Here is a 71,324-nt window from a genome sequence, read left to right on the forward strand (position 1 = left end):
ATTGCAATTTAATATAATATTAATAACATTACAATTTTATTGCAAAACATTACAATTTAGTATAATGATAAATTTTTTTTCTTTAAGATGCTTATATTTTTCATAAATTTTTTTAAACAAAAATTTATTTTATGGAATTATTGCGATACTATCTTTACCTGATTATCTGAATCTTTCACTGTTTTCCTTCATCAGAGATCTTTTGGGAGAGCCTTGGGGATGTTAATTCACGGGAAGCGGGAACGAGATATCAGAAAAGAGGCTGCTATTAATAACTTGTCAAGTTCTCCTCGATAAAACTTCCGCGGAGGGACAAAAGGGCGACATGTCGTCGATATCCGGCGGACCGCAAAAGTTCACAAAGAACGCCGCTTTAACTTGCGCGATGTTAGAAAAGGAAAGAAAGCCTCAAAGCAGCGAGGCAATTCTGCCGAATGGTGAAATTTTTTTCTATACATTCGATTATTATTATTATTATAAATTTATAAAATTACTGAAAAATCACTGCAATTTTGCGCAAAAAATATAAATTGCTATCAATTCTTTTTACTACATTTCTTTATTAAATATTAGATTATATATTTATATTATTAAATTATATTTTATAAATTATATTTTAAAAATTATATCTTATAAATTATATATTTTTTTTATTAAAATTTTTAAAAGCGAAATGAGAAGAGATATAGAATTTTTTTAGACAGTTTGTATTCTTATATTCTAATTTTTTATAACAGCTTCAGTAGAAAATATTTGAATTTAATCCAATAAATCCAAATCCAAAAAAATTGCCTTATTATCATGAATTTAATCCTTAATTATTTATTCAATTTAATCACTTTTCTTCAATAATAATTGAACAAAAAAATTGTACAAAATGGTATAATAATTTCGGAGTTTTTCATTTTGATTAATCGATGCAGAAGAATTTAAAGCAACAAAAATTTATGAACACAAACACATATTTTTATTTATTTAATTCTCGCTATCCTAAGTTTCCGCTCGTTAGCACGATTTATCTCCGTTTATCATTCGCAGAATGCGACCGGTGCATCTCACGGTCCGTCCTCTATTTATTACACCCTTCCCTCCCCTTCATCGCTCCCTCCGGCGTCGCGCGGAAACCTCCCCAGGGGTGAAATCGCAACGAGAGGCGGCCCTTCTAAGGACATCGACGATTGGGCGCCGAAGGGCTGTGCCGGCCTCTCGGTAATAATCCTCGCGGTGTTCTTGGCCGTTTCATCGTTCGCATTTAATGAGGAATGGAATGAGAGCGAGAGGGGAGGTTGCGGGGATGGTTCAAACACACGTCTCCCGGAGACGTTTTATTTATTTAGACATTATATTATTGTATTTTATATATATTATATTATATTATATTATTTATTATTATATTTTATATATACTATTTAATATGAAATATAATATATAATCTACTCATATAATTTATATCCCAGCAACCGCCAAATAACAGTTATATTGTTGAGTAGGAAATTACAACTAACAATTATATAATTGTTATTTGGTGTTTGCTGGGATAATATTTTTGTACTAAATTATTTCCCAGCAAACACCAAATAACATTTATACAATTATTAGTTGTAATTTCCCACTAAACAATATAATTGTAACATGTTATGTAACTGTTATATAACATAATGTTATATAACTAACAATTATATAATTGTTATTTGGTGTTTGCTGGGATAATATTTTTATACTAAATAATTTCCCAACAAACACCAAATAACATTTATATAATTGTTAGTTGTAATTTCCCACTCAACAATATAATTGTAACATGTTATGTAACTGTTATATAACTGTTATATAACTAACAATTATATAACTGTTATATAACATACTGTTATATAACTAACAATTATATAAATGTTATTTGGTGTTTGCTGGGATAATATTTTTATACTAAATAATTTCCCAACAAACACCAAATAACATTTATATAATTGTTAGTTGTAATTTCCCACTCAACAATATAATTGTAACATGTTATGTAACTGTTATATAACATACTGTTATATAACTAACAATTATATAACTGTTATATAACTAACAATTATATAATTGTTATTTGGTGTTTGCTGGGATAATATTTTTATACTAAATAATTTCCCAACAAACACCAAATAACATTTATATAATTGTTAGTTATAATTTCCCACTCAACAATATAATTGTAACATGTTATGTAACTGTTACATAACATACTGTTTTATAACTAACAATTATATAACTGTTATGTAACATACTGTTATATAACAGTTATATAATTGTTATATAACATACTGTTATATAACTTTTGTTATATAACAATTATATAACTGTTATTTGGTGTTTGCTGGGTTCATTATATATCTTTTCTTCTAGACGACATAAAACAACCATGTTATAAATAATCAACCCCGAGATGTCCCGATTATTCGCAGACATCACGATTCTTAGCACCGCGTATCCCGGCTAAAGGATTAACGGCGCCAGGAAAATATTCATATAAAATATCGATATTTGGACGGTACACCCCCTCCCACCCTCCCACACGAGCAACACCTGTGTCCGCGCGTTGTAGAGAGGTATCGGCCGCGAATCTTCGCGTCGTCGTCGTCGTCGTCGTCATTTCGTTACCTTCGAAATATTAATCTTGGTCGCTTTCCTGGCAAACACACGTGCCCGCCTCCAATCTGTACGCCGACGACGATGACGACGACGATGGGAGGAAGAGGCACGAAAACGAACATTGTGCGCGCACGCCATAACAGCGTAGCAATAACAGCGTTCCATTATATGTAGCTACACCGCGAGCGGGCGAGATTGCAAAACATGCCTAGATTAATGTTTTCTCATCCCGCGGCTTTGTTGCGCGACCGGGGGAAGGGGTGGCGGGGGGGAGGGGGCGCGGGCGGATGGTGGCGGCGCACCCTCCTGCCTCTTCCGCGTTTCCCTGTCGTCTCGCCTCCCCCACACCACCCCCCGGTCTATATACAATCGCGTCATGCGACAATGAACAGTACGAATTACGTTGCATTCTCTTTTGCGGAGTCTCCCTCCCCCTCCCTTTCTTTCTCTCTCTCTCTCTCTTCGATCGGCCCTTCGCGGTTTCGCGGCGCGTTATTATTCCGTCGAGAGAGAGAGAGAGTACAAACAGCATGGAATAATAAATCAGGAGATCTCGGAGTAAATAGGGAGGAGGACTGATACAGAATAAATTATGTCACAGATATATATACCTCAGGAATATTTCATAGATTTTTTTCTGTGAAATCTCATCCCTCTTCTCGTTGCAGGCTCTTGTTCTCAAGAAAGCATCAGCGTGAAAAAGTCGAGCAATAAGTTCATCAGAAAATTTCAAGCTTACTTTATACGTTTCATTCCTTTGTGAGTTTCCACAAAAATATATCATTAGAAAAAAATTTTGGAAGATACTTGATCTGGAAAGTAAATTATCAATATTCGATCAGGATAGAGAGGAAAGTGGAGAATTAGAAAGAGAGAGATTTTTTTTAATATAGTAGATAATTAATATAAAAAAAAGTAAAACTCAATTTTATTAAAAAAAAAGTTTGGTTCATATATATTTGTACGTCATTTTAGTCTAATTCTAGAGTATTTAAATTTTCTAATTCTAGAGTGTTTAAATAGATGGAATGTACAAGTATCCCTTCGAAATTACGCTAAATATTTTTTAACGATATTTTCGACGAACCAGGTGAGTGTGAATTGCAAGTGATCGCCAGGTAATGAGAGGAAGTGAATTTTGCCGGCTTCTTCCATCTCGTGTAATCCGAGCCGGTCCTACGAATCAGATAAAATAAGAAAAAAACATACGCATTAAATGATAACATATTTCAACATCGATTATACGATTACATACCTGCAGATACAGATCGCTTTCCTGCAGAGTCTGTATCTCCTTCGCTTGACCAGATTTGTAGAATCCAAACCATTCCGACTCCGTTGGTTCGACCATTGTATCATTTTCGAATTTAACGAGAACTAAAGTTCGAAGCTTTTGAAGATTCTCCTTATATACCTGATGACAATAATAAATAAATTAATAAAATTAATAAAAGAGGATAAATTAATAAAATTAATGAAAGAAGGTAAATTAATAAAATTAATAAAAGAAGATAAATTAATAAAATTAATAAAAGAATGTAAATTAATAAAATTAATAAAAGAAGATAAATTAATAAAATTAATAAAAGAAGATAAATTAATAAAGAATATAAATTAATAGAAGGAAGATTAATCAATATATAACATTTGATCTATTTAATGACATCATTAAAATTACGTATCGAGGTATTTTAATAAGATACGTCATCTTTTTACAGTCATATCGATTAAAATTATGCTGTAATAGAATTTAAAATTTCAATGCATAATCATTCTCACGTACAGAGTTGATAGTATTTTCATTATTGATGTCGGCAAGGAAAACATTTTTGTTTCGGTATTCATCTTCTTGCAAGGGATCGTGCCAATAGGCAGCTTGTACTAAGGACTTTTGAATATACCTAGAGAAAAAATTGGATATAAAATACGTTTCTTTTTTTTTCTCTCTATTAAAAACAGATAAGTGCTAAGACTTAAGATTAATTGTAAATTTTCAAAGGTCATACGTACTCGAAATATGCGGCGTAACGCAGCATGCGTCTCATATAATTGCACAATCGAGATGTATCCGTACACTTTGGTATCCCGAAAACACCCTGATGCTGACCGCCTAAAGATATCAAATTCAGCATTGGCGGATCGGGGCATCTTTGGGCCACTGCTCGCCTTTCAATGGAGAAAATGAGACATGACTTTTTGCGTAAAAAATCTTAATCGAAATTATATTATCGTTGCAAGTAAATAAAGCAATTTACAGGAATTGAGACCCTTGAGAGAAGCCAATGGCGTTATATCCATTTTGAAGTCTTGTGTCTTGCGACAGTTGCTCACATACGTTTTTAATTTGCTCATTAATATTCCCAAAGTAGCCGTTCTCAACGTCCTAGATTAGAAAAAATATTATGTTTAAATTCTGCACTAAAACAGACATAAAATAAAGTAACGGAATAAAAATTATATATTTTTTTTATCTATACATTATTACCTTATGTTTTTATATATTTATAAAAATATTATATATTTTTTTATCTGTACATTTATTTATTCTAATTTGTTACTTCAATAATAGATGCTTTTATGAGACTTATATTGATGCTACTATTCGATAATCAGAAATTACCAGATAATATTCTTAATATATTATCTTTCTTTATTTTCTTTCTATCTCTCTATTCTTAACATATTATCTAATATATTTTTAAGATAAATATTTTATGCTAATATTTTATATAATATTTTTCTAATAAAATATGCTTTCGAATATGACACTTTTATGTCCAACCTCTATATCGTTATCTCCAATGCGTATAGATTTGACATAAACTCCAGGTATCTCATTCTGAAGAACATGTTGTATTTTTCCAAGACTGAAAGAGAAGCAGCAGCTATCACCTGCAAAAATATGCTTTAATTATTACAGTTAAATATTTCTGAAAATTCTGAAAAACAATGATTAATTAATTGTAAAATAGGAAATAATATTCTCTACAAAATTATAAAATAAAAATATGTAAAAAATTTTTTGCGCTTGGAAATATATTATCATATTTATTAATACGATATTAAAAAAAATAATATATTTAAGATACCTTGAATTAAAAAGTTTAATTAATTAATAAATTACAGAGTATATCCACAAATATAAACCTTGGCACAAAAGATATACATTTTATTTTAACTTGAAATATTCATATTTTAAGTTGACTTGATGTTTAATCAAGTGTACTTTAATCTTTAATTATAGAAAAAAATATTTATGTAAACTTTATTTTTAAGCGATAATAAAGATGTTTATGTGAAACAAATGTCGATAAACATATATATCGTTCTTTACGATAAGATTATAATTTTTTTAGAGTAAATATAGAGGAAAGAACGTTCTTTAAAATAAAATTAGATTGAATTAACATATTTGACGTGTGAAATTTTACACAAAAAAAAAAGTCACAGATATGATAAATATTGCAACTCGTCGGAAACAAACTAATAATAATCTGTAACGAAGACAGTCGCAATAAAACTCACCCATTCCGTGCCAAAGCACTATTGGCACCGGCGAATCGGTTTTTCCATCTTCTCCTTCGCGTAAACAATGACCGGTGTTCGCGGATAGGAATGTCAAGACGATAAAAATGCAGGCGCGAGTTATCGTCCACTTTTCCATCATTTCGCAATTTACGCTCGACTGTCAGTCGCGCTGACGTTTGTGAAACTGCTGTCAGGAATCTCGACTTCCGCAATATTTTTGCGACACCAGTTAATCATCGGTCGAACGCTCAGTCAGCTGAGCGTGACATTTGACAAGTCACATATGTTGATATGTATTTATCGACGACGACGCTCCATGCGGTCGTCAACGAAAACTTAATATAATACTCGCTCGATAATTCAGATTTCGTATTTATCTCGCGAGTTTTTTCCAGAATACAGGACATTTACCCGTAAACTATAATAGTTAACATCTACGCGAAAATAATGTAAATTATGTTTGATAAAAGTCACATATGCCAATAATGAATAATTTATGAAATATTGAAGATGGTTCTTTCTTATATTATACGTAATTTAAAAATAACGATATAGAATTTTAATATTTTATTACGCCATAAAAACTCAACAAAGGATTCAATAAATCGGATCTCACACTTTTTTGATAAAAAGAATAAATATTTAGTAAAAAAGAATGAATATCTTAACGAAGAAATTATTTCAAGTCTCATAATTCGAAAAATACTCAATAAAAAAGTACTTTATTATAGTGTTTTGGAAAGCTCTCAAGGTAAATTATAAGAATATCTAACAAAAAATTAAGGTTTCCACTTTAAAAATTCAAGATGACCTTCACGTGACCTTGACGACGCTGTTCAAAGTCATACTAATATTACTATGTAATGCGTCGCTTAAAACCTTATAACTTTTGTCTGAAACATTTTCCCATAGGACCACTATTTTCGGAAATAATTGGCCGTTTCCAGACTTTTAAACCACCCTGTATATGTATTAAAATATTTGACGCACCTCTCCCATACAGCACAGAATATTGCAGTAATATTGCGGCAATATTGCAATGTTGCTGCAATGTTACAACAATATTAATAATATTGCTGCAATAATGCAGCAATATTACAATGTTGCTGCAATATTGCAACAATATTAATAATATTGCCGCAATATTCTGTGCTGTATGGGCTATCCCGACAAAAACAGTTACGTCACATCCTCGTCGAATCCACGTATTTTACGTGGCTTACGTGGATGCAGATTTATCCACGAATTATCTACGTGGATACAACTTTCTTTTTTCATTATTACATCGAGGTACTTTATTCTCAAAATATCAATGTAGATTTCATGTGGATATTTCTATTGAAATTATGATTAATCATTCAACGACTCGGTATATTGTAATGTTAAAAGATATTTTATTAAAATTTTTCAATTGTAATTTTGTATCTGAAATATTTCAGAAATATACCTGCATCATGTTTTTTATAATTATATTATAATATTATAATATTTATATTTTATATAATATTGTATTTGCAATATTGTATTTGAAATCTTTCAGAAAGATAAAAAAGTTTGCTAAAAAAATGATTATATCTGTATGTTTCTAAATATGTAATAGTACATATGTATATAGAATATGCTTCCTCGCTTTGCCGCTATGCGGCGCTGCATCAAATTAGCTAACTCGTATTCAACTTTTCGTCATAAAGTGTATATAAAGAACTGATACTAACACGGTCCGAAGTTTATTTTTTCTTTTAAGGACCGTCTACGATGGAAGTAACATTGGTGGAGTGGACGGTGGAGTAAGGCGTAAGCGAATGGTTCTTTTCCATTTCGCATTACTCCTAGTCTTACGCCTTACTCCACCGTCCACTCCACCGATATTATTTTCATTGTAGACGGTCCTTTAGTCAGTTTAATTTAATAAACTGATTTAATTTAAAATAATTTGTTTAATAATCTGGATCGCTTGTTAGGATTCAGAATATGGAACAGATTATTTGAAATTAAACGGATAAATGGGAGATAGCCTATTTATTGCGTATATTAAAAATAAAATATAAATAAAAATAAAATTATTCTTATGGCCGAGTGTATGTATTTATATACTTTTATAAATGTCCAAGATATTCACTTATCAAAAATGAAGAAAATAATATGTCTCGAAAGTTCATGAAATTTTCACATAGATTCCACGTAGATTCTAGTACCGTTTTTGAGCGGATTATCCACTCGAATATCCACGTGGATTCAACGATATTAATCTACGTGGTAATAACGTGGATTTCACGTACTGTTTTTGTCGGGATACGTCAATCATGCTTAATCAATTATGGTATGATTGTACAAAATCTCAATCTCAATGAAGCGATGATGTGCAGTCTCTGCACGAAATGCGAAGCTTTATGGCTCAGCGACGTGAAAGCGCATCATCTCGTATCGCTCGTTGTTATTTCCGCGCATTAACGAATGCCATTCGTTCCCCGCGGTTGGCGGGCGGAAGAAACGGATCCAGGAGGGTTGCTCAGGCACTAGGAGCATCTCCCGTTCCCGGTGGCGGCGAAATGTTTGGGAGGAGGAGTGGCGAACCAGTGGCCGTTTTGTTTAGCGAATCGCCGCGATATCGGGGAGCACAATGCGCGATATCCGAGCCGCTTGTTCCGAGGATACATTGTTTCCGTTCTTCGGCCTTCCGTTCCGCGTATGGAAATGTGCAGTAATCACTTAAAGCGGATCTGAGACGAGACCACCGTCAAGAGACGAATGTAACGCGGGAAACTTGCCAGACCGGGAAAAGGCGCGATCTTACGTCAACACGTGGCTCTAGGTGATTGGTTATTTTCGTAATCGATGATTTTCGCGAGTAAGAGAGATATTGATGAAATTATTTAATAACTGTCACGAGAGATGGAATTGGAATGGAATTTATCGAGCTTTGACAAAAAATAATTTTTGAGATTTTCAAAATTATTAATCGGTATTTATTTAGGAAAAAATAATTATATATAATCACACACACACATGTATAATTATATGAATTTTAATAATTTCAAGTAAAAAGAAAAATTAGAGAGAAGAGCAATTAAAATTTAATAATCTGAATTAAACAAGAGCGAATTCAGTAATTTTTAAAACACAATACTATTATAATAATCAATTTTTTATATTACCGTGAAAGAAATCTCAATAACTATACTTTTAAAATTTAAATATTACAATATTTTACAATAGCAAAAAATGTGCAACATAAAAAGTTAATAACAAAAGCGATATTTTTAAGCGAATTTTGCGAAAAGAATTGAAAATGAAAGCAGTGGAAATCATAATAAATGGTAGGAATAGATGCGAATAAATAAGGACCGTAGAAGGGTTGAGTTGCAGAAGGAAATGAAGAAGGAAGAGATATAGAGAAGCAGAAGAAGAAGGAGTTCGATCGAGGGAATGATGAGAAGGAAGATCAACATATTAAAGAGATGGGCAACGAGAAACTGGCCAGTCCAATAGAAAGCAAATTAACCGGAAATCTTCCTGGTAATATTCAGGATGTGTTTGCGGCGAAGAAATTTCCTCGCGGAATTTCTCACGCAAAATATTTGAAGATGCTACGCAAATTCGTCAAATTAATCCACCATTTATTGCAATTTAATTATATAATAATAATAATAATAATAATAATAATAATAATAATAATAATAATAATAATAATAATAATAATAATAATAATAATAATAATAATAATAATAATAATAATAATAATAATAATATATATATATATATATATATATATATATATATATATATATTTCTTTATTTTTTTAATATAAAGATGTTTTTTTTATAATTTCTATTATTTCGTAAAATAGATAGTCACTTTAAAAGCACCCTGTATATAGAAAGAATTCTTTATATATACACACGCGCGCGCACAAATGTATACAGGGTGGACCATTTTAACCTTTAATGGAGAATAACTCGAAAACCAAGCCCGGGAGAGAAAAATGTTTCAGACAAAAGTTGTTTGGTTTCGAGGGGGCCATAAGATGGTATCATTGGTTTGACCTTGAAGAGTTATTTGAAGGTCACATGAAGGTCACCTTCAATTTCTTAAACGGAACCTACTATTTGTCATTGCATATTCTTGTAGCTTATCTCGAGAGCTTTCCAAAACACTATAATTAAGTACCTTTTCGTTAAGTACTTTTTGAGTTATGAGGCTTGAAATAATTTCTTAATTTTACATAAACCGTAAAATATCTTGTAAAATATTCATTTTTCGATTATCTTACCTTAATACTTTTACGTACAAAATAATGAGAGGAATCAACTGGTGTAAAAAAAACACATAGTTGTTTTGAAGAAAAAATATGTAATTTGCAATTAACAATTCCTTATTTTTTCTTAAAAACAACTATGTGTTTTCTTTACACCAATTGATTCCTCTCATTATTTTGTACATAAAAGTATTAAGGTAAGATAATCGAAAAATGAATATTTTACAAGATATTTTACGGTTTATGTAAAATTAAGAAATTATTTCAAGCCTCATAACTCAAAGAGTACTTAATGAAAAGGCACTTAATTATAGTGTTTTGGAAAGCTCTCGAGATAAGCTACAAGAATATGCAATGACAAGTAGTAGGTTCCGTTTAAGAAATTGAAGGTGACCTTCATGTGACCTTCAAATAACTCTTCAAGGTCAAACCAATGATACCATCTTATGGTCCCCTCGAAACCAAACAACTTTTGTCTGAAACATTTTTCTCTCCCAGGCTTGGTTTTCGAGTTATTCTCCATTAAAGGTTAAAATGGTCCACCCTGTATAATAATACATATAATAAATAATAAATTCTCTCTCAATATACAGGATGTTCCTAAAGTGACTATCTATTTTGTGAAATAATATAAAAACACCTACTATTATAAAAAAATTATAAATATAATACTTTTAATAAATATAACATCTTTAGGGCACGCAAATATATTTACGTTTAAATACATACTTTATCGACCTAATTTAATTATTAATTTCTATGTATGACTATCAATATCAGATCAATTCTCAAAGCGATCAATTTGGTATATTGGCTTCATGAAATACAAGCAATTGAATCTTCATAAATGCATGAATCTGTAGAATCATGGACATTATGCCAATACAATTTTTTTTAAATACCGTTAATTGCACCAAAATAGACAGTCACTTTAGAAACATCTTATAAATGTTTTACGTTTTTTTCGTCTTTTATCATGTGGCCATAATCACGAAATATAAATCGTTATCAAACTTTGTCAAGCATTGAATAAAATTTTTCCACATCAATCTCCGCCTTTCACAGCAGAATTTATGAGCAAAAATATCAGGAAACACATCACGAGAGAAGAAAAAAGATAACGAGATGAAGTAATATTTTGGACATCCCGTATGTATTATATATCTTCGCAAAACGCGAGCGATCGACTGAATAGAGAAGATACACGCATATCCTGAAGGGGTCTCGAGGAAACGGAGAATTTTCTCTTCGGAAGAGAAAAAAGGAACCGACGAGCGAAAATTCAATGAGCGACCGAAGGATCGCGGATCGAACATCATCGCGAGACGCGAAGGAGGGAAAGGGGGATGACCCCTTTACCCCTTTAACGGTGATGCACCGTCACCTCCTCCCTCCTCCCTTCGCATCCCTCTCTTTTCCAACTCTCCGCGCGCTTCTACATTCACCTCCCCCGGCCACCCTCCCACCGCCCCTTTCCCTCCTTCCGCGGCGTAATGAATCCAGTTTGTCGAACTCCACCGCCTTCTCTCTTCGCCGGGGGGCGGGGAGGCGGGAGGCGGGGGCCGGGGGAGAGAGATTTTCCGACCGTCCTAACCGTCCGTCCGGATACGTACACATTCATCCCTAACCATTCCGTTCGCATCGGTAACTGCGCCGCGCTTATACACTACACGTGAACCACACTGTGCTTTTCGGTGTCACTCCCCCCGCCCGCCCTCCCCGCCCCCCCCCGCGACGGTGGCCAACCCGCGCAGTCATTTCGCATCTCTCCTATCCCATCGTCCTCCCGCTATCTCGCCTCCTCCTCCTCCTCCCCCTCTTCCTCCTCCCACCCCTCCACCCACCGCCCACCGCCCACCGCGCGCTATATACGCAGCGCCCGCGCGCTTCCCGATGTACCGTAATTACATCGAGCTCCCTTGACGATGGCCCGGGAGAGAGTGCAGAGAGGATTCTAATTAATCAGCTAGCCGCACCGCGCGCGAATCGTTCCCGGCACACGCTGCGGCACGCCTATAGGTTGACCGTCGACCAAAGCCCGACCGTAGACGCGGGGAGAGGGAGGGGGAGGCTCTCTTCCAGCCGCCCTGTCCCTCCCCCCGCCCTCCCTGTCCAGCCAACGTTGTTAACCCTTAGTTGGTCGCGTAGCATAATTAGTCATGGTACTAATGATACCGATCTCTGTGTATATGTGTGTGGGAAACGGGATTTCCCCGTTGAACTCATTTTATTCTTTTATTATCTAAATTCGGACATATTGCGCGTATGTATTCCCAGGAAACACCAAGTAACAGTTGTATAATTATTAGATATAATTTCCCACTCAGCAATATAATTGTTATTTAACACATAATAGATATATAACATGTAACAGTTATATTGTTGAGTGGGAAATTATAACTAACCCAGACAGCACAAAAAGGCCAAAAGATCTCTTAAAGACGTCTAGAGGACTTCAAGACATCTTTAAGTCGTCTTTTAGATGTCTTTTGGACATGTGTGCTGTCTGGGAACAGTCATATAACTGTTACTTGGTGTTTGCTGGGTTATGTAACGACAAAAGGAGAATTGCATGTGGAAACTTAAATTAGCGACGATGGAGGAACTATAGGGAATAGCAGCAGAAGAGGGTGAAGGAAGCTCTCTGTTGTTTCAAATGAGGTTCTCTGAAGTTAAACATCCCAAATATCGCGTATAAGAGCGATCTTACAATGAGCAACGTATAAATCTGCATCATCCCTCTAGGTTTCAGAACCGAGATATTTCAGCAAGCGCGAGCCGATATTTTTAATCAGTAATAGCATCTCCGGAAGAGAGGGTTCTCGATTATATATCATTTATATCAGAGAGACCGGCCTAAATTCGCAACATCCGGAACACGCAACGAAGGGTTAATCGGCTCATGGAAAACGAAGAAAATCGACGTTCTTTGTTGCCGCTTTATTCCCCGGCGGCCTTTCACCGGATCTTCATCGCCCCTTTCCGAGAGAGAAGGAGAAAGGGAGAAAGAGGGAGGGAGGGAGATTTCGGGCAACACTGGTTTCGGGCAATAATTACTCGTCGGAAACCACTAAGCCGAAAATACAGAGCCGAGGAGGTTTCGGCTTGGCCGCAGCTGCACTGATGTCGTGCTAATGAATCTAGTTTGCCCGTTCTCTGTATCGGCCCACCCTCCCTTTCTCTCATTTTCCTCTGTTGCCTGTCCTCGTCTTCTGACTCTTACATTTATATTCGGTGCCCCAAACGCTAATTAAGCGATTTTTTCAGGACAGCCAATAAGATATCTTCGATTAATAACTATGATATTTAGAGATTTATACAATTTATTATGGTAAAAAAAATCGCTGTATTAATTTTGATATTAAAATTTGCAATTTTTTATTTATTTTTTTTATGAAAGTAATTTTAATAGATTTAATCAGATTTCGGAGATTATTAAAATTATAAACGTGACGTTATTCGAGTAATTTTTAATTAAATAACAATTACAAAACAAAAAATATATTATGTATCTAATCGAAAAGAATTCGAATGTTTTTAATGTTATCTCTGCAAGAATTTTAACGATTAAAATTTTTAATCGACGAAAATTACTTATAAAAAGATGAAATAAAAAATATATAGGATGTTTCTTAAGTGATGTCTCCAAAAAATTTCAGAAAGTAATTTCTTGGACGACTTTTTAAAGATAAAAGTTCCTACATATGAACATAAATCCAGACATGCTCTTCTGCAAAGTTATGGGACTTCAAAGTTAAAGAAAAATAAAAGAATTCTGTGATTATCTTTCTCGTAATTTTTAATTAAAGGCTCTTCATCGAGGCTCAGCATATGTCTCGTAAACATAAACATTATATCGCAAAGATTTATCGCAAGAATTGTCGATTCCTTCAATACTATTCAGAATATACTCGGAATTTTTGAAAGAGTATAACAGTCAATAATCAGAAGAATACAAGCTTGTAACGATATAAACATTTCGAACACTTAATTTATTACTTGTTAACATTATTATTCAATTAAAAATTAAGAAAGATATTCACAGAATTCTTTTATTTTTGATGAAAGTAACTTTGAAGACCTAATCTTCAATAATCTTCTTTTTCTTCTTCAGTTTATTAGCCAATGCTAGTCCCTTAGGAGAATCTACACATTCCGGCCACGTAATAATAAAAATTGTCAATCAAATTATTAGCAAACAAATTATTATGAACCAAAAAGTGTATATTTTTTATTTTATTTTTTAGCAAAATTCTCATGCTAACTTTAGAGAAGAAATATATAGGGGACATTTTTTTATCAGAGATAAAAATCTTTTGTCATATAAACAGTATTTATCTTATGTACAATATTTGTTTGATTTCATTTGATGAAATAAAATAATTTTAATTTTTTATATAGTACCAAAAAATAAATAAAAAGGATTTAACGAATTGAATTTTATATTGATAAAAAAAAATAAATATTATATTATACATTATATTATAGATAAATATTATATTATTATATATTAATTATATCATGATATAACATAATTTAATAATATAATTACTGTTTCTTTTATACTTCTTCTTCTGACATTTAATTTATAATTACAAATTTACGTTTAATATATTCACAGAAAGAAAATGTTTAAATGTTTGAAAAAAGTCCATATAAACGTCATATAGATAATACAGGGTGACCCATTTTAACTTAGGCAGCCAAATAACTCGAAAAATAAGCAAGATAGAGAAAAATGTTTTAGACAAAAGTTGTATGGTTTCGAGGGGGCCATAAGATGGTATCATTGGTTTGACCTTGAAGAGTCATTTGAAGGTCACGTGAAGGTCACTTCAATTTTTTTAAATGGAATACCCTATATATTTTTGTACATTCTTGTAGCTTATTTCGAGAGCTTTCCAAAACACTATAATTAAGTACCTTTCCGTTAAGTACTTTTTGAGTTATGATGCTTGAAATAATTTCTTAATTTTACATAAACCGTAAAATATCTTGTAAAATATTCATTTTTCGATTATCTTACCTTAATACTTTTATGTACAAAATAATGAGAGGAATCAATTGGTGTAAAGAAAACACATAGTTGTTTTTAAGAAAAAATATGGAATTGTTAATTGCAAATTACATATTTTTTCTTCGAAACAACTATGTGTTTTCTTTACACCAATTGATTCCTCTCATTATTTTGTACATAAAACTATTAAGGTAAGGTAATCGAAAAATGAATATTTTACAAGATATTTTACGGTTTATGTAAAATTAAGAAATTATTTCAAGCCTCATAACTCAAAAAGTACTTAACGAAAATGTACTTAATTATAGTGTTTTGGAAAGCTCTCGAGATGAGCTACAAGAATGTACAAAAATATATAGGATGTTCCATTTAAAAAAATTGAAGTGACCTTCACGTGACCTTCAAATGACTCTTCAAGGTCAAACCAATGATACCTTCTTATGGCCCCCTCGAAACCATACAACTTTTGTCTAAAACATTTTTCTCTATCTTGCTTATTTTTCGAGTTATTTGGCTGCCTAAGTTAAAATGGGTCACCCTGTATACAGGGTGGCCCATTTTAATCCATCCAGTCGAATATCTCGAAAACCAAGCCCAGGAGAGAAAAATGTTTCAGACAAAAGTTGTTTGGTTTCGAGGGAGCCATAAGATGGTACCATTGGTTTGACCTTGAAGAGTCATTTGAAGGTCACGTGAAGGTCACTTCAATTTTTTTAAATGGAACACCCTATATATTTTTGCACATTCTTGTAGCTTATCTCGAGAGCTTCCAAAACACTATAATTAAGTACCTTTTCGTTAAGTACTCTTTGAGTTATGAGGCTTGAAATAATTTCTTAATTTTACATAAACCGTAAAATATCTTGTAAAATATCTTGTAAAATATTCATTTTTCGATTATCCTACCTTAATACTTTTACGTACAAAATAATGAGAGGAATCAATTGGTGTAAAGAAAACACATAGTTGTTTTGAAGAAAAAATATGTAATTTGCAATTAACAATTCCATTTTCATATTTTTTCTTAAAAACAACTATGTGTTTTCTTTACACCAATTGATTCCTCTCATTATTTTGTACATAAAAGTATTAAGGTAAGATAATTGAAAAATGAATATTTTACAAGATATTTTACGGTTTATGTAAAATTAAGAAATTATTTCAAGCCTCATAACTCAAAAAGTACTTAACGAAAAGGTACTTAATTATAGTGTTTTGGAAAGCTCTCGAGATAAGCTACAAGAATGTGTAAAAATATATAGGGTGTTCCATTTAAAAAAAATTGAAGTGACCTTCACGTGACCTTCAAATGACTCTTCAAGGTCAAACCAATGGTACCATCTTATGGCCCCCTCGAAACCAAACAACTTTTGTCTGAAACATTTTTCTCTCCCGGGTTTGGTTTTCGAGATATTCGACTGGATGGATTAAAATGGGCCACCCTGTATAAACAATGTAAACTTATTAAGCGAAATGAATATAAAATAAATATCACCTATACCAACGGTCGGTAAGTTTAATCGCGTAAGATAGTCGATAAGGTAACTTTCTTATTTATCGACTGAAAATGGCGGGCACTACATCAATAATTTTGAGCGTCCTGCGTTTACGTACCTTTTGTCAAATAACTGTCACAATCGCATTACGCGTATTTTTTAATCGACATGGATGGTGATTATTACTCCACTGTGTATACATGGTAAACGTATAAACTGTGTACGAATAATATATCATACTCGATTTTGCGATAAAATGGAAAATTTAAGTCAAGGTTATCTTTATATTTTTGCAATTTTCCAAAACGACGCTTTTCATTTTTGACACCGTTGAAATTCCATCAGATTTCCTGTGACACATTATAATTTGCAATTTATAATTTATAAGTCAGTTTATGTATCCAATGTGATATATCTATAAACGCAATTTTATTTTTTTATTTCCTATTTATTTCCACTTCTATTTATTTTTATTTTATTTTATATTTTTATTTATATTTTTTATTTTTACTTTATACTTTTATTTATATTTTATATTTTTATATTATTAATCATCTGTTTTGCTTTCTCCGCAGGTTTGAGAAATGTGGGATTATATCTAACATCAGAACGCACCTACGTCAAAACTTGGTGAATGCTTTGAAGCACAAGGACCTGACTCTGTGTAAGACTAGAGAGGCGAAATCAGCGAAACAGTATGTTTACGATATGTTAATAGCCGAGTACCTGTTTAGTCACAATTACTCCTTCACCCTGTCGATATTTGCTAGCGAAGTACCGCTCTTGGTAAACTTTTGCAACAGTGTACCGCAACGTTCCTCTAGTGACAATGACAGAGGTGGTTATAGCAATAAGTTGCAAAGCGATTACATAGTGCACACTCTGGAAACATTGGGCATTGATCCGAACAGGCCCGAGGGCCAGCATATTATATCGAATTACATGAATACCGAAGCACCGCTGTTGCTGTCCATTCTAAGCTCCATAGCTTCGCTCATGATCAACACTCAGTCCTTAGTTAAGAGTCCCTTGTATGACAAGGAAACGCAAGCTAACTTAGTTCTGGAAACGAACTTTGCAGAAGCGACAAGAATGCGTGCAGCCAAGAAGAAAATTATGCAACAGAAGCAAATGTATGATGAGGAATTGAGGATAAAGGAGAGCAAATTGAAGCAGCAAGTTTCTGCTATAAAACATCAATTTAATTCGTTAAATGCAAAAGTGGCAGAGGCTCAGGTAAAATATCTCTCTTCCATTAGATATATATTTAATACAAGATATCCTATGTTTATCATTATCGCTTACAGATAGATTTATATGTAACAAAATTATAAAATATTTATAATGAAATTATTAAATATTTATTAAATATTTTGTTAATATTTTTATCAAAGATCTTAATTGAGAATAACTGTCCTGTAAATATCTCTTGTACCATTTTTTTCTGTTTATGTACTCAGAATTTAATGCAATCTTTGATACTGAAAGAAAAGCAGCTGAATGAAGAGAAAGACAGTAATGCACAATGCATCTTGCGGAAGGAGATGGAGCTATCTATGAAACAAAATTTCTTAACACAGGAAGCTAACAGGTACTTGGCCATACATTATAAAAATAAAGAAAAGAAGATTATCCTAACTTATAAGTGATAATAATTAATATTTCCATAATCATATACAATTGCCATTTTTTACTTCTTTCTGATATTTTACCTTGATTAAATTGATTTAATTGAGATTTATTTATTTTTGAAATTATTTATATTTATTTATATTTGAAATTTATATAAATTTATTTATTTTGGATGAATTTTTTTTACAGATTGCAGAGAGAACGGGATAGTTATAAGAAATTTGAGGGCGGTTTGAAGAAGTTACAACGGGAGCTCGTCAAAATGCAGAAGGAGATGCCGCAAAGCGCGTCGAACCAGTGCGCTCAGAGTAATGTCAGGGACATTCACGTGCAAACTGATCTGGAGAGTCGCGCGATAATAGATGAATGTAGAATTCTGCAGCAGGAGAAGCTGGAATTGACAAATCTCGTGCAGGAGCAACGATCGAGGATAGAGGAGATCACGCTGCGTAGCGTGCAATTGTCGCGCCAACTGGAGGAGGCGCGTTCGATTGGCGTCCAAATACCGGTTTCCGTGGCTCAAACGAACGCGACGATCGTCAGCGAGAGCAGTTCCACGGAGGATATTCTGCAGGACGCAAAAATGCGACTGAAACGCCTAGAAGAGGAGAGCTTGAGAGCTGATAAACACTTCTCCAATTTCATCAACCCTTCTTAGCGGCAATGGAGCATTCTATAAAATATTTATATGTAAAATTTATTTATTTATTTATCGTTATGACACATACGCGCACGATTGACGATTTTTGCGAATGCACTTTGCACACATAACGCATTTGCGCGATCTCCGTCCATCCTTGAAAGAAAGAAAAAAAGACTGAATTGAAAAACATGTACCAAAAATTATCGGACATTTAGATAATTTATTTTATATAAAATTGGATATTTTTTAAAACATTAATATACAAATTATCCACTATCTTTTTTTTGCTTTATTTCGAATTCTACGTTCATTACATGCAACATCAAACATAGCATAAAAAATGTTAAGTCGAGCTCCCTTCCATTGTTGTACATCATCTTCGTTTTGGGTCTGAACTCCTTCTAGTGCACTTGACAATTAAGGATCATACCGTACTTTTGTGCTTTTTCGTGCACAGGATAAATCATACAGTTATTGAGTAGTTAAGGACTTTTTTTTCGAAAAAAGAAGATAATAAAAAAATTATAATTATAAAAAGAAATATATTGCGTTAAAAAGTTCGAGACATGTAAATTACAAATCTCTCAGTGCAAAAAAAAAAACAAACATTTACAAAAGTTGTTTAATTAAGTGTTAAATTATTGCTAAATGTTATAATCGATTTGCAACCAATAAAAAAAGTGCAATTAATAAACATAACTCATATATTTATTAATAAATCATGTTGACAAACATATTGAAAATCCATCGATACAAAGTGAGACATAAAGAAAATAATCTCCAACTCAATAATTGTACGATTCATTCTATGTACATGATGCGTAAGCTATTTTTAACACTTAATTAGTTACAATGTTTAATACATCAAAAATAGCGTGAATACATTATCATACAAAATTATCTAATTGCAAGAAAAAAAATAAAAGTATTATTCGTAACATTATTCACAGTCCTGTATTTAATATTAAATGTATAGAAAAGGATATTGTTTGTCACGGCTTTCGCGTCCTTCGCGTTCGTGAGGACGATCCTTTGTGTATGGAGATTTTTCCTGAAAATACATTCTTGAATAAATCTCCCGTGATTTCTTGCGACATTGGGGATACTTGACATCTATATTTTCTTGTTCTTTTTTTTTTTGTTTTTTACTATAGGCGTCCATTTCGTCCTTTTAACATACTCGTAGTAGACATCTTTATCAACTAGAAGTCAAGTAGACTTTATCAAGAGAAGTCAAGTAATAGAAAGTTATTAAAGAAAGAATAACTTGGTTTCTCATTCTTTTATGAAGTAGACTAATTTATAAAGCACTAAAAAAAAAAAATGCAAATTCTACGTGAGAAATCGTACGTGGACGTATGACGTGTAATATAATTTTTATCAAACTGTGCATATATAAAATTGAAAATATGGATATATTTCATGGAATACAGACAGAATTGCGAAAAAATATACTTTATATATTTGAGAAATAATAAACTTTACTAATGCAAATGCATTATGATATTTTCCTGTCTAACACACTTTTATTTAGTTAATTATTTGAACTGCATATTTCTTTTAATTTTAAATATTTTTTTCTATTTTATGTATCCCATTTAAAGAGTACATTCTCGTATAAACTCTTAAAATAATATTATACATCTACAAAATAAATTGAGAAATCTGAAAAAGTCTGAGTTTCTTGTTAAAAAACATGCAAACTTGAAACTGAGCATTCGGTGTATCAGAGTAATAATTTTCAAATAAAAAAATTTAATTGCATTATTCCAGATATTATTCTAGACGATATATTTTATGAAAACATTTTAAAAGGTGTAGAGAACAGAGAGAATAAAGTAGCAAAAATAATCGAAAAATATGGAAGAATTAACCGCGAATGAAAAAATTAAGATTTGCTCCAAAACAAAAAATACATAATTGATTACCGACAAAAGTTTAGCTGTTGCTATAGCGTTATAAAAGGTGCCAATTAATTGCTACTGACCTTACTGTAATGATGCTTCTCTCTATGTTCGGGAATGTCACCGTTCTGATGCGTACCTTTGGCTGACAAAAATATATTCATATTTAAATATAATTGATTCCAAATGTTTCCTCTGATATATCGGCTCATATGTTTGTGTTCTTTATACGATAAAAAATTAAGAATTAAAAATAATTACAAACCTCTCTCATCATCTTTCCTCCGTTTTTGTTCAGTAATCACTATAGATTCTTCCGTCCGATCCTGCATTATTATAATAACTTATTTAACAATAGTATATATATATGGTACTGGTTCAAATTGTATGCATAATATGATTGTGACAAAATAATTATAAAAAAAATGTATATATATATATATATATATGATACTGGTTCAAATTGTATGCATGATATGATTGTGACAAAATAATTATAAAAAAAAATGTTAATTACCCTTTTTCGTCCTTGTTTCTTTTCTTTACGCTGTTCCTTCTGCTCGTCACGTGTTTTTCCCTTGCTGGAACGTTCTTTTTTATCAAAGACAGCCTCCGCACGTCTCCCTTCCTGCTAGATACAAAAATATTTATATATAAAGAAAAATATAGAGAAATTGTAATGTGCAATATAAATTATATATAATCACCTTTGGGGCACTCTCTACTTTTCTTCTTTTTACATCTGAAATTGAATATAAATTTATTATTAAAATACATAGTCATATATGTGTGAAAACAAAAATATCCAAAAGTATTTTTAAAGAATATTATTTATGATATCAAACAAATAAATACGTATATTTATATTAATTATATTAATAATTATATTAAAATTATATTATATTAATAAAAATATGTATATTTGTTTTTTTATAATTTTTAGAAATATATTTAACATGTTTGATTATACTAATTGTAATACAAACCTCTCTCAGGACCTTCTTGCGTAGGTCCCGAACTAGCGCTACTATTTGATACACTGGAAAGGTCTCTGTCTAAATTGTCTATACCACTGCTATAATAATGTTCCTCCTAAAAATATGAAATTTATATTAAAATTAATTCCATGGTATATAAATTAATTGGAAAAACTAAATCTTGAATCACGAAAAAATATGTAATAAATATGAAATTTTGAATATCTGTTTATACATTCAACAATGTATTAAAATTCAATCTTTAATCACTTTTAGTATAAAAGTACCGAATGGTCTATTTTGCAATTTCTTGGTGACTTATTCTATGAAAAACATAATATAACTTTACATTAATTTATACACCTACTTTATAATATTTGCGATCCTTTTTATCTAATCCTTCATCGTCTTTAACTTCTTCTTTCTTGACATATTTCTCTTTTACTTCTGAGACATCCTTACTATCTTCTTTCTTCCTGAACTTTTCAGAGTTTTCACTATTCAAAGAATTCATATTGCTGTACAGTGAATGATTAAGTTTTAGAAAATATTCAGTTTGAATGTTTATAAGATACTTTTTACGCCAAATTATTTTTTAATAATTTATATCTCCTCCAAGATTAAGATGAAAATAAAAGAGTGTGTAAAGGCTAAGAGAATATGTTTAATAATTAAATATTTATAAAAAGATAAGTTCTCTGTATGATATGATATTATAAATGTATAATAAGGTATGATAAAAGTGTGTATTAAGCTATTATAAATGTATAATAAGGTATGATAAAAGTGTGTATTAGGCCGACATAATGCGATAGATGTATGCATATTCTTAAACATATACTTACTGATGAGTTTGATTAGACGAACTTCGTTTTTCTCGTTGCTCCTTATTTTCTTTTTCCGGACGAGAATCTCCGTTATTTTCTTTCGCTGCTACTCCATTGCTAACTTTTTCGTTTGTATCATTATTTGCAGTGTCTTGTGTCTTTCCAGTCTGTGCAAATGAATATAATCAGTAATTCTCTCAAGTGCTTTTATTAATGTAATTTCTTAGAGAAAATAATTTAACCCAATTAGCGATTAAAGAGAAAAGTATCTTTTAATAATTTTCTCAAATCAACTTAAAATGTCAGAAAAATTTTGGCAAAAAATATTTTTTATATCTTTAAATTTTCCATATTTATGTAAAAAAAATATTTTATATTTATATAGCAAATAAAGTAATATGATTTAAAAATAAAGTACAATATGAAACACAAATAATAAACTAATTTTTAAAAAATTATAAATTTCTGACATTTGATACTGATATTTATGTCATATTATTGCACGCCAAATAAACTATTTCTCAAGAATGTAACCTTGTCGCCCACGTGATGGAAATCTGATTCGCGTATCATATTGGGAGTTTTAGCCTTCAGTTGTCCACTGTACGATGTAGCCAGAACATGTAAGTCCTGGCGCTGGCCACGCTCTTCTTCTCTCACTTTTTCTACTTTTCGCTCAAGGATCTGAGAGAGTTTCGCCAAGACAGGAAAATGCGGCAATATCTTGATTAATATTATCAAAGAATTCCTTATTTGCACATAATCCTTAGAATCTAGACATACTACAATAGCCTGTTGGAGAAAAAAAAAGAAAGATTAAATTATAGAAGCTGCAAATTATTGCCAGCATTGAAATAGCTTCTTAGTATTGAAGATAACATTATGTTCTTAAGATTGCACCTTTGTGATTTTATAATGCCATTTGTGACACACGTGTCTATAATTTTCAAATCCGACCATATCATTCGCTTCGGAAAATTGATTGCTCACGCGAAATTTGGTCACAAATCCGGGGTAATTACTGCATTCCTATGGCAAAAAAAAACATTCAAATTAATAGAAGACAAGTATCTTAGAATTAATATTTATATAATTATATAATATTTATTATAAGTATTTATAATTATATAATATTTATATAATTATATTTACATAATTATATTGATATAATTTATATAAAAAAGCACTGACTGTCTTTTTTTAAAAATAACTTTTGAAAGCAAAATAATTTTTTAATTTTTATCACTATATTACCTTATCAAATATGGCTTTCTCGGAATGCCACCTCATCACAGTCTCCAGCATGGCGCACAAAAATCTGCCATATCGATTTGCTTCATTCTCTGTGCACGAAGTGACTGAATACGTAATATCACAGAAAAGCTGGAAAATCAAATTTATATAATTTATTGTAAAAATAAAATCTAACAATCTACAAACTTGTGTTATATACAATATCTTGGAAAACTATACTCCTAAAATTATGCTCCTAAATTTTGAGATATAATAATTTTTCAGAATAATTAACACGCCAATAAGATTATAATCATTAATATTAGAAAAAAGTGACTTACACGATCGTAGCAAAGCAGGGTCGAAAAATTTGCAGTCTTCAGGGAGTGGATGGTATGTACAAATTTAGCACAGTACATGGCGTCCACAGTTGTGAATGTACACCGCGGAAATAGGCACAACTGCAGAAATTGCGTTATCGTCTCGTTCTTCGCAGACTTGGCGCTTCGTGACAAAAACCATGTATCCTTCTCTTGCCTATAAGTATAAATAATTGTATAATTATTAGAATTGTTTAACAGTTATTATAATTTTATATATAATTATGTATGGGATCATATTATATGTTATACAAAGTGTCTACTCAAATCTTATGGGAAAAGATTCCTCTGATTTTTTAGTATTTTTATTGAAAATAAAGAGAATATTTTGACAATATTTTGCTACAATTTTCTAAAATAACTTTTTTTTCTAAATGTGTTTTCTAATAGTTTCCATTTATATAAAGAAAAAACAAAATCACTTAAATTTCAAGTACTAAATTTGCAGAAAAAAGAATTCTTCATTTGCCTTGATTTTTATTTCTTTTATCACTAAAAATTACGATAAAGAATATATGCTATATCCAATATTTTGTTAGATACCAAATACATGAACAGAAATAGCTCTAATCGTTTTATAATATATTTTAAATGCAAAATTTAATTAGCTTGTAATAAAATTATCAAATTGAATTTTTTTAAGAAATTCCTCGAGTCCAATAAATTTCATGAGAATTTCCTGATTTTTTCAGACATACAAGAAATCCCTGAGAATTTCAGGTTTTCTATATTTTTTTAGGGAGTAGACACTTTGTTATAGAAATTTAGAGCAGCAATATTTTACCTCAGGTACGCAAAGACTTTTTCAACGTGTTCCTCTTGCTTCTTCTTTTCGTCCTGCAGCTTCTCAATAAGAGTAGTATACCTTTCCTGTTCCTTTTTTCCTTTACTTATATTCTAAAAATCAGCGTCACTCCCAGTTTAAATAAAGAAGAGAGGAGGAAAGTGTTTTTAAGTTTAAAACGAATCATCATTTTCCATATATATAGTACTGTAATCAATGTAATAATGCTAAGTTTGCTAATATCGCGTTACCATATCTTTGGAATCGGCCGTCTGTGCCGCGAGTTGCTTCAACTTGCTGATTTCTCTTTGATAACTTTCCACTGGCACATACAAGTCGTACATCGACAGGGACCAAAACGTGACTAAGAATTGTGGTGATATGTCCTCCCATACTTTTAGAGGATGCAACGGCCTGACTGATTGAGCGACGGGTGCCATAACAGCTTGCGCGGCTTCCGCATATTTCAATTGTTTCATAGCCGTAGACATTTTCTTGTAATTCGGATCGGCTTTGCGAAGAGCGTCATATTTTATCTTCAAAAACAAAATAAAGATTAGAGAGTACAAATATTTTTTAAATTGACAAATCAAATTACAAGCGATATTTAAATACTTTTTGCAATAAAATTCGAAAGAGTGGTTTATTTAATCAGTTATTCGTGCTTCTCTAATAAATAGTTAAAGTTATTAGATCAAGAAAATATTGTGCAGGGAAATTTCAAGGTGGATATAAACGGCTCCCTTACATTTATGGCATGTGCGAACATTGGCCTCGCCAGAAAAAATGCGACATCCGAGTGTATGTGATTATCCTGAAGCATAGAATGAATCGACGGCAGTCGCTCCACGTATTCGTCCACCGTCATAGTTGATCCCAGGAACGTTCCAAATTGCACCAGTGTATCTTGACACTGATCATACAACTTGCCTGTTGTAGATATGAAAAATAGAAATAAATAAAATAAAATAATGATAGAATGGATTTCTTTTTTTTTTATTTTAGCGTTATTTCATGCGCGATTCCACTTACCAACAAGTTTCAGGTGAGATTTGTCCGTCTCTCTGTAAACGACACAATGTTTCTGCTGCGCCATTAGCAAGCACAAGGCGACCGCGAGATCATGCTCGGAAAGAGCTTCCTTCAAACGCTGCGAGGACTTCTTCGTGTTGCGGACTTGACTGAAGTAACCGGCCTTGAGGAATAATATTTTCACATGTTACGATTAATCTGTACCAATACAAATTTTGCGTACAATATTATGTATTCAGACAGTTTCAAGATTTACCTCATTTTTCAACAAATCTCCACCCGCCATTGCATCTAATTGATCAGACGTCATTTCTTCAGCTGCCTCGATACCAGCCATCTTTTGTACTATTTCCTTCAATATTAATAGGTCTAGGCTGAAAGCAGATTTTAGAATATTATATACAATGATAAATTGATTTAAATAAATTATTTTGTGCATATTTAATTTTATATAAAATATACCTCTTTTGAGCTTTAAGTTGATTCGCTACGTATTGTAACAATCCTGTCAATTCGATGTTATATTTCTTAAATATCGCTCCGCAAAAGGAAGCTAGAGATTGCAACCATAAGGATATACTGGTGCCGTCATGTTTAAATCTGTCCCTGTCAGCACCCGCTAGCGCCTCCACAAGACAGTAGCCTAACACGTCGTACGAAATATTTGTCAAGTATTTTAAGGAGTCTACCACAGGTCCTGGAATGAATAATACGATACAATATGTCGCTTCTTTTTCTTTTCTTCAAGAAGTTTATTAGACGCGTGCACTCTTATGTGTACCTATTAGATTGTCGTATAACTGGATCTGTATGAGGACGTAATCGAACAATACACCCGGCGAGGAATGCGTAAGTTTGCCTATCGATCGGCCGACCGGCTTGATCGTCTCCTTGCTCACGCGCTTCATGATCGACTTGATCTTCTTCTGGGCGTCCGCCCGTTTCCGCAGCAGCGCCGCGTGCTGCAGCGGAGTGTCGTTCTTCCAGCGCGCATACAGACAGTAGCGATTTTGATAGGGGTAATATTTCAGGATGTTCCACAGTTCTTCGGCGACGCAGCAATTGCAGTCCATGAAGGAGAGCGAGGGTAGCAGAGCGACGTCGAGGATCGTCAATACGTCGTAATACAGGGTGCAGTTCTTGTTCAACGGCTGCTTGCCTGAGTCGAGTGGACAGTGCTTGATAGCGGTATGGCACAGCCTCATCACCTTGTACATGAGAATGGGGTCGTGATGCAGGTTCGGTCCAAGCACGATCAGCATCGGCAACAAGTGCTCGTGAATATCCTCCAGGTCGTGGATCAGGGGTGGTGCGAGAGCACTTTTCAAAGGAGGTATCTTACGACCCGGCAATTTCAGGGAAACGATGCAATGCCTGGAAAAATTTTGAGAACTCGTGACTCGAGGGAATAAGAGGATGGAGGAAAAGCTAATTAAAGTGCTAAGTAGATAGAACAATTATCCTCAAGAGTGCAATAATTTTTTTGCATAATTGCATAATTTTCGCTCAATTATAATTCTCTCTATTTAAATCTAATTCTATCTATCTCAAGTTGCTTTCTTAAAATGAGCGATAAATGTGAAAAAGAAAATACTGGTGACTTACTTCCTATACACGGGTTCGATAAGAGCCTGAATCATTTTGCACAATGCTGAAGCTATGGGACGTTGATCCGTGAAGCAGTAATCTGGCAACCGATTGAATAAGTTTTGCGCCACTTCCCAAGCCCCGATTTCCAGAAGGGCTTCGCATAATACAAATTTCTGATTGTTTGAATACTTGTCCTTGAAAGTGAAAGATAAATTATGCAATACATAAAATTATTAATTAGTCATGTAAAAAAGAAAATGATATATTTTTACAAAACATTAGTTGGTAATTAATAAAGGTACATCATTGGTTAACAAATTCAGCTTAGTAAATTGTTGTTTAAAGAATTGAAAATTATATTACTTGAATATAAAAATAAAAAATATAAAAATATCCGCAAAAAACTTAATTTTTATCAATCTTAAAATAACATATATTTAATTTACTTTAAAACAAAACTCAATATTCTGACTTCAAATCATTAGATTTTTCTTAAATTTGCAATTTTGAAAAAAGTTTAATTATAGATAATTAATAAACTGATACGAGTAGGAACTTATTCTATTAGAGAATTCTTGAATTCATTAAATAATAATCAGCTAAACTTAAATTTGCGACGCAATGAGTAACTGATAAAAATTTCTTTTGTTTGCTACTTGTGGGTACTCCTTCTCTTCCACAACATCCTCTTTGTCCTTTGTCGAGATCACGCTCAATTTCCGCACGTATTCCTTGGCCTGCTTCATCGCCTGCTCGTGATCTGATATGATAGTTTTATCGTCTGGTACGAGCCAAGGTAATATGTCGTCCAGCTTAATCACGCTATGTTGCAGCATAAGCGCGGTGACCTTTTGCAGCGAGAACGGCGTGGCGTTGACGGTGGAGCAATATTTGAATCCTAACACCTCGCAAAGTACCTGTTGATCACTCATGTACGATCGTATTAAGGGAATAAATAGAGCATCGTCTTGCGGCCGATTCTCAAAAGTCTCTAGCAAGATGTCGAGTACCCTATTAGGATCAAGATTAAAATAACCTGGAAGGAGACAATATATCTTGTACTTTGCTCTCTTTGCAATCTTTGTAGCGCAGCAATTTTTCAAAGGAATATTTGTGACCAATAGCAAAAATTAAGGGATTCGTACCGATGAGAGATTTAACGATTTCCAACGTCGAGGCTACCTCGTTGCCCGGACGTTCCTGATTTAATTCTACAATGAGCTTAGAGTAACCCTCGCTCTCCTCGCGAAATAAATTAAACTTTCTCTGCTTATAACTGCAAGAAAATGGGAAAATGGGAATCTCTTTAAAATTTATCCGCATCACAAGAAAAATAAGCTGAATTCTTGATGCGAAGATACTTACTATAATTTTGTCTTGACTTTTATAAACTTGGTTTGAAAATTTTTGTTTTTTAACGTTCCTACATCTTGTAAAGTTTCAATCTCTAAACGTTCTTTCAATATTCTATCGGTTAAAAACTGTGAAAAACAAAAGAAACAAGAAGAAGTTGAGATAACACATCAAAACTCCTGCTTCATCAAAAGAGTAACAATAAATAAATTTATATTAAATTATTTTAAATTATTTAAATTTAATAATAAATTTATCTTAAAACTGTTACATGTGTGTGTATCTTTTTCAATATTTCTTCTTTTCTCAATAATTTTATGGTATATCTAAATTAATATATATATAATATAAACATGTATAAAAACTGTAAAGCGTACCTTTTCAGATTCTTTCACAATATAATAAAAATTGTTCCTTTCTTCATTATGTGCTTCTGCATCGATTAAAGTAAATATATCTACTATTGCAGATGGTATTGCACCATCAAAATTCTACAAATAAATTTTACAAATTAATATTACTACAGTTCCGTTTTAGCAATTTGTAACTCCAGTGATTCTTTATAAAACTTCAAGCGTTAAGAAGAATTTTGTCATACCATAAGTTCACCTAATGTCTGTACTACACTGTCCTTTTTTACATTCCCATGGATTCCATTCGATATTAATTCGTACAATCCGCGCTTCCATTCTATAAAGAAAAAGAAAAATTATAAAGTTAAGTTTAAAAGAAAATTAATATTAAATTAATAAAGAAAAATTCTTGTCATCAAAGACGCAATTATATATCAAATTAGGCAATACAATCTAAATGTGGAAAAGTAATGATACAAGAGGAGCGGATGGAGAAAACTGCATTAGAGATTTAAAACAAATATATATCTTATCGATTTTTTTATCTGTGTGCAAATTATGCATAAAAAGAACTTATCGTTGCAATATTTTGGAATCGATATATAAAATTATTAATACAATATATACAATTTTTATTATACGACTCCAAATACATGTTTCACGCATAAAAATACAATATAAAGAAAAACTTAAAAAATACATAAAAAAATAATAAAAAAGATAAATAAAATGAAATTAAAAATACACAAAGAGAGAAGATAAAAGATAATAGATTTGCATCGAGATTGCAATATTCTCAGGGGATTATTCTTTCATTCCAATTCAAATGATATAAAATAATAAAATGATATAAAATGATAAAATATATATTAAATGATATATATAATAAAATATAATAAAATATAAATTGAATGATATAAAATAATCAAATATATATTAAATGATATATATAATAAAATATAATAAAATACAAATTGAATGATATAAAATAATCAAATATATGTTGAATGATATATATATAATAAAATATAATAAAATATAAATTGAATGATATAAAATAATCGAATAAAAGGGCCAACGAGTGTTATCGAAAAATTTGGAAATTATACGGAATTTTGGAAAATATAGGAGCAGGGGTGGCAACAATGGGGGGAGGGGGGAGGGGGGCTGATCGACGGGGTGGCTCCTGTAATAAGGTATTACCTGGTGCGTTGCCTTCCTTAAATTTGTGCTTGATTAGCTTGAGGCTGCAAACATGCGTGAATTGACAAATTAAGTCTTCAGTAGAGAGCGAGTTACAGGAAGTAGATAAGTGTTTTCGCGAACCAGCAATTGCACCGTGGTCGACCGCGTCGACCCAGGCGACGCGCCAACAACACCACTTACAAATCGTTTCTTCCGTGCTTATCCCATGACTTCCACAATTCTGTATGCCATGCTTTGCTGGCCATATTTAGCGCTCTCCGTCCGTTTTGTATTTTTTTTAAATTTTTTTTTAAAGGGCCTCCGAGCGTCAATCAAACGGGAATTAAACGATCAACTCGACATCGCAGGTTAATGTGTGATGAGAACGTATGTATCTCTCTCTCTCTCTCTCTCTCTCTCTCTCTCTCACCCTCTCTTCGTCTCTTTCCCTCCTTGCCAACGCAAAGTGTATACCCCGAGCGCGTCCTCGAAGCTATCGCGATCTCGGGTTCGAGAACTCGGTCGACGTTGCTCGAGAATCGCGTTCGGAAATTCACTCGATGGAGTAGAGCGTTCGATTGGCCAATCGGAATCGAGATTGCTTTCACGATCCAATCAGATTCTTATTTTCCCGGAAATAAAGCGTTACGCGAGAAATGATTGGTTGTCGCAGTGCCTGGGCTGCGGTTGGAATTGACCAATCAGAGTGGCCGGCCGGCAAAGTGCTTTGCTCTGATTGGTCAATTCCAACTAGGGTGATTACGGGGCTTAAGGGGTTAATGTCTAGTCAGCAGACCGAAAAAAAGTACGATGTTTGGGAATTTTTTTTGAAAAGTGTAATAATTTTTTTTTACAAATAAATTTTTATTCAAAAGTACAAATATTAAGGATGTTATTGTATTTTTTTGAAAATAAAATATTAAAAAATGTAAAAGTTATAATTATTCTTCCGGATATTGTTTTTTAAAAAGCGCTGCGCGGTAAGCAGTGTTATTCAAATAAATTGATTCATCTGATATCAAAAATTCGATAAACTGTAGTTAATGTATGAAATTGTCTAGTAGATGAACAAAGGATTAATCGAAAAATTGTTTTCGGACAAAATGGCAGCCATTTGACACTAACAATAAGATATTATTTTTCGACTTAAAAATTGCTCCTTTTATATTAAGTAAAAAAAAAGTATTCATTAAAAAACAAAATCCTTCGCTCATCTACTAGGTTTCTATATGTAGAAGAAGCCTGTAAAATTTCAAGCAACGTGCAACGTCGAAAAAAAGGCGCCAAGTTCATGCTAATTGTATCCAACTGTCATATTGTCTACAAAAGTAGTGATATAAAAAAATTGCTTCGACTAAGAATAAAAATTTGTACAAGATAAATAGAAGTACAAGGAAGAAAACTTGTACAAGTTAAATAGAAATATTTTAATTGAAAACATTGTTATACAAAATGCTTGTTTTAATTTTCAAAAATAATAATATTAAATAATTAAAAATTTATTTAAAAATTGAAAACTGAAAATTAATATATAACAAGAAAGTAAAAAAAAGTTTAATTAAAAAAACGGCGCTGCCAATAAAATTGGCATATATTCCAATTAAATATATATTTAACAGCAAATATAATTGCTGGACATTTATTATTAACTCTCTTATGATAATATATATATATTTTTAAGATAGGAGACAATAGCGAAGGGCTTTTCAATGCTGCTTTGTATTGCGGTGGAGTGGGAGTAATATGCCAGCTTTCCTTCGCTCCATGAAAAGGTAGCAGGCGATAGCGAACAGCTTTTCAACGCTGCTTTGCATTGCGGTGGAGTGGGGATGAAAAGTTAGCTTTTCTTCGCTCCATGAAATTGCACCTTTACTCTCCAATTCATGCTTTGTTAACGCTCGGTTTACATTTTATTTTCGCCAGGGGAAGAATGCTAAGAATTTATTTTAACAAACATCTTCCCATTTTTCGTTTTTTCTATAAATGAAGAAACTGTGTTAGAAATTTTAACCTTGCATTCTGAAAACAGACGGGAGTGTCTCGTTTGACCACGTTGCGATTGACCACAGCCAATTATATCGACCTGTGCCTAGGGTAACCAGCAACGGTTGACCAATCAGAGAGTCCTATTTTGAATTGGCCAATTAGCGACGTGATCAGTCGGGTGTCACCCAAAACAGACTGCCTCAATAAATACACTGACTGTACCATTCGCAAATAGAAGAGGACAAAGGAGATTCGAACGCTAGCCATCGTACGGTACATTTCGTTCCGCGAGTGCTTAGTTTCGAGTATTTCTGTTCTCTTAATTTAAAGTGTTTACTATAATCAGTATTTTTCTGTTCTTTCTTCTACAAGATTCGGTGTCAGCTATAAGCTCGAATATAGCCTAATTTTCAACATAAATTTTTTCTCATCACATCTTGTTACACGTGGCAAATAGGTACTTATTCAATCGCCATATTATATCCTAAGTATCCTTCCCAGACAGCACAAAAAGGCCAAAAGATGTCTTAAAGACGTCTAGAGGACTTTAAGACATCTTTAAGTCGTCTTTTAGATATCTTTTGGACATGAGTGCTGTCTGGGTTTCATATAATTATAGTTCTCTTGGACTCAGGAGGGCCCGAAAACTCCTCTGAACTCTATAAAATCCCTTCAAATAATAGCAACGAAGCTCAAAGCGGTAGATATTTACCTGAACGTGCCTAAACTCTAATATATACTGGAACGAATTATCCCTTTGTTTAGGCATGGTGAGAGGCGGTCAAAATTGGAGAAAAGGACACAAATAGTGTATAGGTACACTTGTTTCGTTCTAACATGTACTATCCATTACTAAAAAGATTTGCCTCAATTAAATCAGTGTTGTTAATGCCATGTGACATAGATAGTATTCTTAATGTAATTAATTACAAGAATATAATCATAGGAAACTATTGTTGAATTATTTATAGATTTTTTTCTTGAATATTATCTCGAAACATTTATTGAACAATATTTTTTAGAGAAAAATTTTACCAAAGCGATTAATCAATCAAAAAATTGCAACAAGGATAGAGGTATGATTGTCTCTTTCTCAAAGGGCACTTTCCGATTCACGCATGATGCGCATGAAGTGACAGAAAATGTATAATATGCGTGACATGAACTATACATTTTCTGTCACTTCATGCGCATCATGCGTGAATCGGAAAGTGCCCTTTGAGAAAGAGACAATCATACCTCTATCCTTGTTGCGTGAATCGGAAAGTGCCCTAAGTTTGGCCGCCCCCCACTCCTGATGGCTCGTTCCAGCATGTATTAGAGTTCAGTAGTAGATACACTAAACTTTTCCTCCTTTTCCTTTTCTCCCTTTTTCGACGACAACTCAATGGACTTTGAGGAAATTTCCATAGCACACATTCCAGACAAAAATCCGGTTCCTTCTAATCCTGTAACAACCCATACAGCACCGAAAGCAAAAACGTTGCATAGACCTAACATTGAAACATTGTAATATTGCATAGAAGTTGCGAAATGTTTCTGCAACATTACTGCAAGCTTGCAGCAACGTTGAAATGTCCGCCCTCAGAAATATTACAATGTAAGATTGTAGTAATGTTATGGTGCAACGTATTTGCAATATTAAAACGCGTTTTGCTATTGCAAATGCAGACCGTTTTAAATTTAATAAATAAACTGAAAATATAAAGAAATGTTTAAGAAAGATAGAAAAAAAAACATTTATCGCCTTTGAAAAAAAATATCTATTAGTGTTATTTATCAAATGTGTCTTATTAAATATTTATCTCAATAATATACATACAATTATTTTACATACACTCGGTACCAGAATATTTTAATACGTGCAATAAATGAATTATTTCCCATTTACCGATTCAATGAAGAAAAACTGTTTAATATTCTGAATCCCAACGAGGGATCTAGATTATTAAACAAATTATTTGTTTAATAATCTAGATCCCTTATTAGGATTCAGAATATTAAATAAATCAAGTCAGTTTATCAGAAATTTAACTGACACAAGATAAAAAATATAATTACTACATTAGTCCTTTGTAGGCCTTATATCCACTTTAGATGAAAATTCGAATACGAGTTAGTTAAGTTTGGTGTCGCCACATAGCGGCAAGTAAAGAAACACATGTTATACATTTTCGTTATGTTAAAATGTTGCTGCAACATTGCCAAAGTAATATTACAAAATAATGTCTCTGCAATATTTCTGCAGCATTACACTGCTATGTGCAATGTTGTAACATTGCAGCAATGTTGATGCAAGCTTCTGTGCTGTATGGGAAGATCGAAAATTTCACCACCAGGACCAGACGAGTGCACCATTCCAAATAAAAACGATTCTAAAAAAAAAAACGCAAAAAGATCTCGCTTTCTTCACTGAAGGAGAGAGAAAGACTGATATCAAAGAAAGGCTCATTATATTTCAAATACTATCCAATTTATTCTCATCCTATGATTCCACAGAATAAAAACTGCTTGTCCAGAGATAAGCACAATCACAAGGATCAGATTCAACTATTAAATTACAGCCTTTATAAATGCAACATTTTCAAGTCCAGTCTCCAGCATGTGACTGTAGATCTGCTAATCAAGACATTAACCAACTTATGGATCTACCCCCTTCTCTCTACTCATCGTCTCTCTCTCTGTTATCTTCTCTACAAGAACATCCTGATGTTCCTGTACCTAGCGATATTTATAAACTGTTAAAAAAATTCAACATTAAAAATTATTATTCCTATCCTTAGCTTTCTGGAATCATAAAAATGACCTCTCCGAATAAATAATTTTTTTTTAAACCACTCTTAACAGGTTATAATCTCAACACATGAAGATCAATAACTATTAAGGTTGAACCTGGCAGAATAAACAAGATAATATTTGTTCTTTACCACCAAAAAAAGAAGAAAAAGAAGATATAGGACAGAATACTGTTTTCTGTCTCCTTCCTACCAAACCGACAAAGAAGACGACGGGCGACGCTGCTCGCTTCTCGATATCTCAATTGAACAAAGCTTCACAAGGAATAGTATCAGGAACATTATATTCTTGAACGCAAGTATAAAGTTTGGTCCTACCTTTCTGTTTATCAATCCAATAATATAGGAGATTTAATCATTAACTAAATTCACACATATGGCTGAGTCACTGAAATTTGGTGTGAATGAAGAAGCAGATCAATTGAGAGGATTTCATGCAATATTAACTTTGTTGAAAAGAAATAAAATATCCAAAAAAGAAGTAATTGATCGCTTGATCCATTACTTCTTTACATACTCAAGTCCCCGTAATAACACTGCAAGTAGTGGGTTTGGAAGACTTCCAAAGAGTTTTCAAATTTACTCGTTAACAATGGATGATGATCTCAGAAGATTCGACTCTATGTACAGTCCAGATAATATTATTTCTAAAAAAATAGAAATCGGATTAACACTTATGGAAATAGAAAATACCTTCTTCAAAAGACAGCATAAAACTTTCAAAACTAGTAGCAAAAGGAAGATTACTGTTTATTTCCCAAGGTACGATGATAACATAAATGATGAACAATATTCTTATCTTAGAGCTGTCATACATACAACTAGACCTCTGTCAAACGCAATGCTGCAACACAAAATGATTTCAAAATTAGGAGTAAATATAGGTTGGGGAAGCTGGATTCGTGAACTAAATTTGATCAATTTCTTTGATGCATTGAACACAAATAATGATGCATTACAAGGCTTTGATGATGTAAAAAGGAATCCTTCAATTATGTATTTGGTTACTATACCCAAAATTAAACCACATACATACTTAAATTTATCCAAAGCAGAAGCATTGATCTTTATTATTTTTAATATGATAAACGATATTGTAATCAATTTAAAATTACGAATTACTGATCGAAAGGCACCTTTAAAGACTAATTTTACTGCTGACACAATATCAAAATTGCATGACCTTTCTATAACTTTCACAAATTTAGATTCGTATAGCAAAGCTATAAGATATGCAATAAAAGTTTGCTTATTAACATATGTAAAAAAAAGTTTGCTTAATTAATAAAAGATCTGTTATAAAGAGTTTCAAAGATATGGTAAAGACTGAATGTATTAAGGAGATGCTCAACCCTTACACTTACACTCGTATTACGGATTCAGATGTGATGAGAGAAAATAATGAAGATATAATCCAATTTATAAGACTATTTTATAGAATAGCTTTGAAGAGAATAAAAAGACAAGGAGATCCAAAGAATGAAATAATTAAGGAAAATGAAATAAAATCTAAAAAAGATGAAATTGAGCAAGTATGTAAAGCTCATGAGTTTAGTAGTAAGACTGCGAGTGGTGAGATTAAAAGACTTCCAAAGGGTTTGCGACAAATTTTCTCAACTCACTTCACTGTGGATAATGACCTCAGAAGATTCGACTTTATGTACAGTTCAGATAATATTACTTCTGACTTAGAGAAAATTGAGGTAGGATTGCAACTTATGGAGAGAGGAAAAACTTTCAAGAAGGACTTCAAAGGACAGCATAGAACTTTCGAAACTAGTAGCAAAAGGGCGATTACTGTTTATTTTCCAATACCCGATGACATAAATCATAAAGAATATTTTTATTCTACAGCTGTCATACATACAGCTAGACCTCTGTCGAACTTAATGCTGCAACGCAAAATGATGTCAGCATTAGGATTAAGTATAGGTTGGGGAGGCATGACTAATGAAGCAAATTTGACCAGATTCTTGGATTCTTTTGATAGTTATGATTTTTGCATTAATGATATAAATGATATAAAAAGGAATCCTTCAATTATATATTTGGTTACTATACCTAAAATTAAACCACATAAATACTTGAATTTATCCAAAGCAGAAGCATTGATATTTATTACTTATAATATAATATGCGATAGTGTAACCAATTTAAAATTACAAATGTCTAATCCAAATACACCTTTAAAGGCTAATTTTACTGCTGAAACAATATCAAAAGTGAATAACCTTTCTCTAAGGTTTTCAGCTTCTTTTCGCAACAATTTAAATTCTTCTTTCACAAGTTTAAATTTGTATTATGGTGTTATAAGACATGCAGCTCATGTTTGCATAACTAATATTATGCACGAAGGAAGATTACCATCAAATGCTACAAAAGATTAAAGGTATGATTGAGCTTAATAAGGAAATTATGTTTAACTTTGGCAATTACACTGATACCATAGATTTAGATTTAGAAAATGTTATTATTTTGCTTTCAACAGATTTACAGAAGCATAAATCAATGAGAGAAAATATTTCTTACATCAATGCAGCAATGAAGAAAATTAGAAGAGATATCCAAGAAAAACTATGATAAAGCTGAAAGGAAGACAATATTCATTTACTTTTTACTTTTAAGTATTGTTTGTTTTAATAATATTTTTTCGAAGTTTCATTGTTTTATATAATTATATTTGTCTAAATTTGTGACTAAAAAGACAGAAATTAATGTCGAAAGTTTCACTTATTATTAAAATATACATTATACTAATATTAATTTGTCAATTTTTAATTGCTCTTAAAAAGCCTCATACTTCAAATTATTTACCTATTAAAATTATTTATTTACTAAAAGTTTGTTTTTTATTATTATTATTTTTAAATTCAACTTTTGTGCAAATGGTATATTTTCATTGGAATGATTTTTTTTCAATGTATCAGAATCTCTTTCTCTCTCTCTCTCTCTCTTTCTGTCTATCTCTCTCTCTCTCTGAAAATAAATTCTATTATCCCTCCCCTATCCTTTCCCTTTCCCCTCCTATTTGTCTCTACGTCTTTATTTTGTTTATTATTATACGTATTACATATTATTTTTAATTATTCGTTTAGTTAATTTTATTTTTATTTATTTTTATTTATATTAATTTTATTTATATTTATTTATATTAATTTTATTTTGACTTCCGGTTGACAGGCGATAGAGGAAAGTACTAGTAGTTTAGAAGGAAAGTAAAAGAGAGTGAAAATTGTGTAAAAAGAGGAGCTGAGCCGAAAGGAGAGTGAAGTGAGTGAGCAGAAGATAAAAGGAAAACGAGGAAGTGAAGAAGAAAGAGGAGGTGACGGGAAAACAGAAAAATCAAGGAAAAAGTCAGAAGGCGGCTGTAGAGGTTAGAAATAACCTCAAAGGAAAAGCAGAGAAAGTAGGGAAGAGAAGCCGGCGAGGATAGTCGGTAGGTAACAAAAGAGATCAGGAAGAAAGGTCAGAAAGTTCGAAAGGAATGCAACAGATGGCGAAGGTGGGCAGACCGACGGGAAGCAAAAACAAACCGAAAGAAAAAACGTTGGAAAATTTCGGGATGAGCAGGGACTCAGAGGCGGATACAGAAAGGAAGATAGAAGGAATAATGAGAGCTTGCAAAGACGAAACGGTAACAGAAATGAAAGAACATTTAACGATGGTGATGGAGGAGATAAGGAAAGAAATGATGGAAGAGATAAAAAAACAAATGACGGAAGAAAGGAAAGAGAGAGCAGAAGAAAGAAAAAGAGAGAGAGAGAAGAATGGTCGAAAGAAAAAGGAATGCTGGAGAGAAGAATAGCAGAACTAGAATGGATTAATGAGAGAAAGGAAAGGAACGAGAGGAAAAATAATATAGTGATCAGAGGAGTAAGTTGGAAGACAGAAAATCTGGAACAAGAGATAACGGAATACATCAAAGAAAACATAGAAGTAAACGTAGAGATAAAAAGAGCGAACAAAATTGAAGTGAGAGGGAGCAAGGAGATAATAATTGCTGAAATAAACAAATGGGAACAAAAGAACAACGTGATGAAGAAAAAGAATAAATTGAAAAAAGGAATAATAATAGATAACGACCTAACTAGGAAAGAAAGAGAGATACAGCGAAGACTGAGAGAATTAGCAAGAGAAGAAAGAGAAAAAGGCGACGGAAGAGTAAAAGTAGGATACAAGAAAATATATATGAGAGGAAAATGGTACAGCTGGAATGAAAAAAAAGAACAATAGGAAGAAAGAGGAGGAGGCAAAGAATGAAGGCGCGATGGACAAGGAAAAGAGAGAGGAGAAGAAGAGGAAAGAGGCCTAAAAATCTGCTTCTGGAACACAGCTGGAGTAATAAACAAATGCGAAGAGACATGGAAATACTTAGAAGAATTTGATATAATAGGCTTAACTGAAACATGGCTGGAAGAATACACATGGAACAAAATCAGGAACAGATTGCCAAACAAATTCGAATGGTTCTGTATTCCAGCAACCAAAGAAAATAAGAGAGGCAGAGCCAAAGGAGGGATAATGACGGCAATATGCAAGGAACTGAAAGGAGTAAAGGTTAAAGAAATTAATAAGGAGGCAATGGAGATAAGTCTAACGCATAATAGAAACAAATGGAGAATTGTAACACTTTATAGCAGAAATATCGAAGAAATTCTAGAAGCAATAATGGAGGAAATACAGGAGGAAGAGGAGAGCCATCTCATGCTGGGAGGAGATTTCAACGTGAGAACGGGAGAAGAAGGAGGACCGGTAGGATCAGGAGAGGAGGAAGAAGAAGAGAGAAGAAGATCAAAGGATAAAGAGATAAATAAAGAAGGAAGAATATTGATAAACAAATGCAGGAAAAGAGGCTGGATGATTCTTAATGGCAGTTATGGAAAAGAGGGAGAATGGACGTATATCGGGGAACAAGGAGCGTCAATCATAGACTACGTAATAACAAATGACAAAGCTATAGAAGAGGTTAAAATGGTAGGAGAAGGAAACAGGACTGAATCGGACCACATGCCAATAGAGGTGGAATTGACGGGGATGGAAAGGAAAAGAGGAAAGAAAAGTGACATGATAATAAAAGAGAAAAGCGTTTGGACGGAAGAAGGAGTGATGCAATATCACGAAAAATGCGAAGGATGGCAATGCACACAAGAAGAGAATGGGCGGATATGGAAAGAATTAGAAGGGAAAGTAAATAACTCGATTACGAAAATCAAGAAGAAGATAATACCATGGAAGTTCGGAAAAAGAGAATGGCACAGCAAGGAATGGAAGATGAAGAAAAGGGAGCTAAGAAAGACACTTAGGAAAGTGAAAAGAGACAAGATAGACAGAGAAGAGTATATTAAAAGAAGAAAGGAATATAAAATATGGTGTAAGGAAGAAAAGGAGAAACATGAGAAAGAGGAAGAAGAAAGAATAAGATTAATCAAAACAGAGGCAGAAGCATGGAGATATATAAACAGATACAGAAAGAAGAGAGAAGGAGTAGATGAAGAAATAAGTACGGAGGATTGGAGACTACATTTCATGGAATTACTAGGAGGAACGGAGGAGAGGTGGACAATAGAAGAGAAGGAAGAAGAAAAAGTACAAGAAGAAAGGGAGGAATGTTACAAGGAAGAAGAAGAAGAAGAAATAACTAGAGAAGAGATGATAGAACAATTAAAGAAGCTGAAAAAAGGGAAAGCACCGGGAGAAAATGGAATAGAGAACGAAGCATGGAGGTTAATGCCGAAAGAAGTAGGGGAAGTATTGTTTAAATTGTTGAACAAAATCTGGAAAGAAGGAGGAATACCGGAGGAGTGGACCAAAGGGATAATAAGCCCAATATACAAGAAAGGAGACAGGAAGGAGGCGAAGAACTATAGGGGAATAACACTAATGGATACAGCATATAAAATATATGCTAGCATACTGAACGGAAAGATGAAGAAGGTGGCGGAGGAAAGGATGGAGGAGGGACAATTCGGTTTCAGGACAGGAAGAGGGACAACAGATGCAATCTTCACACTGAACTACATAGTCAACAGAGAATTATCAAAGAGTAAAGGTAAGATCTTTGCCTTCTTTGCAGACCTCAAAGCGGCATTCGACAGAGTGGACAGAGCAAAACTAGGAGAGATGCTGAGGGAGGCAAGGATCGGAGAGAGACTGAGAAGGAGAATTATGGAAACATACAAAGAGACAAAGAATATAGTAAAGGTTGGAAATAGAAAGTCCAAAGAATTCTGGACGAAATGCGGAGTCAGACAAGGATGCCCCATGAGTCCAACATTATTCAATATATACATAATGGATCTGGAAAGAGAAATGAAAAAGGAGCAAACGGGAGGCGTAGTGATAGGAAAAGAGAAACTATGGTCGATAACATATGCAGACGATATTGTGTTGATGGCGAGAAGCGAAGTAGAACTTAAAGGGATGATGAAAAGATTTAAAAGATACATTGACAAGAAAGGATTAACCTTAAGCGCAGGGAAATCAAAGGTAATGGTATTCGAGAAAGGAAGAGGACGCACAAAGAGAAGAGAATGAAAATGGGGAGAAGAAGAAATAGAAGAGGTAAAAGAAATGAACTACCTAGGTTACATTATGCAAAAGAACGGCGGAGCGGAGAAACATATAGTAGAAAGAATGAGAAGAGCGATGGTGGCGATGAAGCAGACCTGGAGCATAGGAGAAAGGATATTCGCGGACGACTACGAAAGAAGAATAAAGATGTTTAATGCGTTAGTAGGAAGCGTGGCTCTATACGGGGCAGAGATATGGGGATGGGGAAACGAAGAAAGGATGGAGAAAATAAAGAGGAAATATATAAAATGGATACTGAAACTAGACAGGAGGACACCAAACTACATACTGGAAGAAGAAACAAAAATGAAGGAACTGAGAACGGAGGCCATAAAAAGAGCAATAAAATATGAAGAAAAGGCAAGGCAATCGGAGAAGAAGATAATAATAGAATGTATGAAAGAAATAGAGAAAAGGAGAGAAAGTGGAGAAGAAAGTAAATGGGAAAAGAAAAGGAGAAGGATACTAGAGGAGGCAGACATGGGTAAAGAAGAACTGAAAAAGAAGAGAGAAGAAGGGGAGACAGAGATATCCGAAAAGATAATGGAAAGAATTGAAGAACGACAAAAAGAAGAGAGGAAGAGGAAAACAGAGGATTCAAGATATAACGATATATATAAAAAGATAAAGACAGAAGGAGTACCGAATTATCTGAAAGGAAAAAAGAGTAAGAAAGATAGGAGCAGAATTGCAAGATATAGATGTGGTAGCGAAGTGAGAGGAGGATACTACTGGAAGGAGGAGACAGAAAGAGAATGCAGGATATGTGGAAAAGGAGAAGAAAGCCTAAAGCATGTACTAAAGGAATGCGAAGCAACAAAAGACGAAATATCAATGGAAGAATTCTTGAGCGAAGAGGGAAACGGATTGAATATAATGAGAAAAATAGACAAGATACGAGAAGAGAAGAGGACGGAGAAGGCGGATAAAACCATCGCAAGTCAAGGAAACCCGAGGTGCAACGAAAGATAGAGACAAGAAGTAATAATGACTAAGAACAACAACAAAATAGGAAGCCAAAGAAGCCAAAGAAACCAAAGATACCAAAGATACCAAAGATAATAAAGATAGAACACAAAGAATTACTAAACTACAAAGGGAGATCTAAGAGTTTTTACACACTCCATATAACATATAATACATAACATTTAACATTTTACTCATTTAGACTAGATTAGATTAGATAGGAGCTAAGACAGATAATGTTTTCTTATTCGCAACGTTATTTTCATTATATTTTTATTTTATTTTTGATTTTGATTTTGATTTTATTCTGATTTTACTTTTATTTTACTCTTATCAGCAGTTACAATTTAATTTAATTTAATTTTATCTTATCTTATTTTATTTTATTTTATAATATCTCATATTACTTTCCCCGCCTGTTACGCTAAAGTTTAGATTTTAGATTTTAGATTTTAGATTTTAGATTTTAGATTTAGATTTTATTTTATTTTATTCCATTCAAGTACTGTAACTTACACCTTACACTCTATACACTTTATATATTATACTTTATTCTATTTCTATTTCTATTCTATTTTAATTTTATATATTATATCACATTTTATATTTTATATTTTATACGTTAATGAATACAAAACTTGTAAAGCTCTGTAAGACTGGAAGTCCATCCAAAGCCGTAAGGCATGGATTAAGAACAATAAATAAAAAAAAAATATATTAATTTTATTTTTATTTATATTTATTATTTTTAATCGCAATGTCGAATTCGTTCTGGGATTTCCAAAAGGGTGACACTCAATTGACCACGTCGCCAATTGGCCAATTCAAAATAGGACTCTCTGATTGGTCAATCGTTGCTGGTTACCCTAGGCACAAGTCGATATAATTGGCTGTGGTCAATCGCAACGTGATCAAACGAGGCATTCCCTTTCCAAAATTTACTTCTCGGAGTAAAGTAGTTTGACCAATCAGCACAGTGGAAATTTGTTTCTTTTGTCCTGATTGGTCAATCGTGTATAATGTTCCAAGGAGGAAATTTTGGAACGCAATCCTAGTGTGTTAATTCACATCTAGACTCGATAGATGTCGCTGAAGTTGCCTTCTCTTTTTTTTTGCAGAGAAAGTTTCCCTCGCTTCCTACTCTTTCTCGTCTGGCTGTGTGCGAAGAGGTAGCGATATGATTACCTGCAAATTATTATCCTTAAACATCCTGTTGTAGATTCTTCACAAATATTTAAATTCAATAAAATCTTATCCAGTGGATCTTCTCCTCGCTAATTAATATCGAAGTAATTGTCATACTTATTTTCTTCCGTCGTTAATTGGTGTTCAACACGTGACGGATGTGTTTGTTGTTTGCCATGACATTTTACTTGTTACCATAATATATTATGCTGTGTTAAAAAATAGTAATTGCAATAAATTGGAATTAATAATACGTAATAATATCGTGAAATAGAATTATATTTTTCATTAAGTTATGTTTTGTTAAGAAATTTTTCTCCTTTATAACAAACTTTTTTTTCATAGAGTATTTATTACACCTATATTATATATATATCTCTGATCATCTTGTACATATTTCTGTATTTATGTAATTTCTTAAAACTAGGCAAAGAAGATGGCTAAGTCTTCTGAAAAGAAGGGAAAAAGTGCCATCAACGAGGTGGTGACTCGCGAATACACAGTGAACCTTCACAAGCGTCTTCATGGTGTTGGATTCAAGAAACGTGCTCCACGAGCTATCAAGGAAATCAGAAAGTTTGCGGAGAAGCAAATGGGAACACCCGATGTTAGGATAGACACACGCCTCAACAAACAGCTGTGGTCCAAGGGTATCAGGTAAGCTCTCGATAAGATCTGAATTGAAAAGTTTATGCCATTTGATTATAATTTGTCATAATAAATTGCTTGATTTTAAACTACTATAATTTATTATAATTATTTTGGAACACATTAATTTAGTAAAAATGTAAATTTATTTATTTACTTAAAGAAAATTTTATTTTATATTCTATGCTTTTAGTTAATATTTCATTATCAAACACTTGATATATGAAATAAAATTTTTGGATCTAATGTGATTTTTTATTCATATGCAAATTTGTTATGAAAAGATTAATTCTTTCTCGAGAAAAGAATAAGAAGATGAAATAATGAATGAACAAAACAGTTTTGTTGCGATATCCTATATATCACTTGTTTATTTTTCAGGAATGTTCCCTTCAGAGTTCGTGTGAGATTAAGCAGGAGAAGAAATGATGACGAGGACTCAGCAAACAAGCTTTATACCCTTGTCACATATATACCTGTTGCAACTTTTAAGGGTCTTCAAACTGAAAATGTGGATGCCAGTCAAGATTGATGTACTTCTGTATAATAAACAAACTGTATAAATATGTGAGATTTTGTTTTTACATCTAATTTATACCAGATTTCATGGATATTAAGATGCAGCCTCTTAAAATCTATTTTTAATACTTGTAAGAACTTTTTCGTAAGAAAATTATTGTAGCTGGTATTTCTTTCCGGATCATTACATCTAAATAATTAAAAAAATTTCTCAACAACTCACTGCCAATGAAAGAAATTCGTAATTTTTTTTATTGACATTTGTCTTGTTTGAGATAATTCCATTTTTTACATTTCTTTTTTAAATATATTTTAGTTTACATAGACAGAAAATTGGACAGTTTAACAAAAAATTACTGTCTTTTTAACATAAGAATAAAATTAATTTTGTAGTTCATTATTAAATTAAATTAATAATCTTGTAGTTCAATATTACTTTGATTTATTGTTTAATATTGTTCAATATTGTTTTGAGTACGACTCCGGTTTTTAGATTATTTTATCATGGTCTTTTTGAAAGAAACTTGTATCAATTATAGATTAACATGATATTCATAATTAAATATGGGATCTATTGTGGAAAAATTGTAAATTAGATAATTGAGAATCATACAATGATATTGCACGAAAAGATTTCATCTATTTCTAAAGATAAAGGAATTTTGTTATGATCTTCATTTTATTAATATTTATTAAGCTTATCGAGGCACATAAAGTTAGAATAATCATGATTTTACTCAAAATTATACATACACTTTTTCCTACAAAAATTTAAATATTTTGAAATTTAAACATTTTTTCCATATTAACTTTAAATTTGTCAATTTTGACATTAAACTCGCATATTCGATGATTTAAAAAATCTTTAAGTTTGAATAAATATAATTAAAAACTTTTGTATAAATCTTCAATAATCTAAAATTTGCAATTTTTTCTCAATGGACCATATTTAGCCATGAATATCATTAAGTTGGTACAAGTTTATTCTTGAGTTGAATCTTTAAGTTTGAATAAATATAATTAAAAAAAAACTTGTATAAATCTTCAATAATCTAAAATTTGCAATTTTTTCCCAATGGATCATATTTAGCCATGAATATCATTAATTAAGTTGATACAAGTTTATTTTTGAGAGCTGAAAATCCCAACATACTTAATTTTGATAAAATAAAACTTCTCCAGCACATATTAGATACAATATAACAAGATTAAACATTAACTAAACTTTTTTTTTTAATTAAAAATTTTTCAAAATTGTGACAGGAAGAAGTGATTTAAAAACCGAGATCTTCAGCATCAAAAAATTATGGAAAATGATTGTAATCTTGTTCATGTATTTTTTTATTATTGAACTACATATTAATGGAAACATCAATGGAGCAGATTTACCGGATACCGTCAGACCCGTGTGCATCGTTTCATCAACCTGCTTCCTCATCCAGTTTCCGTCATCCGCGAGGAGATGGCCATGGGCTTGGCGCGCAAACGTACGGCATCCGCATCGTACGATATCGTAGGCTGGCTGAAGTATGCGGTCAGTATGCGCTCGGTCTGGCCGGAGCGTGGATCGTGGCCGAAGGCGAGGTGCGAGGAGCCCCTCTAGTCCGCGATGGAGCTGCGCGAGGTGAACCGCGCGTACGGGACTGCGGAGGAGACGACGGAGCTCCTGCCGCAGCACGATAACGCCGAGTACGAGAGCTACTTCATCGAGTACGCGATGCAGAAGGAGATGATCAATCGCAACCGATGCCCCGCGAGCCGACGATTGCTCAGCCAGGCAGCGCACTTGGACAGTTTTTCCAACAGCAATCACCTCAAGGTCGGTCCTCTCACCTGAGGATCGTCTCCGGGGAGACGCGGCTGCATCCTCTGCGCTCGACAATCGAGGAATTTTGAGTAGAGGGCTTCGAGATGCAAATTCCGCTTTATGATTATTAGAGAGCTAAAGAATCGCGAAGATCGGAAAACCGCTCTTAAAAATAGAGACTCAAAGATTTTAATTTTTTTCTATTATAATTTAAGAATTTTTTTTTCTAAGAATTGTATTTAATATCTAAGCGATTCTTGTGTGATATTTTTTTGAGAGTTGTTTGAATTTATTACAAGAACTGTGGATTACATAATATTACACAAATGCTGGTTCAATGATTTTGTTTATTAATATTACATTGTTTCGCAACAATGTGATTTTACATTAATTTATTTTATTGAAATCACAAATTAATTTATAAATATTCTTTATTATGATGATGATGATTGATTATTCAGGATTATACGAAGTTTGACAGAAAATCCAACTCCTCCTTTACTCCTCAAAAATGTTTGATTTTTTTCAATTTTAACATTACAATAATTTTAATATATTTAATTGTTAAATTAATTCTTAAATTCTTAAATTAAATTAATCATAAAAAATTATAAAAAATTAATCTTTTTTTAAATTATAATCTCTCATTTTTGGAGCAAAAGAGATCTCGCAAAATTTAAGATAGAAACTTTATATATTCGAGATGATCGGACACATTATAATAAAAAAAAATTAAATTAAATTAAATTAAAGTATTGTAAATAACAAAAAAAAAATGAAATTAAAGATTATGATAAATTTATAAAGAATTTCTGAATTAATCCATGAATATTTATGTTAATTGTGCTCGTCAGGATTCACCATGTGCCGGAATCAGCATGATCCACACCTCGAGCGAAAACTGGCCGCCCTCCAGGAAGCGCGAGGAGGCGACGGCCTTGGAGAATCTCAGGAAGAGAGTAGAACAAAGTAAATTATACAAGGCGGACCGAATCGTCGATCCGATTGTATCCACCTCATCCTCGCTAAATTATGAACAGACTCAACAGCTGGACAATCGGCCGAAGCTTCTGAAGAAGGTAGACCGTCCAAAAATTACGACAATTTAGGAAGGCCTATTATTTTTTAAAAAGAAAAAAATGTACAATAATTTCATCAGACAAATTTATTTAAGTTAATTTATTTAAATTAATTTAGTTAGTCATAGATCAGAATTTATTAATTTTTTTAATGTATGTATGTTTTTCCTCTTGAGATGAAATCATATTTAATACACCATTAGGGGGGGGGTCTAGTTTATTTAATCAAAATTATTTATAAAAAATAATAATTTTTATATTTTAAAAATAATTTTTTTATATCAAGTTCAAGGTGTATTAAATTTTTTTCGATGTAGATATTTTTGGAAATATTTTGTTTTTAATCTAAATATATTGTAGATGTCATCATATATTTTATTGCCAAATAATCTAAACTCTATATCATGATAAAAAAGAATTGCGAAATACAATTGGTGGAAACAGCTGCGAGCTCGCATCTCCTACAAACTTGGATGAAACGTTAAACAACTGCACGAACGCGCTACGTCGGATACGTCTCAAGTTCGCGGAATATAATTTCCGTTGTGTCCTTGGCTCGCTCGTTGTGATGCGACTGTTTTCGAAATGGAATACGAAATCAAAAGTGCGAAGGAGCACGCGCGCAAAGTACTTGGGTCGATACTTTAGAATCAGGAGCGGCGCACCGACACCTCGGCTCCAATGTATATATGTATCCTATCCTGTCGCTAAATGCACTATTGGAAAACTGCACTGTTGATCTGTTTAGTCAAATTGTTCACTCGGTGAATTCTCAAACACTTTGGCTATTCATGTGAAATTATTTTCCGCGAAGTTAGAGCCTTCTTCGTGTCGGGATTTAAGAAGATGCGAAATAGGGCTGTTGAAAATTGATCTTTCTCTCCCCCTCCTCTTTCTCTTTATCAATCTATCTATCTTTTTGTCATGTTTAAGGTTCTTTAAGATTTTTTAGGAAAAGAAAATTAAATTTTTTTGAAATGTCACATTTCTTTCTCTCTCCAAAGATCAATGTAATCTTGAGAGAAGTCAGGAAAAGGATGAATTGAAAGAGGTATTATAAATTGAAGGATTCAGAAATAGAAAGGTTGAGAAACGATTTATAAATATTTGATGATCCAAAGATCCAAGAGAGTTCAAAATTAGACAATCTAAAAAAATAAAAGAAGGAAATAGATACAAATATCCGAGAGAAGATTCAAGGATTAAAATAACTTAAAAGACAAAAATCTAGAAAAATAGATTTCATAGATTTAGAAATATATAAACTTAAGTGCTTAATATTGTAAAAAGATTTGAGAAATTCGAAAAATTTTGCAAGATCTATACTTCCTAAGTAGCTCGAAAATTTTGAAATTCGGATTCCAATATTCAATGAAAGGAAGTAACCAAGTGTCTTAAGGATTAAGGAAGTTTAATGAGTAATAAAATACTTTTAATCATGTAAAGTTTGTATTTAAAGAAAATATGAGAAAAGTAATGTCTTTTTTTTTTTCAAATATAACATTTTAATAATAAAATTAAAAAATGAAAATGAAAAATTATGAAAGATATTAAAATGGAACAATAATATTTTATGTAAAATGTTGGCTGGCTCGATAAATTATTTAAAAAATTTGTTATCTTTACACTTGACATTTTCAACTCACTTTTGATGGCTTTTTTCGAATTTCTATTTTTTCTCAAATTATTAAAAAAAAAACGAAATTGTAAAACTTTAATTTCTAAATTTCGAGATTTCTATTTTTGTAAAATATAAATTATTTAAAAATTCTCTCCGCGAAATTAACGAGTATTAGAGAAAAAATATTTATTTTTATCAAGATTGAATTTTGAGTATCTTATAGATATTTAGAGCATTTAATTATTTAATTATTATTATTTTATTTTAATATATTTTTGCAATTTTCCATCTTTATTCTTTATTATTGAAAATATATTATTTTTTAACAAAGGAAACACTTATTTTCTTGTTTAGATAAAAATCTCACATGTTAAAAAATGTTCTAGTTTTCGATTTCTACAATCTTTTAAATATGTAAGATACAAGGATAAACATAAGTACGCGATATTGCGTGTAACGTATCGCGTACATCAGGGTAAAAGTTATCGCGCGGCCTCTCACATCTTGCGAATTTTCTTGCAGATACTCAGCAACCGACCGATGAGTATCACACACGATAGGAGCGATTTAGAGACCGATTGGCGTGACAGCGAATTTATCACCGAGTGCCTTTGCTGGCACAACGTTTATCGGCAACGACACAACGCACCTCCGTTAACTATGTCGCCGCAGGTAAAAAAAATGAGAAAATAGTCTACACGTGACGCAAAAATTTTCTTTAAATATTATTTATAATTGCACAGTTTAACAAAAAAAATTTATATACAAAACAAAACTAATTACTTACTTCTTGTAATTTTTTGACACTCTATTTTTTAAATTGTTCATATCACGATTTTGAAAAATTTATAGTTAAGGTTGCGCAAAGAAGAATTATTCCAGTATATTTTACAAGATTTTGAAATTTCATATTTTTTAAATAAAATCCATGCCAGTGGTTAAAACCAGTATTTTCAGGAAGAAACTGACTTTTCTATTAATAACAAATACAATTAATAATAAAATCTTTTTTTAATTCAAATTAATGTGAAATTTTTAAAAGCAAAACTTTGAAGAAACTTTTCTAAACTTTATATTAATTTCTAATTAGTATTTTAAATTTCTATTTAATTTATTTGTATTAATTTTTAATTAGTAATAGTTTTACATTAATTTAAAAAATATAATAGTAACAGAATTAAAAATTTTTATTAATATAGATCAGGTTCGCCTTTAAATATCTTTTAACAAAAACCTAATTTATTTGGTACATCGATTCTTAATCTATTACAGATTTTATTTTAGGTAAAGCTTAAGTTAGAAAATAGTTTCTTAATTTACGAATATCTATAAAAAGTTTTTCTATTAAAATAAATAGTTTCTCAATTGACGAATATCTATAAAAAGTTTTTCTATTAAAATAAATAGAACAACTTTTTATAGATATTCGTGAATTGTGAAACTGTTTTCTAATTTAAACTTTACCCAAAATAAAATTTATAATGTAATAAATTAAAAATCGACAGATGAATAAATTTTTTATTAGAAAATGTTTAAAGGTAAACGTGAATCTGATTTATATTGATAAAAATTTTTAAGTTTCTGTTACTTTTGCTAATGAACAATTAATATAAAGTTTAGAAACATTTATATCTTCAAAGTTTTGGTTTTAAACATTTTACAATTTGAATTAAAAAAGATTTTATTATTGATTTTATGTTTTAAAACTATAGGGATTAGTATGATTTATTAATTAAAGCAAAAAATATCTTTTTAAATATATGAATCTTATTATCTTTTTATATGAATATATATAATATATTTATAAAGTTATACAAATATATTTTAATGTTAGATATTAAATACTTTTATAGTTTTTGCCAGTTATTCCATTAGATAAGGTTCAGAACAGTAAAAACCGGAATTTATTGTGGTTTTTTTCACTTTGGTATTTTTCATATTAATGTCAGTATTTTATCAGATTATAGCTATGATATGTGATGTTTTAAGAAATTTATTGCAATCACAAAATTAAGTATGTGTTGAACTTTCAGTCCTTAAAAGGAATTTATCGTATTTATAGTTAATAAGACATTCATGGTTAAAAATGGGATCAATTGTGGAATTAGATCGTTGAGAATCTACCAAATATAGTTCCCAATCATATTTAAACTTAAGACTTTTAGATCACTGAATCTAATATCAAAGTTTTAATACAAAAAGTATAGATAAATTTGTACATATAATTGAATATATAATTGAAGAAATCTAAATATTTTTAAATTTTGGTATCTCTCCATTAAATACGCTATTTTAAATTTGGATTCGTATACAAACTTAAGAAACTCGAAATTTACTTTTTGCAAAATTAGAAACATTTGAAGGATCGAGTTTTTACAATTTCGTATTTTATATTTGTTTAAGAAAAAAATAGAAATTTGTAAAATGCTACAGAAAATGAATAAAAAATGATAAGTATAAAGATTAAAAAATATTTTTAGATAACGTATCGAGAATGGATTTCAATCATACGCCTTGTTAATGAAAAAAAAACATTATTATTCATATTTATTTCATATTTTATTCAAATCAAAATTTTATGATGTTAACAAAATATTCTATTTTTCAGTTCGTTACTCCTATAACATCTTAAGACACCTGATCTCTGCTTTTATTGAATACTGGAATCTGGGTCTCAAGATATTTTCAAAATATACTGCAAGAAAAAGTATAGATCCTTTAAAGACCTGAAAGTCTTAACAACACATTGTGATTATAAATAAAACTTGTTCAACATGTCATATGAAAATATATTAAAATAATTTTTTTCTCTTGCAACTGCAAATTTCTCGAAATTGTGACGTAATAGAATTTTTAAGTTTAAAGATTAAAGCGTCAAAAAAAACTATGGGAAGTGATTAATCTTGTTCTTGCTCGAAATTAAGTTATTTTATTTTTTCTGTATATTATTTCATATACATGTATCGTTGCAGTTGTGCGAGTACGCTCAGTCGTGGGCCAATCACCTGGCGCACACGAACACGTTCTACTACAAAAACGATCGCAACGTGGGTCACAATCTTTACTGTCGCCCTGGTGGGGGCGTACCTGGCGATGTGACAGGACAGGAGGTCGCGTCCTACTGGTACTCGGCCGTGAGGCAGTACGACTTTCTCAAGGAGCCGGATGTCCTTCACGCCAATGTGAACGCAGGTAAAACGCTGGCAACGTGCGTTTCTGAATTCTAGGATGAATTAATCGAAAATACTCTCCCCCTAATTATTCATCTTATGGAGTTTAAAAAGAAAATGAAAAAAGGCGTCACCACTTCCCAGGCCACTTTATCCAGCTGATATGGGCGAGCAGCCGCTACTTCGGGGTCGGCAAGGCGCACAGCAGGAGCGGCAAGATAATCGTGGTGGCCAACTACGAGCCAGTCGGCAACGTCTCCGGTCATTTCCAGAACAACGTGCTACCACCGTTGCCGGAGAACGTGAACGCCGTCATGATGTCGCCGCACGCGGTGCCGCGGATACCACGGGATCACTACGAGCTGCTGAGGTCGACGGCGCCGCCGTTGTCGGACACCGTGTCCACCGGCAGCGACACCATGTCCGTCAGCTCCGGCCAATAATACCACGGCCGTGCGAAATGCCTTCTCTGTATCTGCACGCGATGGGCCGGACGCTGAAGGGAGGAGGCGTGCGACCTGTCGCGTGCCGCGAGTCAAAGACTTTCGGGCACGCGAGACGCGATGACCGATACCTCTATCGTGATCGAGTTCAAGGTCGCACGACTTACGAATTGCTCTCTAACGAGGGCAGGGACTATCTCGAGATATATATCTTTGGAAGATTCTAAAAAATTTCTCTGATGATTATTGTAATCTCTTTGGCGATAAACATGCGAAAATTAGAGAAATGATGCTTGAATAAATATTAATGAGGTCAGAATAAATGTGAGACACACGTGCGACCAGTTGCATAATTCACTTGGCAATGCATATAATTATTTTCCTGATTGTACAATTGGGATAATTGCAGTGAAAATAAGCCGAGTATAAAATATAATGCCGCAGCATCAATTTATATAATGAAATTTTACGAAATTAATTATTAAAGACGCAATCTTTATCTCATTGTTGCAATAAAAGCCCAATCGATTTAGGAGTTTTCGATAGAAATCGGTCATCAGGTTTTACTGCCCTCAACCTACCGCTTGCAAAAAGCAGTGATAATCAAAGAGTATACCGAGCTTCGTCTTGGTAGCTGATAGTACGTATAATATGATTAGATCAAGCAGAGATACAATCTACGATGATCTGTGATTATTGATAGTGGCATAACTATTCATTCGTTCATTCATTTTATCGGCCCCCTACAGAGTAAATTTGGATAAAGAAATATCTTGTGAGAAAAGCGATTATACAATCAAAATTCGGTTTGAATCGAAATAATAAAGCTAGAGTCATATTATTAAATGCTATAAGAATAAAATAGTAAACATCGTTTATACATATGTAACAAAAAATTTTTATCTCTTATATGATAAAAATATGCTTCTATTTCTTTGTCTTTTGAGCGGGTGCAAAGATTTTTTTAGTTCTTTTTGTCCATTATTATACTTGTGTTTCTGACTAAACATTCTAATAATTTATTAAAAATTTATAAAAATTACTTTTAAAAAAAAGATAAAAACTGTACAAATTTTAATTATAAAATTTATGTAAATTATATCTGGTAGGCAACTTATTTCTGGTTTAATCTGAGATTTTTTATTTTTTTTATTTAATTTTCAATTAGACATAACAAAAATATATTGTTATACGAAAATCTTGTCAATTTATCAAAATTACTTTCAAAACGATAAAATGAAAAATATATAAATTTTAGTTTTTATTATAACATATTCATGAATTATTAATAGATGGAAAAAGCAAAAGACTCTGAAACTCTGATGACAAATCATTTCTGGTTCTCAGACTTATAGGAAAATAATCTGAAATTTGTATATCATTAACGATCTATTTATATAAGCGGTATTTACTGTAGCTAAACTTACTAAACTCGTACTGCTTCTCTCTAAAATTTTTAATTAATTCCTCTTTCTCATGCGTTAATCGCTTTTTTAGCGGGGCCATTTTTTTAAATAGTTACGTCACTGTCCATAATAAATAAAAGCTCAAATTTAGAATCGTGATACCTATTTCCGATTTGGAGAAAACAGAAACGAAAGCGGCTATTATATAATTCTTATTTTAAGATTCTAAGTTTATTCGCGCGCGCTGATTATTCGTTGCATGGCTCACATGTGCAGGACAAAAAGTTGTCGAAAAGAACACCAAAAACTCTACACGCCTATTTTGTATACATATCGGTTTTAGAGGGCTGGCTCATTTGAAAGACACATATTGTAAGATATAATAATCATATGTGAGATATATTTTGAGAGGCCTAAGTGAGACGAATTGCGCCTAGCAAGGAAATGTAATACTTTGCACGTACTTTTCCGTCCTGTTATACTGGAAATCGATGTTTTGCGCGAGGCAAGCGTTAAATTCCTTAGCGTCTTTAGTATTAACCAAACGTTCCTATCGAGTGACGAAGGAATGGTGCGTGTTCTCCAGAAGCTTGTCTGGAAAAATAGTCGAAAAATCAACAGGAAAATCTCGCGAGCGAGACTACAATCAGGACGTATCATTTTACGATCCACTTTTTAAGATGCTCAGAAGAATTTTTCAAATGTTAATCCTAGAACAACTGAATAAAGTCTGAAGAAGACTTGAGGGAATTTAAAAGAAAGAAAACAATGTTGGCAGAAGAAGAAATAATTATTTCTTAAGATTTATACGATTTAATTTCGCATATTATGAATTGAAAATTTATTGAAATTAAAAGCGAGTCAAAAACTTAGATTTAGATCTGTATAAATATCAAGTGTGAACATAGGTTTTATTGATTTATTGATTTGTCCTTGATTTTAGAATAGAATCTCGAAAAAAGGAATAGTTTGGGTATTAAACTAAAGTGGAATTAAAATCGTTTTGGGACAAAAAATTAAACATAATAAGGTCTTTAATTATCGACTATTAATTAAATTATTGATGTAAATTTATATAATGTTCGCGATACTTGTTTAAAAGTGACAATTTCATCGCAACAAACAATTCTCGCTTTTAAAGTAAAAGGAACGCAACTAAAATCTAAAGTCTGCCAGATTGATAATCATTATCATAATATATAGAGACGACTAGCTGAATACAATTGCGCGTTTTTCGCTACTTCTCTCTCGTCAATGATAATTTATCCTATCTTGAAGCGATACGAGAGACCAATTCTCTCTCATCTCTCAATTCTTTCCGAGTATAAAACGATGAAGGACGAACACGAAGGGTGAAAAATCTTAGAAAAAATTTAGCTCGAGTCGATCGACAGGCATTGTAGTCGCTTCGAATGTTGTTGCAGCGATTTTTAGCTCTAAGTAAGATATACAATACCTGTGTAAGATATATAATTGTTGTCGTACGCGGCGAGAGATTGTTTATAAGACAACATCGGTTATATTAAGCGAAAGATCTCTCAGGTACGCGATTTATTGCGAGACATAGTGAAAACAAATTTACAGCAGGTTTTGTAATTCGACCCTGTTGGCCCTCGAGTTGCTAGAAAGTAGATTGTTATATGAGAGATAATATGAGAATTATTTTCTTCACAAATAGAAATTGTTGTAAAGAGGGAAAATTATTTTTTCCACACGTAATCGATTAGCAACGCGCTTTTTTAAATACGAAAGGTAGAACGTAATGTAAAGTGTAAATTATACAGGAGAAGAAGAGATATATACATTTCATCGCTTTATACTGTTATAGATCTTCGCTTCTATAGGATCTTATGCGACGTTACATAAGACGATAAAATCGTTGATTAATCAATCGTATCGAGCGAGAGACGATTTATTTGATCGAATTACTCGATTAGTTTAATCGCGCTTTATGAAAATTTAATGTAAAATTATCGCCTGTGCTCACGATACGAAACGACGTTCCGCAATGTCGATAATAATATATTTAATATAGCGTACAGGGTGGAATAATAAATGCTCGATGTGATAAATATAATAGCTAAGAGCTTTCGTTATAATATAAAAAAGTTCAAATCAAATTACGGTTACATCGACGGAAGGATCGACGGGGTCGGAAAGCGTTATTCGTCGCTTTTGATTTTTTTATTCGACGTATGCAAATCGATACAAAAAAAGAAAAAGATATGCAAACGAAGCGCGAAAGCAGGGACATAAGCGATGACATATTTAAATGCATGTGCAAAAGCTCACCTGTTGACAATCGATACTGAAACGTCGTTTCATTTATATCTATATACATACACATTATATATATATAAAATTATTAAATTTATTAAAATTTGATTTTACATTTACATCTTTAATATATATATTTTAAAGACGTTAATATTAAGGAAAATTTTGAAGATTTACATTTGCGTTATTATCCCAGCAGACCTAGTAACAGTTATATAACTGTTACATATTATGTAACTGTTATATTGTTGAGTGGGAAATTGTAACTAACAATTATATAACTGTTACTTGGTGTTTGCTGGGATAGAGTATATCCAGAATAGAAAAAATCGCAGATTGATTTTTATGACACATTCTTTGGTGAAATTATTCTTTAAAGCGCAGAAGAGAGTTATTACAATTCTTTGATTTCTAAGATTAAATACTTTGATAAGAAATTTTATAAATAAATGTGCAAAATTTTCGTTAACAAAAAGTTTATTTAAAATTAATTAGATCTCATCAAAATTTGATGTGATGAATATAAGAGAGATACCTCACGCGTAATTATAATTATACATTAATTCGCAGTGATATAAAACCAATCACGCTTAATTTGTAAAATTATATTAAGATTTATTAGAATGCATAAGTTACAAAGGGAAAAGGAGATGTATCCCAGCAAACACCAAAAAATGTTTATATAATTGTTAGTTATAATTTCCCACTCAACAATATAACTGTTACATGTTATGTAACAGTTATATTGTTGAGTGGGAAATTACAACTAACAGTTATATAAATGTTATTTGGTGTTTGCTGAGTTACATATATTTCAAAAATATATCACATGTTATTTATTTTAAAATATCTGTATTTTTTAATGAATTTTATTTACGCGATATCATATAAAATTAAATCTATTAGAAATGCATATATATTTTATTATTAGCTTTAAAGTAATGTTGAATTTCTAATAAAATGTTAATCATTTATCCCTATTAATCGATTATAAATAAAGCATCAAAAATTAAAAGTGGAACGACGTTAATGTACTCGTTATTGTTGAAACGCAGGGTATAGCCTTAATAAATGAATTAAATGTATTGCAAGCCAACGCGTTTTATAATGATGAATGTTAATAAAATTATCTCTTTGCAGAAACACTTTTTGCGTAAATTCTATCCCATCTTTCGATATGTTATTGTGGTATTTTTATAACAAGCGAGAATATATATTATCCCCTAAAAAGAACCTTACAAAAAATACGCCAAGTACATAAAAAAAATCAAAAAATCTAAAAGAGTAATAAAAATAAAATATTTAAAAACCGATATGAGATCAATACTATTGGCCAAGTACAATAAATTATGTGATATTAATTTGTAATTGATACTAAATGAGTTAAGATTACTTTAATTCCTAAAGTATTTTTTATATGATGTATATAATTTAAAAAAGTTTTACACATTCTAAATCGCATAAATGACCTAGTCAGGTCAATATCAGAGAGAAGCCTGAGAGCGGCCATCCCGCTTTAAAGGGCATATTGTCCTGATGCGCCGTCTGAGAAAGTGGACGTGAACTATGTCCGTTACGCTCGGTAACGGTATAAGGTTCGTGTCCGTGCTATGGTTCATGTCCGAACTAGATAAGGCGGACTGACAATGAGTCAGACAAGAATCGATAATGAATCGCCCTGGCTTTGTCTCACCAACTGTGCGACGATAGGCACGAGGCGAGCTAACGGCGATTTATATCGCAAAGCTCATGTGTTTCACCCCTGTCGGTTTTTTTAATTATTGGAAAATATATATTTTTCAAATAATTAATTAGAAAATATACATGTGAATAGGAATAATATCTTACTTTGATGCATTTGTCCGTAATGTTAAAATCTATCGTATATATATATTTGTGCATTATAATTTAAAATAAAATTTAGCATGTCGGGAATTAAAAGTATTTTGAATTATATTATAATTTAATATAAGTAATGTATGATTAACCATATTTATTTGCAATACGTAATTTAAATATTTAGATATTTCGATAATTTAGATATTTCAATTTATTATAATCTATATATCTGTATTTATTATAATCTATATATCTATATGTTTCTATTAATGAATTAATAAATGTACATACATACATACATATATTGTAATGTCAGACACATATGTGTCTTTATTAATAAACACACATATGTACATATTAATAACAGATATAATAAACAGATTGAAATAATCTATATAAAATTAAATATTGCAAAAATAAATAAATACCGTTAATCATATATCATTCATATTTAATTATAATATAATGCAAAATACTTTTAATTCTCAAAATGTGTAAATATCTAAATACTATATATTTGAACATTGCACACAAATCAAAGTAAGATATCATTCGTATCGACATGAACATTTTCTAATTAATTATTTGAGAATATATAAAATAAAATATTAATATATAAAAAATAAAATATATAAAATATCAATAGTAAAAGAATTCATTAAACTGATTTAAACTGATTTATAAAACTGAATTTAATATATTTAACAATAATGCGAAAACTTATGACTGTAGATTTATCACGAATGGAATATATTAATTAGAAATATAAATTATGATAATAGCAATTTTTTATCCGCGAAACATTTGGAGATAGTTAATAAAATTACGTTCTGTTTAACATTTTTTTATTTTTACAAATTAGAGTACACTTATTTCTCCACTAATCTGGATGCGAATTGATGAAATATTATTATTCAATGCAAGCTTTATAATTATTCCTGAATTTTCAAATGTCATAATTTCGCGGCTTTTTAGTACTATGAAACAAATAAAGCGCGACAATACGCCGAGAATAATCAGTCAGCGTAGCGATCTTTACGAGTGACGTTCGGTTCTGCGGTGCTTACAGTATATTACAGTATACAGGGTGTCCGATTCGTGAGAGACCAAACGAAAAGTGATGATAGATTGGGTCAAACTAAGAAGAAAAGTCCTCTACCATTTTGCAAAATTCGCAATAATTATTAAGTAATAAGCAAAAATGTCACATGAAGGTTTAATTTTTTAAATGGAACCCCCTATTTTTTATTATGTATTCTTAGAGCTTATCTCTAGAGCTTTCCAAAACACTATAATAAAGTATTTCTTCATTGAGTACTTTTCGAGTTATGAGGCTTGAAATAATTTCTTAATTTTACATAAACCATAAAATATCTAGTAAAATATTCATTTTTCGATATTTAATACTTTTATATGCAAAATAATGAGAGGAATCAATTGGTGTAAAAAAAAATATAGTTGTTTTTAAGAAAAAATATGTAATTGTTAATTACAAATTACATATTTTTTTTAAAAAACAACTATGTTTTTTCTTTACACCAATTGATTCCTCTCATTGTTTTGTATATAAAAGTATTAAGGTAAGATAATCGAAAAATGAATATTTTACTAGATATTTTATGGTTTATGTAAAATTAAGAAATTATTTCAAACCTCATAACTCGAAAAGTACTCAATGAAGAAATACTTTATTATAGTGTTTTGAAAAGCTCTCAAGATAAGCTGCAAGATAATGTAATAAAAAATATAGGGTTCCATTTAAAAAATTGAAGCTGACCTTCACATAACCTTGACAACGCTATTCGAGGTCATAATAATAATGTTGCTGTTTAATGCGCCACATAAAACCCTATAACTTTTGTATGAAACATTTTTTTTTTAAATGTGTATTTTTCGAAATATTAAGGGGTTTCCACACTTTTGGTAAACCCTGTATATATTGTTATCTTATTTCTACGGTAAAAAAAACAATCGCCAGCATGCAAGGTTTGGGTCAATAATATATGCGGAATGTATTCTTGACCTAAACCTCGCAGTGCTAGCTCATGTACTTTTTATTGTAGAAATAAGATATAAAATATTTATATATATATTGCATCTTATTTCTATAAAAAAAAACAATCGCCAGCATTGCAAGGTCTGGATCAAGAATGCATACGGAAATTATGTCTAATCGACAAACAGCTGTCGACAAAATCTGTTAAGATTGATAAGCTAATAATTACATAAATATATTTCCGTTTCCTTAATTTCATCGCACTAGAAACGAAAGTAAAACATACAAATAGAAGTATACATATATACAAAAGATTAAAAATACACGAGGATCCGCAGAAAACTTTGCTTTAAAATATAGAATTAAAAATTATCCCCCATAGAACCACTCATTATATGCAGACTCTTTATCAACTATTTACAACGTGTGTATAATCCGATTACGATTACATAACTCCTTTTTCTGCGTTGATTAATGTAGCGAAATCCGATTGGTTTTCTCTCTCACATGGACTATTATTTTCTAAACACGTAATATGTACAAATTAATTTTAAATTTATAGAACTACAATGGTCATCGTGCTACTGTTTTACTTTATTTCATTTCACGAGGATTTATTTAAGGAAAATTACAGTTGCCAGAGAAAAAATACAATAAATCCCGCGAGGGAAAAATATATGTATTATATAATAAATTTTAGTATATCGATCTCTCTTTAGTCTAGTTACACAGAAAAAAATGAAATTTTGTCAAATCAAAATTTATATAGATATTTAAACTAACGCGTTCATTGTTTCGTATATATGCAACAATTTATAATATTTTCTTAGAAGAATTTAATAATTTTAAATTTCAACAATATTATAGTCTTATTTTAATATTGTAATTGTCACCTCAAGAATACATAATTATTTAATTCTTTAAGAAAATTATAATCTTTGATTTAAAAATGTCATTTTCTATCTAACATTGTTTCTTTCCCATTCAAGAAAATTAAATCCGTAAGAATATATTTTTCTTGATTGAACTATATAAAATGGCTTCATTCAAGTAAGCAATTATTATTCAAGCAATTATATTTTTCTTTAATTAACGCAATATAATCTCATTTCAAGATTTCCATGTTAAAACTAAATATATTTTCAAAACAAAAAGGTCCTTTTTTCCTGTGTATAAACATACATATATATATATATAAATAAAATAATATTTGCAATATTTGTATATAACTTTCTACAAGTTACAATTCATCCACGACTCGTTTGCTAAATCGATATAATCGAGTGCTAATAATATAAAATATGCAAATTTCTTGATTATGTATTGTATATATAGGGAAGACCGGGGACAAAAGTAACATTTTTTGTATTATAGGTCACTAATTAATTATCGTTAGAGACATAACAAAAAAGATTATATGTTAAAAAACTCCATTTATTGTTCTATTATTATACCTATTTTCAATCTCAAATGATAAATATTTAAAGAGCTATTATAACTTTTCGCAAGTACGTTGATTGTTACTTTTGTCTTGGAGACCTGGGACGAAAGTAACATAGTCTGGGGACAAAAGTACCAGTTCTTATTTTCGGAAAAATAAAATAAATATGCCTTTTTTCAATTTAAGGCAACTTTTATTATAATCTTTTATTAAGCAAGATAACTTTTATTATAAATTTGCATTATATTATATTAAAATAAAAAATAAAATAAATATTTATTTTTATCATCTTTAAAAAACTTAAAAGAAATAATCTTTGTTAAGCAAAATAATTATAAGTAATATCATAAAATAATTATACTTAATATCACACCAGTTTTGTACTTTTTTAAGTCTAAATAAAATAGTTTAATTCTAAATAATAATATAAAAATTGTATGATAATTACTTATACAAAAGAGATTGGTATCTATTCCGAATCACAATTACGGCATACGTAATAAGAATCGCCTTTGTTACAGTTATTATGGGACCAGCCCTTATACTTTAAGCATTGAAACATGTTACTTTCGTTTACAGAGTGTCGTGTTACTTTTCATCACTACTTTTGTAGACAATATGACGGTTGGATACAATTAGTGCATGAACTTGGCGCCCTTTTTTTACCTTTTCTTAAAAAGGTAAGTTTTTGGGGATTAGTAACTGACTTCGAATGATCAATCTGATCATGTGTTGCCATGACGTCTTATTAGCTGCATTCCGTTTGTAATTTATTTTTCTCCACGGAGATACTCGCGTTATTTCAAAAAGAATTAAAATCTTTAAAAATTGTTTAACAAAAAAGTTATATATGTATAAAACGAAAATAGTTCTATATTTAAATAAAAATGATTATATGTATATATAATTGTTTAATGAATTGTTTAATGAATGTTTATTAAACCTTTTATATTAATTTATTTCTGAGTGTTTTCTCTTTAGCATAAGAGTTTACTATACATTTACTATATAGAAAGATATTCTGATTATAAGAAAAGTAATAATGGGTATAAAAAAAATGATTTATACGTTTTCTGTACATTCACATAATGCAATTTGAATTAAGCGATACGTAACGCCGTACTGTTTTTGTACTAGTATAAATAAGTAAAAATTTACAGTAGCACATACATAACTAAAATAAATAATATAATTAATTGTACAAGCTGTTATTATCATTATTTGCATTGAATAACCTTATAATATAATAACTTATATAATATAACTTAATATAATATACTTAATATATAATATAATAATATATAATATAATAATATAATAATATATATAATATATTATAATATAAAAATTTATAATATTAATTACTTTATTATTTTAATTCTACTACCGTAATTATATATACGACAGCCTCTATTATGCACTAGTGCATCCAATTCCCTCTTTCTCCCGCTATAAATCAATTACTTTATTTCCAAAAAAATGTGATAAATACTTTAATTACGTGAAATATAATTGAAAATAATTCTGTGATGCTTCGGTCTCCTTTTGTGACTTATTTAGTCCATTCATATATTAAATGATATACATTATTATTTTCAAAAATGTTTTTATATTGTTAAAGAGACATTTTGCATAAGAATATTTTTAATAATACAAACATTAATATAACGGTCTCTTTAAATTCATACATAATAATAGATGTATTTTCAAACATTTTACAAATTTATAAAAACTTTTTACTCACCAACAAAGATACATGCAAGAATTTTTTCGAAATGATAGACCGTACTTGTGTGTAAATATATATTTATACATTATTAGCTTTATTAAACAGATAGCCAAGCTTGATATGACATATTCAGCAAACAAATGCATTGCATGTATTATTATATATTTGCAGTATACTTGCTGACATCGAAATAGAATGCGTTACGAATGCAGCTATATGACTGCTACTTCTACATGCAATCAATTAACGAAGCAAATTGTCTGCAATATTGGTATATTACGTTGTCTACAACATGTCAGCAATATGCTGACACGTTGCAATCAATTTGTTGTTATTAGTACATGAATTCATGTGAGTTCAACGTAACAGACATAATGCTGTCTCACCTTGTCTCTAGTTTGTTAAAATTAGTTGCTTCAACAATTATTGGCAACATGACAACAACCTCATTGCATTTGGCTATCTGGGTAGTGGAGATAGAACAATAAATGTAGTTAATTTTTACAACTGCATACCTTTGTAATCATCCAAATAATTTGAATATATAGTAAGTCATCAAATAAAAAGATAAAATATATGTATATACTTATCTCGAGTGATGTAAAAAATTCATACATGATAACTGTTATAAATTAAAAAATAATTATATTATTATATTTATATATTCACAACTAATTATAGAGGATATTATTCGCGTTTCCCTTTGCATTCATAAATTTTACAATCAGTTTGTAATTATCGGTCATATATAATGTCGAAAATTAATTATATTACCATGTTGAAAAAAAATATTGTTTATACATATATATATAATCGCAATTATTAGATTTCGCTCCGATTACTCAAAAACACAAATTAGATATATCATTATATTTTTTGACTTTGTACAATCATGAAAACGGATGTGATATTTTTTAATAATAATCAAAATTTTATGGAAGGTAAGACTAAAAAATTTCTTTTATTTTCATTGATACATGTAATATTAAGATTAAACCTAAAAATAACAGAATCAATTTAGAAATATTTTAGAAATATTTTTTCTACATTAAGATTTATTGAATCGTTTGGAAAATAAGATAAACATTAATTTAATTATATCGGCTAAATAATATCGACTGGACTCAGTAAGGCATCTTCCATGTTCTTTTTTAATGCTATAATATTTTTCAGACAAAGTTTAAAATTTGGTCTGGCATCCGCTGTATTCCAGCAATGCAGCATCAACTGGTACAACGTTGACGGACAGTTAAGAGTTATTGGCAACCTGCCTCCAGCACGTACATAATTTATCACTTCTTCATTAGTCTTGGCAATATAAGGTTGGTCACCCAACGATGTAATTTCCCACATTAATACCCCAAATGACCAAACATCGCTTTGAGAAGTAAATATTCCGATCATCAAAGATTCGGGTGCCATCCAGCGAATAGGAAACGAACCTTCTCCTTTCTAAAACATGATTTAAACAAAAATTTAATTTTCTGAATACGAGTTGTTCATTTTTAGAATATGTGCAAAATGAAAAACGTTCATTTATCTCTTGCTATATATAACTAAAAACTATTTATATTCTATATTACTTAAAAAAACAACGATACTATTATGATAAGAAAATGAAAAGTATTTCCAAAAGAATTTATTTTTTAATAATTAATTTTTTTAATGTGATTAATAATTGTATTTACCACGCGATAATAATCATCCTTGTAGATATCTCTAGCTAGTCCAAAATCTCCAATTTTAATTACACGATTCTCGCGATTTCTCGAAGATACTAAACAATTGCGACACGCTAGATCTCTATGTACGAAACGCAACTCTTCCAAGTAGCAACAACCTCGCGCAATATCTTCGCACATAGCGAGCAAATCCTGCAAACGCAGAGCAGGCGAATCTGATGCTTGCAAATTTCGACAATCTCTCAAATATTTTAACAGATCAGTTTCCATCAATTCCAACACTAATAATGGAGAATCCCCATTTAAACAAACAGCCAACAATCTTAATATATGTTTGTGTCGAAAATGATTCATAAGCTTGGCTTCCTTTAAAAATTTCTTTTTCTCATGGGAAGAAGCATCATTTCGAAGCATTTTTATTGCAACGGATATCTCTGTGCCCGATCTTTCTAAGTTCTTCACATTTCCTTGAAATACCTGCGAAATATTTTACAAATTTACATGCGTACATCATTAGAAAATGTATAGTTTAATGTCAAGTAATATTATACTTTATATTAAATAATTCAACGAAAAATGTATAATAAAGTACACGTTTGTTGTCTCATCTAAATTTTATATTACTTATAATCTATTATAAAAATTCATGTAATTTATATCTTTATTAGAAAATACATATCTGTTTTGTTGATCCAGAAATTAATTTGAAACATTGCTTGAGAAAATTAATTTTTACCTTTCCGAATGCGCCGCTACCAAGAAGTTTCGTAAATGTAATTTGTTTACGTGCGACTTGAGTTATCGCACATTCATCCGGGTTATAATGTAACATAGGACTGTAAATCATATTGAATTGAGTGTTTCGGCAAGGTACTTCATGTAGAATCGCCAATTCTACAGCGTTCATTGTTGAAGACAAAAGTTGTTCATTATTACCTCTGCGTCGATGATACACTGTTATAAAATTTCGACTTAATTATGTAATAATATGTATTATAAAATTTACTGTTTTTTAGTAAATTTATTCGTTTAGTTTTATATAAGTAAATTACTATTTTTAGTAAATTTTTAGATATTATATCAGATATATATGTATAATCTACAATTCAAGTCGATACCTAAATCAAATATACTTACAACGATAAAAGTAGTAGACGCAAATTATAGTAACTATAACGATAAAACTTAACATCAATGGTAGATAATATTTTGTCTCTGTTATTCCAGGAGTGTTCGAAATATCATCTATATTACGCAAAAATATAATTTTAATATTTTCGTGTGTGCGTTTTATTTAAAAACTTATTTCTACTAATAACGTTATTATAAATCAATTAATAATAAATTAATAATAAATTAATGAATTAATTTTTTAAATTTTGTAAGTCTATTCATATATAAAATAATAAGCATATAATATTATAACATCCATACACCACAGAATATTACAACTACTTTGCAACAATGTTGCAATATTACAAATTGCAATGCAACATTATGGAAACATTGTAGAAATATAAATTAGCAAAATATGATTTTGATATTAGTAATATGATGTTTATATTTTGAAAACATTGTAAAACTATAACACTCTTTAATTTATCTATAAAAATAATGTAATAATATATTTTATATTTGTATATATGCGATGAATTTTACTTTTTTGCAGAAGTCAAATGAATTAATGACACAGAAAAAATAGCAGTCGAGTAAGTATAATTCTAAGCTAAAGGTAAGCATTGCTATTTTTTTATTAAAATGTAGATAACATTTTATAACAATGTTACAATATATTTTATGATATATTTTCACTTCATGTACGAATACGGTATTAATCTTCAAAGATAATATATCTTTCTGTTATATTAAGAATAGATACTATTATATCTATCATTACATTTTTCTATGCATTTTTATGTACTTTTCACATGCAAATATATATAATTATAACGGATTTTTAAATTTTTAAATAAAAATATAATTAGTAATGTATAATTAATTCTCTATAACTAATATACATATGTGTATAAAGTACCCATTATAAGAGTATATAGAACATTTAAAATAAAAAAAGTGATTCGTAAGTAAGAGTTTAAAGTAATTTTGTATGAAAATATAACATTTTATGTTATATGATTATGTTTAAATATAATTTTGCAATACATTATCTTATTATTAGACATGATTATCATAGATATTGCAAACTTCTATTTATATCGAGCTTTTTAATTTAATTATATTTCCAAGATATTCATCCATCAAAAACAAAAATATGATTGCAATAACATTGTATTCTTTCCAATATATTACACTGTAATATTACTACAATATTTCATTGCAGAAAGTGGACATCTTAACTTTATCACAATCTTATAACAATAACAGCAGAGTTTTACAATCGATTTGCAATATTGCAATGTTTCAATGAATTTATTCTTCAATATATCCATGCATTCTTATTGTGCTGTATGGGTATTTTCGATTGCTTACCAAGTGTTGAAAAAATAAATCTTTCATCAGCCGGCCATGTAAAATTTTCCTCATATTCGAGGTATCTCAATATCAAGCGAAACTTGTATAAAGTTCCCGATTTTAAATTTCCGATATGGTATATTATTTCTTTGTTATAATTCATTTTAATATAATTCATTGTTAGCCACTTTTCTGCTGCTATATCTTTGTACTCTAGTGTAGAAAAGACCGTCAGATTAATGTTTGAGATCCATGAAATGTCCATGCTATTTATGTTGACCCCGCTCAAAGTAATATTGTTTGGTTCTGAGTATATGTGAACGATCTTGCTTAAACTTTCGTTGTAGAAATCGCTGAAATTAATTGGATACACACGCACGTATGTCAAGTAATCTTGTATTGGTAGGGACAAGTAAATCTTTGTGAAAAATCTACCGTCTGCCATACGTTTCGGCACATTGATAAATTGTTTGCTCTTTTGTTGCGTGCCGTTCACTAATGTAACTGACTTCCAATGCACTTCGTAGGTCACGGCCACGCAGTTCAATTTCTTGGGTGGCATCCAATGAACTACTGCTATAGTAGGCGTCAAAGCTAGAACACTTATGTTTTCTGGTGCATTAAGCTTGCCCGAATTAGTTTTTATTGGTATCACATTCGAATCGAATGGATTTATTGATAATTGATCAAAGTAAAAATTACTTAAAGTAAACTTCAACTTGTACTCTGTAAATGGTGTTAAGTTCTGAATCTCGTAATATCGCTCGCACGTCACATATCGCAGCACATTGAATTTTTCAGACTTGTTGAGGTTGTTGTCTAAACAATGGCTTACAGAGACAGTATATATAGTAGTTGGTAAATTATATTTTTTGCATCCACTCTTTACAACCGGCTCCGGAAGATTCATAACGATGCTGTTTGCCGTTGCATTCACATTCTCAAAATTATAAACTTTTTCGTCAGGTGTCAGACATCTTATTGGAGGATATGGTTGTGAAGATTTATCAAAAGCGTAAAATTGATAAAAATGAATTTTATCTAAGCTTATTATCTTTTCAACATATTCGGTTGCATTTACGCTCTTGAGACTTGCATATTTCTTTTTCAAAACGTAGATATAGAATATAGCAGATTGAGTATATGGATGCTTTTTATATACTATAATATAAATGTTTGTTTTGTCAATCGTCATAGAATTGAAGTAGATCTCATCACTCATGTGTTTGTTGTATAAAATCTTATTACACATAGAAACGTTAATGTTTGTTACAATTACGTAATTTATATTTAACCAGTAAATTAACGGTTCCTCATTATTCATGTTATCAATTTTCATATCATGAAAAGAATCTGTATAATTAAATAGGCAAAAGGATGCATTTATCTGAACAATTTGCTCATTTCTTCCATCGAGATCATATTGCATTATATTATATTCTGTATCCATCCAATTGTATGATACGTGATATAAAATTCTAAAAAATATGTAATTATTTTACTCATTATAAAACATTATTTTAACAAAAACAGAAACTTGTATGTAGTAAAATTTCGAAATTCTTATAATTATATAATAACATTATTTTTTTTACTTATGATCTTAATTATAAAACCACGTAAAATTATAGAAAAATTACAAATTTGCATAAATCTTTAATGGAAAATTATTTTTTCAGGTGAACGGTAATAAACGTACCCCATAAACGGTGATACATTTAAACCATGGTTATTAGCATATTTTGATTTGCAAATCTTATCAAATTTAATTATGCCATTTTCCCACATTGTTAAGTCGAACTTTACAATATGAGAGTAACCTGACTTTCTATAGATGAAATATAGATTTCTTGCTACCCAGTCAATGCAGAGATTATATAGATAATTATCAAAGCTAGCTATTTTTGTGATATTATTTTTATTAATCTTCAATGTCATCAGGTCTTTTTCGTCAGTCCCATAAATTCTATTGTCTTGTATCGAATAAGCGACATTTATTTCTAATCTGAAAAATGAAGCCAACTATAATTGTATAGTAAAAAATTATAGTTGAGATTTCTCATTTTATAGTTATTACTGCTATAATGTTGATAATAATAAACTTGTCCATAATAATAATAACTTTAATTTTATACTTAGTGTTAAAAATAATTTATGATAATTATAACTATTTTTTTTATCAGTATACGTACTCTGACGTTACGAAATTAGTAATGTTTAAATCCACGTCCAATATGCGGATACCTTCTTTCGTTCTGAATAATAATTTAGGTATTGGATTTTCATGTGTAGTCGACACATTGATTAAATCCGTGTAAGAACCAGCAACAATTTTAGTATGCGCACGTACTCGAAAATAATATGTCGTGTTAGATGTTAGATTGTGCACCGTGTGCTCCAATTTTGTAGTTGTGATATTTTTATCGTCGTAGGTTTGAATCTCTTTTAAGTCCTCGATGAAAAAACATTGCACTGTGTATCCTTGTATTATTTCATCGGTAAATTCAGGTTGGTTCCATCTGTAAAAAAATAAAATTTTAGCCATTTTATATTTAACAAAATTATAACAGAATTAACATTTTGATATATTTATGTCGTTGAATTTAAGAAAAAGAGAGAAAAATGAAAGGATACAAACTGAGAATTTAGATTCCTTACCTCAATGTCACAAAAATGTCATTTACTTTTTCTGTGAATTGACTGTCGAATTGTACAAATGCTCTGAGTGATGTTGGCTTGTTCAAACTGCTTTCTAGAGATTTTAAGATCGTACATATTAACATAATTACATATAAGATTAAGTGGATTATCTCAGTAAATCAGAAAGAACAATTTAATGTGAAAATAAAGGAAAGAGAAAAAATAAATG

At 31.1% G+C, this 71,324-nt stretch overlaps 8 protein-coding genes across 22 annotated transcripts in view; 5 read left to right on the top strand and 3 right to left on the bottom strand.

Moving 5' to 3' along the window:
• Positions 1 to 3,540: 3,540 nt before the first annotated feature.
• Ppt1 (Palmitoyl-protein thioesterase 1) lies at positions 3,541 to 6,450 on the bottom strand. The gene is made up of 7 exons (XM_083088877.1): positions 6,160 to 6,450; positions 5,417 to 5,526; positions 4,890 to 5,017; positions 4,645 to 4,800; positions 4,418 to 4,535; positions 3,890 to 4,048; positions 3,541 to 3,810 (listed from the first exon to the last, which is right to left on the bottom strand). Exons 1-7 carry the CDS (start codon positions 6,299 to 6,301, stop codon positions 3,685 to 3,687), a joined length of 939 nt encoding a protein of 312 aa, XP_082945003.1. The 5' UTR covers positions 6,302 to 6,450; the 3' UTR covers positions 3,541 to 3,684.
• A 10,563-nt stretch (positions 6,451 to 17,013) lies between these two features.
• Positions 17,014 to 19,610, top strand: LOC145964981 (uncharacterized). 6 transcript variants are annotated; one of them, XM_083088171.1, is made up of 5 exons: positions 17,014 to 17,134; positions 17,507 to 17,626; positions 17,702 to 18,167; positions 18,392 to 18,522; positions 18,753 to 19,610. In XM_083088171.1, the coding sequence occupies exons 1-5, from the start codon at positions 17,100 to 17,102 to the stop codon at positions 19,219 to 19,221; spliced, it is 1,221 nt and encodes a 406-aa protein (XP_082944297.1). In that variant the 5' UTR covers positions 17,014 to 17,099; the 3' UTR covers positions 19,222 to 19,610. The 6 variants fall into 6 exon arrangements, with proteins under 6 accessions (XP_082944297.1, XP_082944298.1, XP_082944296.1 ...); XM_083088172.1 differs by having other exon boundaries at positions 17,735 to 18,167; XM_083088170.1 differs by having other exon boundaries at positions 17,507 to 18,167.
• Tho2 (THO complex subunit 2-like protein) lies at positions 19,407 to 31,282 on the bottom strand. Of its 7 annotated transcripts, none has more exons than XM_083088164.1 (28): positions 31,026 to 31,281; positions 30,843 to 30,886; positions 29,885 to 29,976; positions 29,664 to 29,777; positions 29,299 to 29,414; positions 29,079 to 29,209; positions 28,590 to 28,969; positions 27,949 to 28,127; positions 27,125 to 27,717; positions 26,806 to 27,040; positions 26,600 to 26,717; positions 26,344 to 26,506; positions 26,060 to 26,241; positions 25,563 to 25,847; positions 25,312 to 25,424; positions 24,489 to 24,684; positions 24,169 to 24,297; positions 23,815 to 23,943; positions 23,449 to 23,706; positions 22,933 to 23,081; positions 22,455 to 22,605; positions 22,097 to 22,202; positions 21,818 to 21,852; positions 21,628 to 21,741; positions 21,376 to 21,436; positions 21,194 to 21,255; positions 20,193 to 20,257; positions 19,407 to 19,655 (listed from the first exon to the last, which is right to left on the bottom strand). In XM_083088164.1, exons 1-28 carry the CDS (start codon positions 31,088 to 31,090, stop codon positions 19,631 to 19,633), a joined length of 4,290 nt encoding a protein of 1,429 aa, XP_082944290.1. In that variant the 5' UTR covers positions 31,091 to 31,281; the 3' UTR covers positions 19,407 to 19,630. The 7 variants fall into 7 exon arrangements, with proteins under 7 accessions (XP_082944290.1, XP_082944288.1, XP_082944291.1 ...); XM_083088162.1 differs by having other exon boundaries at positions 19,407 to 19,610; positions 31,026 to 31,280; XM_083088165.1 differs by having other exon boundaries at positions 19,407 to 19,610; positions 22,455 to 22,584; positions 31,026 to 31,279.
• Positions 31,283 to 33,063: 1,781 nt separating this feature from the next.
• On the top strand, positions 33,064 to 38,195 carry LOC145965051 (uncharacterized). Of its 3 annotated transcripts, none has more exons than XM_083088326.1 (4): positions 33,064 to 33,267; positions 35,658 to 37,537; positions 37,848 to 37,994; positions 38,094 to 38,195. In XM_083088326.1, the coding sequence occupies exon 2, from the start codon at positions 35,982 to 35,984 to the stop codon at positions 36,888 to 36,890; it is 909 nt and encodes a 302-aa protein (XP_082944452.1). In that variant the 5' UTR covers positions 33,064 to 33,267; positions 35,658 to 35,981; the 3' UTR covers positions 36,891 to 37,537; positions 37,848 to 37,994; positions 38,094 to 38,195. The 3 variants fall into 2 exon arrangements, with proteins under 3 accessions (XP_082944452.1, XP_082944453.1, XP_082944451.1); XM_083088325.1 differs by having other exon boundaries at positions 35,658 to 37,994.
• Positions 38,196 to 39,391: 1,196 nt separating this feature from the next.
• Positions 39,392 to 42,139, top strand: LOC145965646 (uncharacterized). The gene is made up of 2 exons (XM_083089303.1): positions 39,392 to 39,766; positions 39,866 to 42,139. The coding sequence occupies exons 1-2, from the start codon at positions 39,392 to 39,394 to the stop codon at positions 42,137 to 42,139; spliced, it is 2,649 nt and encodes an 882-aa protein (XP_082945429.1).
• A 2,110-nt stretch (positions 42,140 to 44,249) lies between these two features.
• Positions 44,250 to 45,540, top strand: Rpl31 (ribosomal protein L31). 2 transcript variants are annotated; one of them, XM_083088310.1, is made up of 3 exons: positions 44,250 to 44,310; positions 44,754 to 44,983; positions 45,356 to 45,540. In XM_083088310.1, the coding sequence occupies exons 2-3, from the start codon at positions 44,763 to 44,765 to the stop codon at positions 45,504 to 45,506; spliced, it is 372 nt and encodes a 123-aa protein (XP_082944436.1). In that variant the 5' UTR covers positions 44,250 to 44,310; positions 44,754 to 44,762; the 3' UTR covers positions 45,507 to 45,540. The 2 variants fall into 2 exon arrangements, with proteins under 2 accessions (XP_082944436.1, XP_082944435.1); XM_083088309.1 differs by having other exon boundaries at positions 44,291 to 44,430.
• Positions 45,541 to 46,482: 942 nt separating this feature from the next.
• Positions 46,483 to 58,209, top strand: LOC145965043 (uncharacterized). Its single transcript, XM_083088308.1, has 5 exons — positions 46,483 to 47,312; positions 48,155 to 48,379; positions 50,523 to 50,672; positions 52,973 to 53,192; positions 53,315 to 58,209. The coding sequence occupies exons 1-5, from the start codon at positions 47,103 to 47,105 to the stop codon at positions 53,611 to 53,613; spliced, it is 1,104 nt and encodes a 367-aa protein (XP_082944434.1). The 5' UTR covers positions 46,483 to 47,102; the 3' UTR covers positions 53,614 to 58,209.
• A 7,158-nt stretch (positions 58,210 to 65,367) lies between these two features.
• The window catches only part of LOC145965341 (proto-oncogene tyrosine-protein kinase ROS-like), an 8,944-nt gene continuing 2,987 nt past the window's right edge, over positions 65,368 to 71,324 (bottom strand). The window contains exons 3-10 of the mRNA XM_083088800.1: positions 71,114 to 71,207; positions 70,648 to 70,974; positions 70,155 to 70,460; positions 68,474 to 69,933; positions 67,121 to 67,228; positions 66,720 to 66,937; positions 65,990 to 66,460; positions 65,368 to 65,753 (exon numbers count right to left, since the gene is read on the bottom strand). Coding sequence (XP_082944926.1) covers positions 65,406 to 65,753; positions 65,990 to 66,460; positions 66,720 to 66,937; positions 67,121 to 67,228; positions 68,474 to 69,933; positions 70,155 to 70,460; positions 70,648 to 70,974; positions 71,114 to 71,207 — 3,332 coding nt within the window. The 3' untranslated portion in view covers positions 65,368 to 65,405. The remainder of the gene's footprint in view (positions 65,754 to 65,989; positions 66,461 to 66,719; positions 66,938 to 67,120; positions 67,229 to 68,473; positions 69,934 to 70,154; positions 70,461 to 70,647; positions 70,975 to 71,113; positions 71,208 to 71,324) is intronic.

This window comes from Camponotus vicinus, unplaced genomic scaffold, assembly GCF_025532165.1.
Source record: "Camponotus vicinus isolate PSW18456_S1 unplaced genomic scaffold, iyCamVici1.0 SCAF_14, whole genome shotgun sequence".
NCBI lineage: Eukaryota > Metazoa > Arthropoda > Insecta > Hymenoptera > Formicidae > Camponotus > Camponotus vicinus.

Excerpts from the sequence above, each read along its gene's own strand:
- Ppt1 (XM_083088877.1), bottom strand. The coding sequence starts at position 6,301 with ATGATGGAAAAGTGGACGATAACTCGCGCCTGCATTTTTATCGTCTTG. Across the intron at positions 4,049-4,417 it reads ATGAAAATACTATCAACTCT|GTATATAAGGAGAATCTTCA; the intron begins GTACGTGAGAAT and ends TATTGTCATCAG. Across the intron at positions 3,811-3,889 it reads AAAGCGATCTGTATCTGCAG|GACCGGCTCGGATTACACGA; the intron begins GTATGTAATCGT and ends TCTGATTCGTAG.
- LOC145964981 (XM_083088170.1), top strand. The coding sequence starts at position 17,100 with ATGGATGGTGATTATTACTCCACTGTGTATACATG. Across the intron at positions 17,135-17,506 it reads TACTCCACTGTGTATACATG|GTTTGAGAAATGTGGGATTA; the intron begins GTAAACGTATAA and ends CTTTCTCCGCAG. Across the intron at positions 18,523-18,752 it reads TTAACACAGGAAGCTAACAG|ATTGCAGAGAGAACGGGATA; the intron begins GTACTTGGCCAT and ends TTTTTTTTACAG.
- Tho2 (XM_083088162.1), bottom strand. The coding sequence starts at position 31,090 with ATGGCCAGCAAAGCATGGCATACAGAATTGTGGAAGTCATGGGATAAG. Across the intron at positions 24,298-24,488 it reads CCCTGCTTTGCTACGATCGT|CTTTTCTGTGATATTACGTA; the intron begins GTAAGTCACTTT and ends TTGATTTTCCAG. Across the intron at positions 23,082-23,448 it reads TCCATCACGTGGGCGACAAG|ACTGGAAAGACACAAGACAC; the intron begins GTTACATTCTTG and ends TCATTTGCACAG.
- LOC145965051 (XM_083088325.1), top strand. The coding sequence starts at position 36,922 with ATGGTAAAGACTGAATGTATTAAGGAGATGCTCAACCCTTACACTTAC.
- LOC145965646 (XM_083089303.1), top strand. The coding sequence starts at position 39,392 with ATGCTGGAGAGAAGAATAGCAGAACTAGAATGGATTAATGAGAGAAAG. Across the intron at positions 39,767-39,865 it reads GAGAAAAAGGCGACGGAAGA|AGGCGCGATGGACAAGGAAA; the intron begins GTAAAAGTAGGA and ends GGCAAAGAATGA.
- Rpl31 (XM_083088310.1), top strand. The coding sequence starts at position 44,763 with ATGGCTAAGTCTTCTGAAAAGAAGGGAAAAAGTGCCATCAACGAGGTG. Across the intron at positions 44,984-45,355 it reads CTGTGGTCCAAGGGTATCAG|GAATGTTCCCTTCAGAGTTC; the intron begins GTAAGCTCTCGA and ends TTTATTTTTCAG.
- LOC145965043 (XM_083088308.1), top strand. The coding sequence starts at position 47,103 with ATGGAGCTGCGCGAGGTGAACCGCGCGTACGGGACTGCGGAGGAGACG. Across the intron at positions 47,313-48,154 it reads CCAACAGCAATCACCTCAAG|GATTCACCATGTGCCGGAAT; the intron begins GTCGGTCCTCTC and ends TGTGCTCGTCAG. Across the intron at positions 50,673-52,972 it reads CGTTAACTATGTCGCCGCAG|TTGTGCGAGTACGCTCAGTC; the intron begins GTAAAAAAAATG and ends GTATCGTTGCAG.